General features: G+C 52.3%; 3 protein-coding genes across 3 annotated transcripts; 1 reads left to right on the top strand and 2 right to left on the bottom strand.

Moving 5' to 3' along the window:
• Positions 1 to 17,776: 17,776 nt before the first annotated feature.
• On the bottom strand, positions 17,777 to 20,529 carry LOC144951617 (uncharacterized). Its single transcript, XM_078881900.1, has one exon. It carries the CDS (start codon positions 20,279 to 20,281, stop codon positions 19,019 to 19,021), a length of 1,263 nt encoding a protein of 420 aa, XP_078738026.1. The 5' UTR covers positions 20,282 to 20,529; the 3' UTR covers positions 17,777 to 19,018.
• Positions 20,530 to 35,857: 15,328 nt separating this feature from the next.
• Positions 35,858 to 45,999, bottom strand: LOC144951674 (proteasome subunit alpha type-7-like). Its single transcript, XM_078881967.1, has 7 exons — positions 45,507 to 45,999; positions 43,488 to 43,614; positions 42,254 to 42,378; positions 40,641 to 40,763; positions 38,960 to 39,079; positions 38,145 to 38,207; positions 35,858 to 37,516 (listed from the first exon to the last, which is right to left on the bottom strand). The coding sequence occupies exons 1-7, from the start codon at positions 45,606 to 45,608 to the stop codon at positions 37,415 to 37,417; spliced, it is 762 nt and encodes a 253-aa protein (XP_078738093.1). The 5' UTR covers positions 45,609 to 45,999; the 3' UTR covers positions 35,858 to 37,414.
• Positions 46,000 to 57,825: 11,826 nt separating this feature from the next.
• On the top strand, positions 57,826 to 69,461 carry MTG2 (mitochondrial ribosome associated GTPase 2). Its single transcript, XM_078881966.1, is given in 8 exon segments — positions 57,826 to 58,256; positions 58,853 to 59,000; positions 60,296 to 60,411; positions 61,700 to 61,783; positions 61,785 to 61,856; positions 62,611 to 62,673; positions 65,989 to 66,127; positions 68,750 to 69,461. Coding segments are annotated over 8 exon segments (1,218 nt in total). The 5' UTR covers positions 57,826 to 58,082; the 3' UTR covers positions 69,172 to 69,461.
• Positions 69,462 to 72,089: the final 2,628 nt, after the last annotated feature.

Here is a 72,089-nt window from a genome sequence, read left to right as displayed (position 1 = left end):
GTGTAGCTACTACTACTACTACACGTGCAGCTACTACGACTACACGTGCAGCTACTACTACTACACGTGTAGCTACTACGACTACACGTGCAGCTACTACTACTACACGTGTAGCTGCTACTACTACACGTGTAGCTACTACTACTACACGTGTAGCTACTACTACTACTACTACACGTGTAGCTACTACTACTACACGTGTAGCTACTACTACTACTACACGTGTAGCTACTACTACTACACGTGTAGCTACTACTACTACACGTGTAGCTACTACTACTACTACACGTGTAGCTACTACTACATGTGTAGCTACTACTACTACACGTGTAGCTACTACTACTACACGAGTAGCTGCTTTTGCTACGAGGATCATCCGGCACTGGTTGCGCGGTGCAGCGCTAACCACTAGCGCCACCGCTCCCCCCCCCAGACACACACACACAAAGACAAAGACCGCCCGTGTAGTCTTAACAAACTGCAGGGGCAAGTGCTGTTAGCGAATAGTATAGCACCTATGAAGGCCGGAAGGGCACATGGGGGAGGGGGGAGGGGTGGGTAACAAACGGCCGCCTTTGTCTCCCTAAGTGACGATCTTTACACAAAAGACAAAGATCCCCCGTGTAGCCTTAACAGACTACAGGGGCAAGTGCTGTTAGCGAGCACCTCTATGAAGGCCGGAACGGCACACGAGGGGGTGGGTGGCCAGCACCACGCGCGGCCGCCTTTGTCTCCCCAGTGGCGATGTTTACTACAAACCGCACCAGGTACTCATTTGAGGCTGAGTCTACCTAGAGGCTGCGCCGAGGACCGGTTCAGATAATCGTCTCTGGTGAGCCGTGAGCGGGAATCGAACTCGGGGGTCGCCGGGTTCGCGACTGGAGGGGAACCTTCCAGAGGCCGAGGCGAGTTATTTATTTATTTAAATCGAGCCCCCCCCCGCACCCCCCCCCCCCCTCGGGCTGCCCTTTGTTTATTTATTTAGTTGCTCTGTTTGCATAGCCCCACGGAGCGAGGAGCGGTGGGGGGAGGGGCCGAGGGGGAGGGGGCACTAGGGCAAGGGGACGAGGGGGAGGGGCCAAGGGGGGGGCCGAGGGGCAGAGGGGGAGGGGCCGAGGGGGTGGGGGGGAGGGGGGCACTAGGGCAAGAGGACGAGGGGCCGAGGGGGAGGGAGGGAGGGGCCGAGGGGGGGGGGGCCGAGGGGGAGTAGGGGAGGGGCCGAGGGGGATGGGGGGGGAGGGGCGCAAGGGGGTCTCAGACCGCATTTAACCGGCTCCGACTGTGCCCCTCCCCGCACGCGGGTGGGGCTGTAACAGGTGAGTGGGTGGGTCCTGGGCCTCCCCTAGGTCGACTCGGCCTCAAATGAGTATCTGGTGCGTGCTGCGTAAACACCGCCGGAGTTGTGCTGGCCACCCATCCCCCTCGTGTGCCGTGCCGACCTTCTCTGGTGGTGCTACGCTGACAGCACTTGCCCCAGCAGTATGTTAAGGCTACCCGGGGAATCTTTGTCTTTGTGTGGGTTAGTAGGTGGGTGGGTGGGTAGGTAGGTAGGTGGATGGGTGTGCGATTAAGTGGGCGGGTGAGTACGTAGGTGGGTGAGTAGGTGAGTCGGTTGGTGGGTGATTGAGTGGCTTTGTGGATTTATGAGTGTTAATGAATGAGTAATGGTAGGGTCAATAGGTGGATGGATGGGTGAGTGGATAAGTGGATGGGTGAGTAGCTGAGTGGCTGGGTGAGTGAGTGGGTGAGTGATTAGATGCGTGACTAAATGGCTGGTTACATGAGTGGGTTAGTGAGTGAGTGGATGGGTGAATTGTGGGTGGGCGAGTGAATGAGTCTTAGAGTGGAATGGTGAGTGGGTGTGTGTGTGAGTGGTTGAGTAGATGGGTGAGTGGTATAGTGAAATGGTGAGTGGGTGGATAAGTGAGTGGGTGTGTGTGTGAGCGGTTGAGTGAGTGGGGAGGGTTGAGTGAGTGGGAGGGGGGAGGTGAGTGAGTGGCTGGAGGGTGATGGAGTGGGGGGGAGAATGGGCGAGTGGTGAGTGAGTTGGGGGGTGATGAGTGGGTAACTGAGTGTGTAGGTGAGTGGGTAAGTGAATGTGTGGGTGAGTGGATGAGTGGGTGAGTGAGTGGGTAAGTGTGTGGATGAGTGGATGAGTGGGTGAGTGAGTGAGTGAGTTGGGGGGGGGGTTAGTGAGTGCGTGGGTGAGTGAGTGAGTGAGTGGGTTAGTGAGTGAGTGGGTTAGTGAGTGAGTGAGTGGGTTAGTGAGTGAGTGAGTGGGTGGGTTAGTGAGTGAGTGGGTTAGTGAGTGAGTGGGTTAGTGAGTGAGTGAGTGGGTTAGTGAGTGAGTGAGTGGGTGGGTTAGTGAGTGAGTGGGTTAGTGAGTGAGTGCGTGAGTGGGTGAGTGAGTGAGTGAGTGGGTGGGTTAGTGAGTGAGTGAGTGGGTGAGTGAGTGAGTGTGTGGGTGAGCGGGCGGGTGTGTGAGCGGTTGAGTGAATTGGGTGAGTTGGAGCGGGCGTGCGGGCGGGTGGATGAGTGAGTCAGTGTCCGTGCGTACGTGATCGAATGAATGAATGAATACATTAATGTATTTATGTTCGCGTGCGTGCGTGCAGTCGCGTCGCGCTCTATCGAGTCAGGCCTCACCCCGAGTCTCAAGACCCCCCTTTCAGGAGGAGGAGGGGGTGGGGGTCCTGCCACGATCTGATGCCTTTCCCGACTCCTTATCAGCTCGTGTGTTTTCACACCGCGCCGATTCCAAACAAAAGGACCCAACAACACTAAACTATAAACGTGAATTATTCATGTTTACCAGGTAAGGCCACGCCGAACTACCTACGCGGCTCTTTTTCAGAAGCGACAAATGATCGCTCGACCAAGTGGCTTCGCGTCGTCGTCGTCGTAGTCACCACGTGGAGATTTACAGCGGCAGCCAAACACTCCAAATGTGTGGTGGTGGTGGTGGTGATTCTGAATGTGAAAGGGAAAACCGAAGGACGGGGTGAGAGAGAGAGAAACACGCAAACTCCAAATATACAGCAGCAGGCATCAAGGTAGGGATCGAACCCACGACCTCCTGTATACCAGGCGAGGTAGTTGACATCTCCTAGCCACCGTGATGATGATGAGAGAGACACGCAAACTCCAAATATACAGCAGCAGGCATCAAGGTAGGGATCGAACCCACGACCTCCTGTATATCAGGCGAGGTAGTTAACATCTCCTAGCCACCGTGATGATGATGAGAGAGAGAGAGAGACACGCAAACTCCAAATAAACAGCAGGCGTCAGGGTCGGGATCGAACCCACGACCTCCTGTATACCAGGCGAGGTAGTTGACATCTCCTAGCCACCGTGATGATGATGAGAGAGACACGCAAACTCCAAATAAACAGCAGGCGTCAGGGTCGGGATCGAACCCACGACCTCCTGTACACCAGGCGAGATAGTTAACATCTCCTAGCCACCGTGGCGCCCTATACGCTACACACACAGACCACATACGTCACACAACACAATCGGAGTTTACATAGCAGTGGGCATGTTTCTTTTATGCCGGCAGTCATTGGTCTACAAGTTTTTGTGTGAGACTCGTAGACCAATGTGTGAGTATGTGGGTCTCTGTGTGCATATGTGGGTCTCTGTGTAAGTATGTGGGTCTCTTCGTGAGGCTATGGGTCTCTTTACGGAGTATGTGGGTCTCTGCGTGAGTCGATGGGTCTCTGACTGACTGAATCTATGGGTCTCTCAGTTAGTATATGGGTTTCTGAGTGAGTCTATGGGTCTGTGAGTGAGTCTATGGGTCTGTCAGTGAGTCTTTGGGTCTCTGAATGACTGAGTCTATGGGTCTCTGAATGACTGAATCTTTGGGTTTCTGAGCGAGTCTATGGGTCTCTGACTGAGTCTATGGGTCTCTGCGTGAGTCTATAGGGGGGTAGAGGTGGGGGGGGGGGGTAGAGGTGGAGGGTAGAGATGGGGGGGGTAGAGAGGGGGGTAGAGGTGGGGGGTAGAGGTGGGGGGCTGAGGTGGGGGGGGGGGTAGAGGTGGGGGAGTAGAGGTGGAGGTGGGGGGGTAGAGGTGGGTAAATACCTGTGTGTCTGTGTGTGTGTCACTGTGTGTGTGTGTCACTGTGTGTGTGTGTCACTGTGTGTCTGTGTGTGTGTGTGTCACTGTGTGTGTGTCTGTGTGTGTATGTCACTGTGTGTGTGTGTGTGTCACTGTGTGTCTGTGTGTGTGTGTCACTGTGTGTGTGTCACTGTGTGTGTGTGTGTGTGTCACTGTGTGTGTGTCACTGTGTGTGTGTCACTGTGTGTGTGTGTGTCACTGTTTGTGTGTGTCTGTGTGTGTGTCACTGTGTGTGTGTGTGTCACTGTGTGTGTGTCACTGTGTGTGTGTGTGTCACTGTGTGTGTGTGTGTCACTGTGTGTGTGTCACTGTGTGTGTGTGTGTCACTGTGTGTGTGTCACTGTGTGTGTGTCACTGTGTGTGTGTGTGTCACTGTTTGTGTGTGTCTGTGTGTGTGTCACTGTGTGTGTGTGTGTCACTGTGTGTGTGTCACTGTGTGTGTGTGTGTCACTGTGTGTGTGTGTGTCACTATGTGTGTGTCTGTGTGTGTGTGTGTGTGTCACTGTGTGTGTGTGTGTCACTGTGTGTGTGTCACTGTGTGTGTGTGTGTCACTGTGTGTGTGTGTGTCACTGTGTGTGTGTGTGTGTCACTGTTTGTGTGTGTCTGTGTGTGTGTCACTGTGTGTGTGTGTCACTGTGTGTGTGTCACTGTGTGTGTGTGTCACTGTGTGTGTGTCACTGTGTGTGTGTCACTGTGTGTGTGTCACTGTGTGTGTGTGTGTCACTGTGTGTGTGTGTGTCACTGTGTGTGTGTCACTGTGTGTGTGTGTGTCACTGTGTGTGTGTCACTGTGTGTGTGTGTGTGTGTCACTGTGTGTGTGTGTGTCACTGTGTGTGTGTCACTGTGTGTGTGTGTGTCACTGTGTGTGTGTCACTGTGTGTGTGTGTGTCACTGTGTGTGTGTGTGTCACTGTGTGTGTGTCACTGTGTGTGTGTGTGTCACTGTGTGTGTGTCACTGTGTGTGTGTGTGTCACTGTGTGTGTGTGTGTCACTGTGTGTGTGTCACTGTGTGTGTGTGTGTCACTGTGTGTGTGTCACTGTGTGTGTGTGTGTCACTGTGTGTGTGTGTGTCACTGTGTGTGTGTCACTGTGTGTGTGTGTGTCACTGTGTGTGTGTGTGTCACTGTGTGTGTGTCACTGTGTGTGTCACTGTGTGTGTGTCACTGTGTGTGTGTGTGTCACTGTGTGTGTGTCACTGTGTGTGTGTCACTGTGTGTGTGTGTGTCACTGTGTGTGTGTCACTGTGTGTGTGTGTGTCACTGTGTGTGTGTGTGTCTGTGTGTGTGTGTGTCACTGTGTGTGTGTGTGTCTGTGTGTGTGTGTGTCACTGTGTGTGTGTGTCACTGTGTGTGTGTGTCACTGTGTGTGTGTCACTGTGTGTGTGTGTCACTGTGTGTGTGTCACTGTGTGTGTGTCACTGTGTGTGTGTGTGTCTGTGTGTGTAGGTGAGGGGGTTGAGGCGAAAAGGCGCCGTGAGTCACATCCCATCAATAGTCGTGTAAGACGTCAAATTGCTCTTTTTTGGTTATTTAAAAAAACCAACCAACAACTTCCACGCCCACACACGTATCATCATCACCACCATCATCATCATCACCACCATCATCATCACCATCATCATCATCACCATCATCATCATCATCACCATCATCATCATCACCACCATCATCATCACCATCATCATCATCACCACCATCATCATCACCATCATCATCACCACCATCATCATCACCATCATCATCCTCCTCCTCGTAGTAGTAGTAGTCACAGTACGAAAAATAAGAATAGGGTTGATCCCTTTCTGGCAAATGAAACAGCAGAATTTTTCGATTTAAAGCTTTCGTGACTGCAGGGATTCATTTTCTTGGTTCTTTCGGTAAAGTCACGTAGAAGGGAAATAATAAAAATTAAACATAATAAAATATTACATTTCTATTAAAGCTTTCGTGACTGCAGGGATTCATCTTCTTGGTTCTTTCGGTAAAGTCACGTAGAAGCGAAATAATAAAATAATAAAAATAAAACATAAAATAATTCTCACGACGTTTCGGCCACAACGCAAGCAGCCGTCCTCAGGTGAAGAACAGGTCTGTCGGAAAGACAGAGTCTGAATGAACACCACCAAGCTTGGCAGCGTATACTCCTCATCTAACCCGGCTTAAATATACGCTGCCAAGCTGGTGGTGTTCATTCAGACGCTGTCTTTCCGACAGACATGTTCTTCACCTGAGGACGGCTGCTTGCGTTGTGGCCGAAACGTCTGAATGAGAATGATTTTATTATGTTTTATTTTTATTATTTTATGATTTCCCATCTACGTGACTTCACCGAAAGAACCACGAAGATGAATCCCTGCAGTCACGAAAGGTTTAAATCGAAATTTAATATTTTATTATGTTTTATTTTTATTATTTTATTATTTCCCTTCTACGTGACTTTACCGAAAGAACCAAGAAGATGAAACAGCAGGAGTTGTGTGAAGGTGTTCAAACGCCAAATAGATTTTATATCTTTTGGTAAGAAATCAAGTTGCTGCGTGAACCACGTGCGCTACTTTGTGGTGAACTTGCAAACGATCACGTGGCTCCGACACGTGATCATACACTCGCATTGCCTTTGGGGCCGGCCATAAATGACGTCACGCGATTTTGGACGATTTTTGACCCCCCCCCCCCTCGTCACACGGCGTCACAAAAAGTCAGACCCCCCCAAAAATAAAACATGCTTAAAATCGCTTTAAACTATTGTCATTGTAGTGCGTATTACTTCAGTATAAATACATGTTCATTTTGATTCATATGTGGTTGTTTTATAACTTTATGTGAACGAAAATACACAAATTCGCCCGTGTTTTCATTGAAAATAGCTACATTTCAAAATATCGCTGTCCTGGTCACAAAAGCAAAGTTTGTGTGTAATAATAGCCATTCTCTATACTTGTGAGGCATAAGCAATTAGCAAATAACACTTACTACCCAGGAACAAAAAAATTAAAAATGTGTCACACAGTCACGTATAAAGATAAAATAATAAATTAAATAATAGCATACGACGTTTCGATTGCAACACAAGCAATCATCATCATCAGGTATAAATGAAATAGCAACAAAAATCTAACCAGAAAACTATACACAGACATATAAGCAGACAGATATCACCAAGATACACAGAGAGAGTAACACATAGGCACAGAGAAACGTCGTATGCTATTATTTAATTTCTTATTTTATCTTTAATACGTGACTTTACCGACAAAACCAAAGAGTAATTCCTGCAGTCACGAAAGCTCCAAATTAAGATTGTGTCACACAGTGTTATCACTGGCCATTTAAGTTGAAATAAAAAATAATTGTAACCGCTCTTGACAGCTCCAGGCTTAGTGCGGCCTAGAAGCGAATTATGAAGTAACACATCCTACAATGACAATTCCTCATAGAGGAATCATACTAATTAACTGGTTACTAATCTATTATATCATTACAATACCCCCCCCTCCCTCCGCCTCTGATCTCTGCACCTGATGCTCCGATTGATGCTGCTGCTGTTGTGGAGTGACGCATGCAGCCAGCTATGGCTGCAGGGTTTTGGTAGTACATGTTGTTTATGCCATTTATTGTGAAAATTCCGTCACAGTTCCTATGATCGCTGCTGTTTCATTGCTTTCATGGCTTTATTTTGGTGATTTTGAAAAGTGCATTGGTTTGGCCATGTTTGTGTTGTTGTAGTGCAGAGTTAGAGTGATGGCCTTAATCTAAGTTGTCTTGTGGTTGTTGTTGTTGTTGTTGTTTGACTTGCATCCCACTGGGATTTTTGCACACAGCGTTGGTGTACGGTGCTTTTTTTTCTGCAATATTTTGCCGTCTTTTCTTGGATTTTCTGTTTGCACTCAGTCACATATTCACTTGAAGATGTTTTTTGTTCATTTTTTTTGTTTGTTGCCGTTGCACCCGATTCAAGAGCTTGAACTTGAACTTGATGGGTTCAGCGATGACGTCATCTTGCGCTATTTAAGACCGGAAACACGTGGATTGCTTCACTATTCTGACAAATCTCCCGATGATGCCCGGATGTAATTACAAAGCGAAACGTCGTTACTACTCAGATTGTAAACGCTGTGGATTCACTCTCCAACACACCGGTGGGCTAAAGCAGTGAACTATTTGTCTTTTGTCAACGTGACGCTTTTCACTGATTGGCCGTGTCGGGTGGTGGAGGGTTACGACACATTTATACCCACGCGATGTCACCCAAAAAAACCTTCATTTCCTGCGGAGGGAGCTGGTAGGAACGTCGGGTTGCTCAGTCAATGGCCAGGGTCAACGGCGGCGTGGTGTATTCCGCAAATATGCCCGACTGTGAGGGCGGGCACAAGCCGGCGTGAGTAGGTTAAACGTTGAGTTTTATAAGGGCACCACGGGGTGACCAGCCCCTCCACACTTATGTAGCTACTACACATGTAGCTACTACGCATGTAGCTACTACACATGTAGCTACTACACATGTAGCTACTACACATGTAGCTACTACACATGTAGTTACTACACATGTAGTATGATAATTGGTTTTTTACCCTTCTATCTGGCAACAAAACTGACACCTTTTTTACAAGGAGTCATGTTTGCATTGACCACAATACCTGCAGTCATAATGCAAACAAAAAACACAACTCTGATAATGTATGCACTGTCCTTGAAGTTGATTGGTCCACACCCGAGACAGCTTTCCTTAGAGCCTAGTCTCACATGGTGTTGGACCAGATGACGCCAAAAGGCGCACAACTCAAAGGCAATGCACCATCAGAGTATGATAGCTCAGGGTAAAAAAACAATTATCATATTTTTTACTGACAAATGAGGTACCAATGGTACACATGTAGTAGTTACTACTTATGTAGCTACTACACACATGTGGCTACTACGCACATGTAGCTACTACTACTTATGTAGCTACTACACACATGTAGCTACTACACACATGTAGCTACTACACACATGTAGCTACTACTACTTATGTAGCTACTACTTATGCAGTTACTACACATGAAGCTACTTTTGCTACGAGGATAATCGGGCACTGACTTACCCCTACTCAGTCACCACCCGTCACGATGCTGCTGCTGAGATGATGTACCCACCCGCCCATCACCTGGCACGCAGAGCCGCGTTCACAGTCGACTCAGCCTCCCCTAGGTCGACTCAGCCTCAAATGAGTAACCTGACGTGGTGTGTAGTAAACATCGCCACTGGGGAGACAAAGGCGGCCGGGCGTGGTGCTGGCCACCCACCCCCTCGTGGGTTGCTGCTACGAGCTAACAGCACTTGCCCCAACAGTCTGTTACAGGCTACACGGGGCATCTTTGTCTTTGTGGGGAGGGGTGGCGCAGTGGTTAGCGCGCCACGAACCCGGCCACCTGAAGTTCGAGTCGCGCTCACGGTGGCGTGAATCTGGCTCTCCCCTAGGTCGACTCAGCCTTAAACATGACGATTAAATAAAGGCTATACGGGGGACCTTTGTCTTTGTGTAGTGGCGCTGCTGCTGCTGCTGCTACGGTAACGCTCAGACTTTGACCCTCAACTGATAGCAGCCCGCACACTCACAGACAGCACACACAGCACACACAGCACACTCTCACACAGCACACTCACAGACACAGCACACACAGCATACACACACAGCACACACACATACAGCACACACACACACAGCACACTCACAGACACAGCACACACAGCATACACACACAGCACACACACACAGCACACACACACATACAGCACACACACACAGCATACACACACACAGCACACTCTCACACAGCACACTCACAGACACAGCACACTCACAGACACAGCACACACAGCATACACACACAGCACACACACATACAGCACACACACACACAGCATACACACACACACAGCACACACACACAGCACACTCTCACACAGCATACACACAGTATACACACATACAGCACACACTCACACAGCACACTCACAGACAGCACACACACAGCATACACACAGCACACACAGTACACACACACAGCATACACACATACAACACACACACACAGTACACAGCACACTCTCACACAGCACACACACAGCATACACACACACAGCACACACACAGCATACACACACAGCACACACACTCACAGACAACACACGCACACAGCACACACACACTCACACGCACACACAGCACACACACACTCACACACAGCACACACTCACAGCACACACTCACACACACACAGCACACACACACAGCACACACACACTCACACACTCACACACAGCACACACACACTCACAGCACACACACACACAGCACACACACTCACACACACAGCACACTCACACAGCACACACTCACACACATTGCACACACACTCACAGCACACACACTCACACGCACAGCACACACACTCACACACAGAGAGTACACACACACACAGCACACACACACTCACACACTCACACACACTCACACACACACTCACACACACACACAGCACACACACACACAGAGTACACACACACAGCACACACACACTCACATACTCACACACAGCACACACACACTCACAGCACACACTCACACACACACACTCACTCACACACTCACACACACTCACACACAGCACACACACACTCACACACAGCACACACACACTCACAGCACACACTCACACACACACACTCACTCACACACTCACACACACTCACACACACACACACTCACTCACACACTCACACACACTCACACACAGCACACACACACTCACACACTCACACACTCACACACACACTCACACACTCACACACACACTCACACACTCACACACACATCCACACACTTACACACTCACACACACACTCACACACTCACACACACTCACACACACTTACACACTCACACACACTCACACACACTCACACACACTTACACACTCACACTGCGTGAACACACACGGGTTCGTGATTACGTCACAATCGACCTCCCCACCACCAAGGCTACCACTACCACCAAAACCACCACCACAACCCATCACTACCACTACCAACACCACAACCATCACTACCACCACCACTACCACCACTACCACAACCACCACAACCACCACCACTACTACCACCACTACAATCGGCACCACTACTACCACCACAACCACAACCATCACTACCACCACCACCAACAACACCACTACCACCAACAACACCACTACCACCAACACCACCAACAACAACACCACTACCACCAACACTACCACCACCACCAACACCACCAACAACAACACCACTACCACCAACACTACCACCACCACCAACACCACCAACAACAACACCACTACCACCAATAACAACACCACTACCACCACCACCACCACCAACAACACCACCAACAACACCACCACCAACACCACCAACAACAACACCACCAACAACACCACCAACAACACCACCACCACAGGCAGTGTGGGTGACACAGGCAGTGTGGGTGACACAGGCAGTGTGGGTGACACAGGCAGTGTGGGTGACACAGGCAGTCACTCAGCGCCCAGCGTTACAGAACAAGGCGCGCGTGTTGCTGCGTTTCACACCCTCCACCCCTCCCCCCTCCCCCTCCCCCCCTCCACCCCTCCCCCCCCTCCCCCCCTCCACCCCTCCACCCCTCCCCCCCTCCCCCCCTCCCCCCCTCCACCCCCCTCCACCCCTCCCCCTCCACCCCTCCACCCCTCCCCCCTCCCCCTCCACCCCTCCCCCCTCCACCCCTCCCCCCCTCCACCCCTCCCCCCCTCCACCCCTCCCCCCCTCCACCCCTCCCCCCCTCCACCCCTCCCCCTCCACCCCTCCCCCTCCACCCCTCCACCCCTCCCCCCCTCCCCCTCCACCCCTCCCCCCCTCCCCCCCTCCCCCCCTCCCCCCCTCCACCCCTCCACCCCTCCCCCCCTCCACCCCTCCCCCTCCACCCCTCCCCCCTCCCCCTCCACCCCTCCCCCTCCACCCCTCCCCCTCCACCCCTCCCCCTCCACCCCTCCCCCTCCACCCCTCCCCCTCTCCCCCTCCCCCCTCTCCCCCTCCCCCCTCTCCCCCTCCCCCCTCTCCCCACCCCTTCACCCCACCGCACCCCCCCCCCCCCGTGACCCCCTGGTGCCAGGCGACGTCCCCCCCCCCTCTGCTCCCCGGAAGATGCCGCTAAGAGGCCCAGCGAGTGACGTCACGAGGTGCGGTTCGGAAGTGACTCATCAGGTGTGTGGGTGTCTGTGTGTGTGGGGTGTGTGTAGGTGTGTGTAGGTGTGTGTGTATGTATGTAGGTAGGTGTGTATGTGTAGGTGTGGGGGTGTGTTTATGTAGGTGTCCGTGTGTGTGTAGGTGTGTGTAGGTGTGTGTGTCTGTGTGTATGTAGGTGTGTGTGTGTGGGTGTCTGTGTGTGTGGGGTGTGTGTAGGTGTGGGTGTATGTGTATGTAGGTGCTCGCTAACAGCACTTGCCCCAACAGTCTGTTAAGGCTATATGGGGGATCTTTGTCTGTTTGTGTGTGGGGTGTGTGTAGGTGTCTCTGTGTGTAGGTGTGTGTGTGTGTGTATGTAGGTGTGGGTGTCTGTGTGTGTGTGTAGGTGTCTGTGTGTGTGTAGGTGTCTGTGTGTATGTAGGTGTCTGTGTGTGTGTAGGTGTCTGTGTGTGTGTGTGTATCTGTGTGGTGTGAGTGTCTGTGTGTGTAGGTGTGTGTGTAGGTGTGGATGTCTGTGTGTGTGGGTGTGTGTGTGTGTGTAGGTGTGTGTGTCTGTGTGTGTGTAGGTGTGTGTGTAGAGGTGTGTGTGTCTGTGTGTGTGGGGTGTGTGTAGGTGTGGGTGTGTGTGTATGTAGGTGTCGGTGTGTAGGTGTGGGTGTCTGTAGATGTGTGTGTAGGTGTCTGTGTGTGTGTGTCTGTGGGGTGTGAGTGTCTGTGTGTGTGGGGTGTGTGTAGGTGTGGGTGTGTGTGTATGTAGGTGTCTATGTGTGTAGGTGTCTGTGTGTGGGGGGGTGTGTTTAGGGGTGTCTGTGTGTGTGTAGGTGTGGGTGTGTGTGTGTCTGTGTGTAGGTGTGGGTGTGTGTGTGTGTAGGTGTGGGTGTGGGTGTCTGTGTGTGTGTGGGTGTCTGTGTGTGTGTGTGTGGGGTGTGAGTGTCTGTGTGTGTAGGTGTGTGTGTGTAGGTGTGGGTGTCTGTGTGTGTGTCGGTGTGTGTGTAGGTGTGGGTGTGTGTATGTAGGTGTCTGTGTGTGTGGGGTGTGTGTGGGTGTCTGTGTGTGTGTGTAGGTGTGTGTGTGAAGGTGTGTGTGTGTCGGTGTGGGTGTCTGTGTGTGTGGGGTGTGTGTAGGTGTGGGTGTGTGTCTGTGTGTGTGTAGGTGTGTGTGTATGTAGGTGTGTGTGTCTGTGTGTGTGTCTGTGTGTGTGGGGGGTGTGTAGGTGTGGGTGTGTGTGTGTCCGTGGGTGTGTCTGTGTGTGTCTGTGTGTGTGTAGGCGTGTGTCTGTATGTGGGTAGGTGTGTGTAGGTGTGTGTCTGTGTGTGTCTGTGTGTGTGTGTACGTGAGTGTGTGTGTGTCTGTGTGTAGGTGTGTGTGTGTGTAGGTGTAGGTGTGAGTGTGTATGTGTATATGTGTACGTGTGTATGTGTGTAGGTGTGAGTGTGTGTGTAAGTATGAGTGTGTTTTGGTGTGTGTGTATGTATGAGTGTGTTTGGTGTGTGTGTGTAAGTATGAGTGTGTTTTTGTGTGTGTGTGTAGGTATGAGTGTGTAGGTGTGTGTGTTTGTATAGGTATGAGCGTGTATGTGTGTAGGTGTGTGTGTTTTAGTGTGTGTGTGTAAGTATGAGTGTGTTTTTGTGTGTAGGTATGAGTGTGTAGGTGTGTGTGTGTGTAGGTATGAGCGTGTAGGTGTGTGTAAGTATGAGTGTGTTTTGGTGTGTGTGTGTAAGTATGAGTGTGTTTGGTGTGTGTGTGTAGGTATGAGTGTGTTTTAGTGTAAGTGTGTGTAGGTATGAGTGTGTATGTAAGTATGAGTGTGTTTTGGTGTGTGTGTAGGTTTGAGTGTGTTTTAGTGTAAGTGTGTGTATGTATGAGTGTGTGTGTAGGTATGAGCGTGTAAGTATGAGTGTGTTTGGTGTGTGCGTTTAAGTATGAGTGTGTAGGTGTGTGTGTGTGTAGGTATGAGTGTGTGTGTGTAAGTAGGAGTGTGTTTGGTGTGAGTGTGTGTGTGTAAATATGTGTGTTTTGGTGTGTGTGTAAGTATGAGTGTGTAGGTATGAGTGTGTAAGTATGAGTGTGTTTAGTGTGAGTGTGTGTAACTAGGAGTGTGTTTAGTGAGTGTGTGAATGTTCAATTCCCGCTCACGGCCAACACCCAGTGACGTTTATTGAACCACCCCTGTGCCTCCGCTGTTTCGTAATAAGCATCGTCACTGGGGAGACAAAGGCGGCCGGGCGTGGCGCTGGCCACCCATACCCCCCTCGTGTGTCGTAGGTGCTCGCTACTCGCTCACAGCACTTGCCCCGACTGTCTGCCGAGGCCACGCGGGGGATCTTTATCTTTGTGGCGTGCGTGTTGGATGAGTGGGTGAGTTCTTGTGTGTGCAACATGCACACACAAAGACAAAGATCCCCTTCCGCCTGTGTAGGCTCCACAGGCATCTCGGGTCAAGTGCTATTAGCGCGCTAAGGGGGTAGGGTGGGCATACCCAGGCCCGGCCGCCTTTGTCTCCCCAATACTGACGTTTCACACAGGGCAGCAGCAGGTACTCGTTTGAGGCGGAGTCGACCTAGGGGAGACCCAGGACCGGATTCGCTGATGCGTCACCGGTGCTGTCCGCGAATGGAACTCGGGGTCGCCGGATTCGTGTAGCGCAGAGGCGCTAACCATTCCCCCACCGCTCCCCACACCACCACAACAACAACAACAACACACCACAACACACCACAACACACCACAACAAATATCGGTGTTGTCACGTTTATTGTGTACACGAGACGGGAAATGGGTAAACGCCTTTGCCTCGCATTGGCTGCATAGGACAACGTAGATCATCATTTGACGACACCTCTGATGACTTCAACATCATCATCATCATCAGCAGCAACATCATCATCATCAGCAGCAACATCATCAGCAGCAGCAGCAGCATCATCATCATCATGTCTCAACGACTGGACGATATCCATAACGCAACAGCAGGAACATACGGTGACCCCCCACGCGTTCGACCACATCAACAACATCCCGCAGCTGTAACACGCGGGAGGGGAGACGGTCACACATTGTGAAGAGCATCGCCAGGAGATGTTGACTACCTCGCCTGGTATACAGGAGGTCCGTGGGTTCGATGTAGACCCTGACGACGCCTGCTGCTGCTGTGTATTTGGAGTTTGCAGTCTCTCTGTCTCTCTCTGTGTGTGTCTCTCTGTGTGTCTTGCTGTCTCTCTCTGTGTGTGTCTCTCTCTCTGTGTGTCTCTCTCTCTGTGTCTCTTTCTCTCTCTGTGTGTCTCTCTCTCTGTGTCTCGCTCTGTGTATCTCTCTCCGTCTCGCTCTGTGTCTCTCTCTGTGTGTCTCTCTGTCTCTCTCTCTCTCTGTCTCGCTCTGTCTCTCTATGTGTCTCTCTCTGTGTCTCTGTCTCTATAACCCCCCCCCCCCTCCGGCTCCTACGATTTGTTTTCTCCCCTTCCACATTTAGAATCATCATCAACAACAACGACAACAACGACGACGAGTGTTTAAGGAGTTATTTGGCCGCTGGAAATTCCCAGTCGACAACATCCAGTGTCGTTGAGCCGTTACCACCCTCGTTTCTGACAAACACCACAAACCAGGCTATGTAGTAGAAGCCCAGTGGTTGGTGGGTGGGGGGGGAGCCTTACCTACTAAACTTCAAACATCGTCAACTTCTCACAGTCTCAAAGCTGTGACCAACACCCCAACAACCCCCACTACTACCCCCCCTGCCAAGCGCTCAAGAGGGTCCTAGCCTCCGAAACGTTTGCACCAATTCCAATTTCAACGTGTCACCTTTGCTGCTGCTGCTGCTGCTTGCTGCTGATGTGTTTCCTGTCGTGGAACGATCGAACATCCGTGCACAGCGACATCTTTACACACCGAGCGGGCGATCCTCCCTCCAAAAACATCCTTTTAATTTCTCCCCTCCCGGTAAAAATAAACCATATCACTTCGTAAAATATCTCCCACGTAGACGTCCCCCCTCTCTCTCTCTCTGTTACAATTATTATATAATATATATAAGGGTTACGCCCACGGTATCGATTAGGCATTGCTTTTTGTAATATATATTGACACTTTTTCTGTAATATATTAGCTTATGTTAAGTATGTACACGACAAACGCAGATACGTCTGGTCCGATCGTTATAGAAGACTTCACAGCATGAGACGCGGCTCATCAAAACTTTGGGATTCAGTGTCGATTTAAAAATAAAAAATAAAAAAATTGAGTCGTTCCCATCGCACTCATTCGCGTCACTCATTCCATCCGATCGATTCTCGTTTTTTAGTCGTTCGTTTTGCCACGCGAAATTGCCGACCCCGTCTCGAGTACGACTCGTTCACTCGCTCGATCTCATTTTCACCATGCCCCCCCCCCCCATAACTCATTCACTCCGTCGTTCCTCTAAGACTCACTCATTCGCTCGCCCACTCGTTCGCTCGCAGACTCGACTCACAAAGGCTGCTGTGAAGGTGACGACGACTACGAGTCGTCGTTAAAAAGGCACTGGCCTCACAAAGTTTGGTGGACGAATCCCAAGGCACGTCTCGTACCATCCGAAAGCACGCTCAGAATAATCATACTGGAGAAATCCGATGAGCTGTGAAGCTCTTGATTTTTTTTGGGTTAAAAACATGTTCCAGTCCTATTCGAAGCGAAGAGAGTTTTAAAACATCTTTTTAAAAAGGCAAGGACACAATCCGTCCCGTTCACGTGAGCCCATCAACTAGGTCATCCGCTCACCCACCCACCCGCTCATTCGCTCACCCACCCACCCACGTCTCTCACTCACTCACCCACCCGCTCACCCACCCACCCACGTTTCTCGCTCACCCACCCACCCGCTCACCCACCCACCCACGTTTCTCGCTCACCCACCCACCCGCTCACCCACCCACCCACGTCTCTCACTCACTCACCCACCCGCTCACCCACCCACCCACGTTTCTCGCTCACCCACCCACCCGCTCACCCACCCACCCACGTTTCTCGCTCACCCACCCACCCGCTCACCCACCCACCCACGTTTCTCGCTCACCCACCCACCCGCTCACCCACCCACCCACCCACGTCTCTCACCCACCCACCCACCCGCTCACCCACCCACCCACGTTTCTCGCTCACCCACCCACCCGCTCACCCACCCACCCACGTTTCTCGCTCACCCACCCACCCGCTCACCCACCCACCCACGTCTCTCACTCACTCACCCACCCGCTCACTCACCCACCCACCCGCTCACCCACCCACCCGCTCATTCGCTCACCCAACCACCCACCCACCCGCTCACTCACCCACCCACCCGCTCAACCGCTCACCCACCCACCCACGTCTCTCACCCACCCACCCACGTCTCTCACTCACCCACCCACCCGCTCACCCACCCACCCACCCGCTCATTCGCTGGCCCACCTCCTGACCCATCGAACCCCATCCACTCCTGTGGCCCAGAGAGGCTCTTAGCACCCGAGGCATCCGTCACGTGGGCGGCTTCACGGCTCCCTGCTCAGGTCTGGCGCGGAGCTCACAGAGCTGGGCAGAAGTCACAGCAGGGAGCGACGGTGGTGGTGGTGGTTGTTGTTGAGGTTGTTGAGGTTGTTCAGCCAAAATAACCAATCTTTGACCCTGAATTGTTCGTCGATTTTGTTGTTGTTTTGGCATCATGACTTTAGTGATCTCAGGCTCCTGCCTCCCTCCTCATCATCATCATCACCACCATCACCACCATCATCACCACCATCATCATTGCCATCAGCAGCCAAGATTGCTATATTTCAAGTGCAATAATCTTCATCAGCTACAGAAAAGAAATCTACATATGATTATTATTAAGACAACACGGTCGATATCCCAGACACACACACACACATATATACAATATACATCTATCATCATCATACAAACATCACAATCGGAGATTGTCCATTGAGAGTCACACACAACATGTGACGGGCGTGGCCTCATTCTCCTCGTCGTCGTGTGAAACAAGAGGAGTTTCAGATTCGAAGTCCACAATTGACGGCGTTACGAGTGTGTCCATGAAGTCATCTCGCTCAGAGGGAGACATCTCAGCCCGCAGATCTTCTTGGTGCGTTCTGTTGTTGAGAAGTCATCTCGCTCAGAGGGAGACATCTCAGCCCGCAGATCGTCTTGGTGCGTTCTGTTGTTGAGAAGTCATCTCGCTCAGAGGGAGACATCTCAGCGCGCAAATCTTCTTGGTGCGTTCTGTTGTTGAGAAGTCATCTCGCTCAGAGGGAGACGTCTCAGCCCGCAGATCTTCTTGGTGCGTTCTGTTGTTGAGAAGTCATCTCGCTCAGAGACATCTCAGCGCGCAAATCTTCTTGGTGCGTTCTGTTGTTGAGAAGTCATCTCGCTCAGAGACATCTCAGCCCGCGGATCTTCATGGCACTTCCTGTTGTTGAGAAGTCATCTCTCTCTCGCCAAGCGGGGAGACATCCAAGACTCGGGGGGTCAGATCTTCTGTCTCTTTCGCATCGAGTCCCACATCCTTCCTCCACCACCACCACCACGTTCTGACAAAGTCCTCAACCCGGGCCCGATACACACGGACGCGCTTAGACAACCCTCCACAACATTGGTCATCACCACCGACATCACCATCACCACCACCACCACCACGTCAATGCTGCTGACTCTGCAGGTCGGAGAACAGCGCTCGAAGCGCCGTGATCTCGCGCACGAGTTGATCCTCCCGTCTCCGGAGCCGCTCGTTGTCCGCCGACAGCTGCAAGACGCGACTCTGCGTCTCCTGGGATCGAACCTTCGCCTTGTCGCGACTCTTACGCACCGCCAGGTTGTTTCGCTGCCTCCTCAATCGATACTCGTCGCTCGCCTTGTCCAGACACCGCTTGCCCGAGCCGCCACCACCGCCGCCTCTCCTGCCACTGCCACCTTTGCCCGGTGACGGTGTCCCTCCGCTACAGGACGTCTCAGACTCATCCTCACTCGGCTCCATCTTCACCACCGCCATCCTCACGCCCGCGACGCCGCCACCCGCAGCTGCCAGGCCGCCAGCGGCGACCGAGGTGGACATCGGGAGGCCGTTGTTGCCTCCAAAGATCATCTCGAGGCGAGTCTCGGCGAGCTGCGGGTCACAGCCCAGCAGCGATTGCAGCGATCCGCCACTAGCAGCGTGCTGCTGCTGCTGCTGGTGGTTGTGGCTCTTCTGGTGATGAAAGAAAAATCCGTCGGAATCGTCACACAGCTGCTGCTGATGATGATGCTGCTGCTGCTGTTGTAGGAGCAGCTGTTGATGGCTCTGCTGCTGCTGCTGCTGCATCTCGTGCAGCTGCATCTTACGATCGACCATCGCCTCTTCCTCCTCCCCTTCCACCTCCTCCTCCTCCTGCTGCTGCTGCTGCGGTGCCTCGTCGGCCTCCCCGTGGCACTTGGCGTCGTTCTTGAAGAGGTCGCCGAGAAACTCGTCGGCGTAGAACTCGGAGAAGGTGCCTCCCACCACCTGCTGCTGCTGCTGCTGCTGCGGAGTTGCGGATCCCACCTCGGGCGAGATGAAGGAGCTCAGGTCGATGGAATTCTCGTACGCGTCACCCAGCTGCTGATGATGATGCTGCTGCTGATGATGATGCTGCTGATGCTGGTGGTGCTGATGCTGGTGGTGATGAAACTGACCCAAAGGCTCCAGCGAAGACAAGATTGCACTGTCATTCAAAAGCATCAGCGTAGTGGCAGTAACCTGCTGCTGCTGATGATGCTGCTGCTGCTGATGATGATGAAGTGCCGATGGAACCCCAGCTGCTGCTGCTGCTGCTGCAGACGAGGAGGAGGAGGCGGCGAGATTGGCGGATTTGAGATCCTGCGCAGAGAGACTCACGTCCATCTCGTGGTAGAAGTTGTGGCTCTCGAACTGAGAGTGCTGACGCATCGTGGCCGGAACGATTCGGAGACGTGGGGGGGCAGGCAGGCAGGCAGGAGAGAGAGAGACAGGAGATGGGGGGGGGGCAACGTCGAGTGAGACTCACGTCGACTCAGCCGGCAATAGACGATCAGCAACGATCAGCACCGACTCCGCGAGACTTTGGGTCGAGTGACTGTGCGATTTTGACTGTGACGGAGCTCATATTTATACCGACGGAGGGCGTGAACACAAGCACGCGCACTCACACACACTCACTCGAACCATCATCACCAAACCACACCCCCACCCACCCACCCACCACCACCACTCCTACACCATCACCCCACGCCACCCGAATCGTCACCGCCTCCCCCACTCGCTCGCCCACCCACTCGCCCCCTCTTTCTCCCCTCTCACCCCCCATTCGCCCCCACCCCCACTCACCACCACCACCACCACCCCCTCCAGCTCATACCCCATTGACGTCATTACCTCGCCCATCTCCTTTCCACCCCCCCCCACCACACACATCTCCCCCTGTCAATCTCCTGCTGCCTATCTCACACTATCTCTCTCTATCATCTCCTACGCTCTCCACGTGTGTGTGTGTGTCCCACAATCGTTGTGGATCTATCTATCCCCATGTCTATCTCCGACTCACATCCGTCAGACCTCCCTCTGCCTATCTCCCCATGTCTATCTCCGACTCACATCCGTCAGACCTCCCTCTGCCTATCTCCCCATGTCTATCTCCGACTCACATCCGTCAGACCTCCCTCTGCCTATCTCCCCATGTCTATCTCCGACTCACATCCGTCAGACCTCTCTCTGCCTATCTCCCCATGTCTATCTCCGACTCACATCCGTCAGACCTCCCTCTGCCTATCTCCCCAACCATCTTCTCTATTATCTTCCCAGCTCCTACCACAACCCCAGGCCACAGGTCCCCCCGTCTCTCAACTCCCCACATCTCTCCCTTTCCATCTCCACCCCCTATCCCTCGTCTCGCTGCACGATTTCTATCCATCTTTGTGCATCTCCTGTTCGTGTTTCTCATATCTCCTCTATCCCCCCCCCCCTATCTCTCTCATCTCGCTCTACTCTCCTGCATGCATCTCTCTCGCTCTGATCTCTCTCTATCTCCCAACTCTCCACAGATCTTCCTCCCCCCCTCCCCTCCTCTCTGAAACATCTTATCTCTCTCTCCACTTCAAGCATCTCACCCATCTCTCTCTCCCCCATTTCTCCCTCCACTCTGTCCACATTCTCTCTCTCTCCCCTCCATCTCCCCCATCTCCCCCATCTCTCCCCCATCTCTCTCCCCACTCTGTCCACATTCTCTCTCTCCCCTCCATCTCCCCCATCTCTCCCATCTCTCCCCCATCTCTCTCTCCCCTCCATCTCCCCCATCTCTCTCCCCCATCTCTCTCTCCACTCTGTCCACATTCTCTCTCTCTCTCCCCCCTCTCTCCTCGCCCCTCTCGGATCCCGCCTAACCAGTTTGTGCGCATGAAGTGGGCCGGGTGAGCTGTGGGGTGAGTGGGCCGGGTGAGCTGTGGGGTGAGCTGGCGGGTGGATGAGTGAGCGGGTGAGCGAGCGCGTGAGTAGGTGAGCGGGTGAGAGGGCGAGTGGGTGAGCGGGTGGGTGAGTTGGTGGGTGAGCGGGCGCGTGAGAGGGTGAGCGGGTGGGAAGGTGAGTTGGTGAGTGGGCGAGCGGGTGGCTGAGTGGGTGGGTGGGTGAGTTTGGCCCGGCAAGGTCACGGACTCGCATCGTGGCCTCGCGGCTGCCGCAGAGCCCCCCACACGCCCCCCCCCTCTCCCACCCCTCTCCCAATCCACTGCTGGATGAGCGCCTCCAAACCGAGGCGGGTGTGGTTTGACTGCACTGTTGCCAGTCGCCTGGCGTTTTGGCCTTTTACACCCACACACACTCACTCATCCATTCACCCACCTACTCACCCACCCACACACCCACTCACCCACTCACCCACCCACTCACCCACTCACCCACCCACTCACCCACCCACTCACTCACTCATCCACCCACCCACTCACCCACTCACCCACCCACTCATCCACCCACTCATCCACCCACTCACCCACTCATCCACCCACTCACCCACTCATCCACCCACTCATACACCCACTCACTCACCCACCCTCCCACTCACTCATACTCACCCACTGAGCCACCCACACACTCACACACTCACTGACCCACTCACTCACTCACTGACCCACTCACTCACACACTCACCCACTCACTCACTGACCCACTCACTCACACACTCACTCACCCACTCATTCACTCACCCACTCACTCACTCACTGACCCACCCACTCACACACTCGCCCACTCCCCCCACGAACTCACTCACTCGCTCCTCAACCCACTCACTTATTCACTCACCCACTCACCCCCTGACCCACCTACCCACTCACACACTCACCTACTTTCCCAATAACCCACCCACTCACTCATCAACTTACTCACCCACCCACTGACTCACTCATCCACCCACTCACCCACCCTCTCACTCACTCACCCACTCATTTACTGACCCACACACTCACTCATTCACTCACCCACTCACTCACTGACCCACACACTCACACACTCACCCACCCACTCACACACTCACTCGCTCACCTACTAACTCACCCACTCATTCACTGACCCACCCACTCACACACTCACCTACTCCCCCACTAACTCACCCACTCACTCACTGACCCACACACTCACCCACCCACTCACTCACTCACTGACCCACCCACTCACACACTCACCTACTCCCCATTAACTCACCCACTCACTCACTGACCCACCCACTCACACACTCACATACTCCCCCCCTAACTCACCCACTCACTCACTGACCCACCCACTCACACACTCACCCACTCCCCCCCTAACTCACCCACTCACTCACTGACCCACCCACTCACACACTCACCCACTCCCCCCCTAACTCACCCACTCACTCACTGACCCACCCTCTCACACACTCACCCACTCCCCCCCTAACTCACCCACTCACTCACTGACCCACACACTCACACACTCACCCCCTCCCCCCCTAACTCACCCACTCACTCACTGACCCACACACTCACACACACACTCACACACTCACTCACTCACTGACCCACCCTCTCACACACTCACCTACTCCCCCACTAATTCACCCACCCTCTCACACACTCACCTACTCCCCCACTAACTCACCCACCCTCTCACACACTCACCTACTCCCCCACTAACTCACCCACCCACTCACACACTCACCCACTCCCCCACTAACTCACCCACCCTCTCACACACTCACCCACTCCCCCACTAACTCACCCACCCTCTCACACACTCACCCACTCCCCCACTAACTCACCCACCCTCTCACACAATCACCTACTCCCCCACTAACTCACCCACCCACTCACCACACTCACCTACTCCCCCACTAACTCACCCACCCTCTCACACACTCACCTACTCCCCCACTAACTCACCCACCCACTCACCACACTCACCTACTCCCCCACTAACTCACCCACCCACTCACCACACCTGCAAGTCACCTCACCTCTCTCTCTCTGCTTCTTCCCTGTTCCACTCTGGAATTCCCTCTCTCACCACCACAACCATCACCACCCTCACCACCATCACCACCCTCACCACCACCATCACCACCATCATCATCACCACCACGACCATCACCCTCACCATCATCATCACTATAATCACCACCATCGCTACCACCATCATCATCATCTCTCTCCCCCTCCCCCCACCAATAACTTACAACAACAATAACTTCGCCCAATGCATGAACCTCACTGACACACACACACGCAGAATAAGAATCTGTGTTTTTATTCTGGAGGAATCCGATGAGCTATGAAGCTCTTTTCAACGGATGTCCAGTTGGGGCACGGCGTCAGAAAGTTACAACAACAACAATCAAACAACAAACACAACAACAACAACAACCACAACAACAAACACAACAACAACAACAACAAACACAACAACAACAACAACAACAATCAAACAACAAACACAACAACAACAACAACAACAACAAACACAACAACAACAAACACAACAACAACCACAACAACAACAACAACAAACACAACAACAACAACCACAACAACAAACACAACAACAACAAACACAACAACAACAAACACAACAACAACAACCACAACAACAACAACAACAACAAACACAACAACAACAACAAACACAACAACAACCACAACAACAACAACAACAAACACAACAACAACAACAACAACAACAACCACAACAACAACAAACACAACAACAACAAACACAACAACAACAACCACAACAACCACAACAACAACAACAAACACAACAACAACAAACACAACAACAACAACCACAACAACAACAACAACAACAACAACAACAACAAACACAACAACAACAAACACAACAACAACAAACACACAAATACATAAATACGACACGAGTACAAAGTGTGGAAAGGTAAACAAATCCCTCGCAATAAATGCGTAAACTAGATGGACGTGTGTAAACATCAGTTCAAGTTGCACAAACACACCGATTCCCAAACTTGGGAAAGGCAGCAAAGCAACAGCAAGATCTTACAATCATGATCTCACGAATCTCACAATCATGATCTCGCTGATCTCACAATCATGATCTCATGATCATCTCACTGATCTCACAATCACGATCTCGCCGATCTCACAATCACGATCTCACAACCACGATCTCACAATCACGATCTCACAATCATATCTCATAATCATCATCTCACTGATCTCACAATCACGATCTCACTGATCTCACAATCATCATCTCACTGATCTCACAATCATGATACCGCTGATCTCACAATCATGATACCACTGATCTCACAATCACGATCTCACAATCACGATTTCACTGATCTCACAATCTCGAACTCGCTGATCTCACAATCATGATACCACTGATCTCACAATCACGATTTCACTGATCTCACAATCACGATCTCACAATCACGATTTCATTGATCTCACAATCATCATCTCACTGATCTCACAATCTCGATCTCGCTGATCTCACAATCATGATACCACTGATCTCACAATCACGATTTCACTGATCTCACAATCACGATCTCACAATCACGATTTCACTGATCTCACAATCACGATCTCACTGATCTCACAATCATCATCTCACAATCACCATCTCACTGATCTCACAATCTCGATCTCACTGATCTCACAATCATCATCTCACAATCACCATCTCACTGATCTCACAATCTCGATCTCACTGATCTCACAATCATCATCTCACAATCACCATCTCACTGATCTCACAATCTCGATCTCACTGATCTCACAATCACGATCTCGCCGATCTCACAATCACGATCTCACTGATCTCACAATCACGATTTCACTGATCTCACAATCACGATCTCACAATCACCATCTCACTGATCTCACAATCACCATCTCACTGATCTCACAATCACGATCTCACAATCATCATCTCACTGATCTCACAATCACGACATCACGATCTCCTCCATCTGGTCGGCGCTGCACTCAGCGCCCCCTAGTGGACAGGGCCTGCCAGTGGCGACGCTGCATCAGAGACCCGCACCCCTCGAATGTATCAGCCCCGGGGAGACAAAGGCGGCCGGGAGTGGGGCTTGACCCACGCTCGCCCCCCCCCCCCAACCTGCCGGCCTCAATAGGTGCTCGCTAAAAGCACTTGCCCCAGCAGTCTATGTAGGCTACACGTGGGGAGAGAGAGGAGCGCTTGTGTCTTTGGTAACCCCCCCACCGAAGCTAAAACCCCGTGGCGAATGGTTCAACCGGCCGTGTGTGAACACAGCCACTGGGGAGACAAAGGCGGCCGGGCGTGGTGCTGGCCACGCACCCCCTCGACAGACTGTCGGGGCAAGTCTTGTTCGTAGCGAGTAGCCGGAACGACACGTGAGGGAGCGGCAGGGCCACGGTTTGCCCGGCCGCCTTTGTCTCCCCAGTGGCGTCGTACACTCACGGATAAAGGCGCAACCCTGCAACTGCTCGCTCATGCCACTGCTGGCAAAAGGAGGCATCCCAGTCGACAGCCAATCCAGAGGCTTGTGTCCTGAGTTTTGGGCCACCCTATACAATAACCATATAGATAACCCTATAGATAACCCCTATAGGATTATTGTAATGGGTGTCCCAAAACTCAGGACACATAGGGTTACACAAGGAGATGCATCTACATCACTTTGTGATGCTGTTAGCGAGCAGCACTTATATCCTATGAAGGCCGACACGGCACACGAGGGGGTGGGTGGCCAGCACCACGCCCGACCGCCTTTGTCTCCCCAGTGGCGATGTTTACTACACACCGCACCAGGTACTCATCTGAGGCTGAGTGGACCTAGGGGAGGCCCAGGACCGGTTTGAGATAATCGTCACTGGTGTTTATCGCGAGCGGGAATCGAACCCGTGCCGCCGGGTTTGTAGCGTAGCGCGCTAACCGCTCCCCCACCGCTCCCCCACTCAGGCACACACACAGATACACAAAGATCCCCCGTATAGCCTGTAACAGACTGTTGGGGCAAGTGCTGTTAGCGAGCACCTACACACACAGACAAATACATACACACCTACACACACACCTACACACACACATCGACACACACACACCTGCACACCATCACTCCTACACACCTACACACACCTACACACACACACCTATACACACACCTACACACACACACCTACACACACACCTATACACACACACCTACACACCTACACACACACCTACACACACACCTATACACACACACCTACACACCTACACACACACCTACAGACACACACACCTATACACACACACCTACACACCTACACACACACACCTACACCCCAACACCTACAACAATCGCCATTTGCCACGAAGTGGCGGTGACGTCACCACGGCGCCTGTGCCAGGCTAGGTGCACCTTGAGGCCACGTGAAGTGTCGAACGCCCGCTGGCACGAGGTCACGGGACAGACCCAGAAGGTGCCACGGGTCGACTGACCGAGATGACCGAGATGACCGAGATGACTGGCTGATGCACCACCTGTGCCCCCTACTGTGCCAACTTGCTGTGCTTTAGCTACCCGGCGCTCCGCTCGTTGTTGTGAGCGTCTCTCCTCCGCCCTCCGTTGTTGTTGGAGGGCGACTGCCTCCAACTGCCCAGTAGCGTCCTTCACGAGCCTCCTCCACAGAGGCCGATCTTGACACCGCTGGTACCAGTCATCGGCAAGTCCACTCAGCTCCACGTCCTCCTGTACCACATCACTCCACCCCTTCTCTAGCCCGTGCCGCGCCCGTTTATCCTCCTCTGTCCGGCCGAACAAAAGCTGTTTAGGCATGCGGTGGCTGGGCATGCGGGCTACATGACCCAGCCAACGCAGCCTTCATACGGGCTACATGACCCAGCCAACGCAGCCTTGTCTGCCGGAAGAGCTCACCGATGGGACTTTGTCCAGAACTTTCAAGGATTTGTGAGCTCCTCACACACCTACACACACACCTACACACCTACAAACACACATCTACACACACACCTACACACACACCTACACACACACCTACACACACCTACACACACACACACCTACACACACACCTACACACCTACAAACACACATCTACACACACACCTACACACACACCTACACACACCTACACACACACCTACACACACCTACACACACACCTACACACCTACACACACACCTACACACCTACAAACACACATCTACACACACACCTACACACACACCTACACACACCTACACACACACACCTACACACCTACAAACACACACCTACACACACACCTACACACACACCTATGCACCTGCCCGCACCTATTCCACGCCTTCCGTCTTGTCGCATCTCGGCGTTTCCTCTCGCCGCGCTTGACGCTGATTGTTTCCGTTCTATTAATAAACCTTCGCTTGACGTCACGTGTCTATCTTTAGTCGCAACCCCGGGCAATGGGGGGGGGTGGGGTGGGGGTTGCTACAGACGGAGCCCAAAGCGTAGCCCCCCCCCATCAACCCTCGTCTAAGAATAGACAAAATCGGTGGTGCTATGAATAGACGATGCTATGTCCGGTACACTCGCTCACAACAGGCACTCACCTGCAGACAGGTACGCTAACAATAGCACGGAATTGTCGGCAGCGGTGTGCCCGCAGGCAAGCCGAGATAATTGCGGCTTCGAGGTTGTAACAGAAGTTCAGGCCACGTGGGCGAGATTGTTGACCTTCATGTGGCTTGAGCCGAGCCGAGCTGAGCCGAGCAAGCGATTGGTCGATGTGCCGTGAGTCTCGCGGTTACTGCTGACCCGGTCACGTGTTGATTCAGCCACGTGTTGACCCAACCAACAGCCCTGTGTGGGCTACACGGGGGACCTTTGTTATTTCGTATCGCTGCAAAAATGCCTGGGTCATCACAGGTTCCACAATGGCAATGTGAGTGAGGACACAGGGTTAGTGTTAGTGGTCGTGTAGTGTAAGAGCTAGTGTAGTGTGAGAGGTAGTGTAGTGATAATTGGTTTCTTACCCTTCTATCTGGCAACAAAACTGACACCTTTTTTACGAGGAGTCATGTTTGCATAGTCCACAATACCTGCAGCCATAATGCAAACAAAAAACACAACTCTGATAATGTATGCACTGTCCTTGAAGTTGATTGGTCCACACCCGAGACAGCTTTCCTTAGAGCCTAGTCTCACATGGTGTTGGACCAGATGACGCCAAAAGGCGCAGTCATCTGAAAAAATTAACCCGTAAAAACAAAGTTTTTCACTCTAAATCCTTTATATGCGTGGCGGCTAGAGTCCTCTCGTCATCTGGCTTGAGATGGCTGCCACCTATGGGTCAGATGATCGTCTGCCAGCATTAAGCAATTGGTAATTAAATATTTAAAAACATTTCCCTAAACAGTGTAAAATTTTGAAAAATTGTTTTTCACGAAAATTAATTGTCATGCACAACGAGTCTGTGTGCAAAATGTCAGCTCGATTGGATCACGGGAAGTGGGTTTAAAAACGACCGAAAGATTTGCACGGTCGTAAGCAAGCAAGCAAGCACGCGAACTTAATATACATGCTTTTTAACAAAAAAGGCGTCAGTTTTGTTGCCAAATAGAAGGGTCAAAAACCAATTATCATATTTTTTACTGGCAAATGAGGTTCCAATGTCGTAGTGTAGTGTAAGAGTTCACGTTTACCTGCCTTTCTCCCTACCTATCACTTGCCTCTCCGCCATGCCTCTATTTTTAGCAGGCCCCGCGTCTATTTTTAGAAAGCTTTGCCCAAAATCCGATTGCGTGGGCGCGTTTGTGAACATAACTGACCGACACACCTGAGGCCGTGACGTCATGGAACATCACCTGCATTGGCTGAATTCCTTTACCCTCCCCCCCTCCCCCCGGTCTCTCTCACCTGACTCAGCTGACTCAGCTGTCACCTGCTGACCTGATAACCGGAACCCTGAACGCAACCACAACCACCACCACTACCACTGCTACTACCACAACCATCGCTACCACCACCACCACCACCACTGCCACCACCACTACCACCACCCCACCACTACCACCACCACTACCACCACAACCGCCGCTACCACCACCACCGCCGCCACCACCGCCACAACAACACCACTACCACCACTACCATCGCTACTACCACTAACACCACAACCACCGCTATCACCACTGCCACCACCACTACCACCACAACTACCGATACACCACCACTACCAGCAGCAGCACCACCATCACCACCACCACCATCACCACCACCACCATCACCACCACCATCACCACCACCGCTAATACCACAACGACCACTGGCACGAGTACACGCACCATCACCATCATCACCACTACCATCACTACCATCACTACCATCACCACCACTATCACCACCATCACCACTACCATCACTACCATCACCACCACTATCACCACCATCACCACTACCATCACTACCATCACCACCACTATCAACTACCACCACCATCACCATCACTACCATCACAACCACCATCACCACCACTACCATCACTACCATCACCATCACCACCACCACCATCTCTACCAACACTACCACCACCATCACTACCACTACCACCACCATCCACTACCACCACCAACACTACCATCACTACCATCACCACCACCATCACCATCTCTACCAACACTACCACCACCATCACCACCACTACCATCACCATCCACTACCACCACCATCCACGACCACCACCATCACCACGACTACCACTAACACCACTGCAAATACCACCATCACCACCATCACTACCAACACTACCACCACCATCACCACCAACTACCACCACCATCACCACCACTACCATCACTACCACCACCACCACCACTATCACCATCACCACCACTACCACCACTACCACCACTACTACCACCACTATCACCATCACCACCACTATCACCATCATCATCACTACCACCACTACTACCACCACTAACACCACCATCACCATACTCACATCCTCCACTCTCTCACACACCCCAACATCACCTTGCCCCTTTTACCCCCCTCCCCCCTCCCCTTATCTCCCTCCCCCCCCCCCTTCTCTTACCTCTCTCTCACCCCTCCCCCTCTCCCTATCTCCCCCCCCTCTCTCTCCCTATCTCCCCTCTCTCTCCCTATCTCCCACCCCTCTCTCTCCCTATCTCCCCTCTCTCTCCCTATCTCCCCCCCCCTCTCTTACCTCTTACCGCCCCTCCCTATCTCCCCCCCCCCTCTCCCTATCATTCACTTCTCTCCCCCACCTCTCTCTCACCCCTCCCCCTCTCCCTATCTCCCCCCCCTCTCTCTCCCTATCTCCCCTCTCTCTCCCTATCTCCCCCCCCTCTCTCTCCCTATCTCCCCTCTCTCTCCCTATCTCCCCCCCCTCTCTTACCTCTTACCGCCCCTCCCTATCTCCCCCCCCCCCTCTCCCTATCATTCACTTCTCTCCCCCACCTCTCTCTCACCCCTCCCCCTCTCCCTATCTCCCCCCCCTCTCTCTCCCTATCTCCCCTCTCTCTCCCTATCTCCCACCCCTCTCTCTCCCTATCTCCCCTCTCTCTCCCTATCTCCCCCCCCCTCTCTTACCTCTTACCGCCCCTCCCTATCTCCCCCCCCCTCTCCCTATCATTCACTTCTCTCCCCCACCTCTCTCTCACCCCTCCCCCTCTCCCTATCTCCCCCCCCTCTCTCTCCCTATCTCCCCTCTCTCTCCCTATCTCCCCCCCCTCTCTCTCCCTATCTCCCCTCTCTCTCCCTATCTCCCCCCCCCCTCTCTTACCTCTTACCGCCCCTCCCTATCTCCCCCCCCCCTCTCCCTATCATTCACCTCTCTCCCCCACCTCTCTCTCACCCCTCTCCCTATCTCCCCCCCCACCTCTCACACGAGTTGTCGTCACTCGGCGCAGTTCGCTGGCTCCAGGAGTGTTGAGAGCTCTGTGGGTTGTGGCTCTGTTGGTTGTGGCCGTGGCTCTGTTGGTTGTGGCCGTGGCTCTGTGGGTTGTGGCTCTGTTGGTTGTGGCCGTGGCTCTGTTGGTTGTGGCCGTGGCTCTGTGGGTTGTGGCTCTGTTGGTTGTGGCTCTGTGGGTTGTGGCCCTGCGGGTTGTGGCTCTGTGGGTTGTGGCCGTGGTCTCTGTGCTGCAGGGTTCAGGCTCAGGGGTTACGCTGCGGAGTTCCATGGGGCTCAGGAAGTTCACGTGGAGGGGGGAGGTGGTGAAGGGGCTTGACGCGTGTGGATCACGGGGCTTCGCGTTGGGGGTTGGATTCCGTCGCTCCGTCTCCCCGTTGGGTGCACCGCTCGGCTTGCCGCTCTGTGATGAGTCTCGACCATCGTTCGGCTATCGCCATCATCGGCATCATCATGGTCATCGCCATCATCATCATGGTCAGCTTCATCAACATCATCATGGTCATCATCATCGCCATCATCATCATCATGCTCATCGTCATCATCGCCATCATCATCATCATGCTCATCTTCATCATCATCGTCATCATCATGGTCACTATCTGGCCGTGACGACGTCCTGCCCAGGCCCCACTCCTCTCAGCGCTGTGGACGGTGGTGGTGGTGACGTCTCTACCCCACGTGCTCCTCAGTGGAATCACCATCACCACCATGGTCGATCCACTGCTGGATGGAGATCAATAATTCCTGAATGCAAGTGCTCATCTTCCTATGTCTCTCTCAAACGAGTACCTGGTGCGGTGTGTAATCGACGCCGTTAGGGAGACAAAGGCGGCCGGGTCATGGCGACGGCCACCCACCCACTCGCGTGACCGCTTCTGCCCTTCACAGGTGCTCGCCCACAAGTCTGGTAAATGGTCCCGTGACAGAATGTCGCCTGTCAGAGTTTGTGGGTGCGTATGTGAACCTTGAACGCCACGGTGGCTAGGAGATGTTGACTACCTCGCCTGATGTGCAGGAGGTCGCGGGTTCTATCCCGACCCTGACGATGCCTGCTGCTGTGTATTTGGAGTTTGCGTTTCTCTCTCTCTCATCATCATCATCACGGTGGCTAGGAGATTTTAACTACCTCGCCTGCTGTGCAGGAGGTCGTGGGTTCGATCCCGACCCTGAAGATGCCTGCTGCTGTATATTTGGAGTTTGCGTGTCTCTCTCTCTCTCATCATCACGGTGGCTAGAAGATGTTGACTACCTCGCCTGGTGTGCAGGAAGTCGTGGGTTAGATCCCGACCCTGACGATGCCTGCTGCTGTATATTTGGAGTTTGCGTGTCTCTCTCTCTCTCTCATCATGATCATCACGGTAACTAGATGTTGACTACCTCGCCTGGTATGCAGGAGGTCGTGGGTTCGATCCAGACCCTGACGCCTGCTGCTGTATATTTGGGGTTTGCGTCTCCCTCATCATCATCACGGTGGCTAGATGTTAACTACCTCGCCTGGTGTGCAGGAGGTCGTGGGTTCGATCCCGACCCTGACGATGCCTGCTGCTGTGTATTTGTAGTTTGCGTGTCTCTCTCATCATCATCATCACGGTGGCTAGATGTTAACTACCTCGCCTGGTGTGCAGGAAGTCGTGGGTTCGATCCCGACCCTGACGATGCCTGCTGCTGCTGCTGTATATTTGTAGTTTGCGTGTCTCTCTCTCTCTCATCACGGTGGCTAGGAGATGTTAACTACCTCGCCTGGTGTGTAGGAGGTCGAGGGCTCTATCCAGACACTGGCGACGCCTGCTGCTGTATATTTGGAGTGTGCGTGTCTCTCTCTCTGTGCGAGTCCACTGCATGAACGCCGCGTCCACCATCTGGTGGCCGGGCCCGGTAACGACCGGTGCTTTATCCGTAAATACAGGTGTATAAATGTTGTGTCGTTAACACCCGCCACCACCCGACACAGCCAACTAGTGAGGGTTGTCACGTAAAACAGAACGTGGCTAATTCGTCACTAGTGCAGCACTAATGTGTAGTGTATAGTAGTGCATAGTGTAGTGTATAGTGTAGTGTATAGTAGTGTCGTGTATAGTGTAGTGTATAGTAGTGTCGTGTATAGTGTAGTGTATAGTAGTGCAGTGTATAGTGTAGTGTATAGTAGTGTGTAGTGTATAGTGCAGTGTATAGTAGTGTAGTGTATAATAGTGTAGTGTATAGCAGAGGTGTGGACTCGAGTCATGTGACTTGGACTCGAGTCAGACTCGAGTCATGAATTTAATGACTTGCGACTCGACTTGGACTTGCATAACAATGACTTTGTCCCACCTCTGGTGTATAGTAGTGTAGTGTATAGTAGTGTAGTGTATATTAGTGTAGTGTATAGTGTAGTGTATAGCGTAGTATACTAGTACAGCACACCGGTTGTGTTGGAGAGCCAAGCCACAACATTGACAATCTGAGTTCGACGTTTCGCCAGTAATTACAACCAGCTTCATCAGGCGGCAGCCAGACTTGGGCTATTTGACCCAACCGGCAATGGATACCCATCGTCATGGACACACATTCACTCATCCCCCCACCACCACCACCACCACTCTTGTTGAAGAAGCGAAACAGCAGGCATACCCAACAAGTCTCGCTACCGTGTGTACTGCGTGTGTACTGTGTACTACGTACTGCGTGTACTGTTTGTGTGTACTCTGTACTGCGTGTGCAACTCGGCAGGCAGCTGTCTGGGTCACACGCACACACACCGCCGCATGAACGCCCAGCAAACGCGCATGAACGCCCAGCAAACGCGCATGAACGCCCAGCAAACGCGCATGAACGCCCAGCAAACGCGCATGAACGCCCAGCAAACGCGCATGAACGCCCAGCAAACGCGCATGAACGCCCAGCAAACGCGCATGAACGCCCAGCAAACGCGCATGAACGCCCAGCAAACGCGCATGAACGCCCAGCAAACGCGCATGAACGCCCAGCAAACGCGCATGAACGCCCAGCAAACGCGCATGAACGCCCAGCAAACGCGCATGAACGCCCAGCAAACGCGCATGAACGCCCAGCAAACGCGCATGAACGCCCAGCAAACGCGCATGAACGCCCAGCAAACGCGCATGAACGCCCAGCAAACGCGCATGAACGCCCAGCAAACGCGCATGAACGCCCAGCAAACGCGCATGAACGCCCAGCAAACGCGCATGAACGCCCAGCAAACGCGCATGAACGCCCAGCAAACGCGCATGAACGCCCAGCAAACGCGCATGAACGCCCAGCAAACGCGCATGAACGCCCAGCAAACGCGCATGAACGCCCAGCAAACGCGCATGAACGCCCAGCAAACGCGCATGAACGCCCAGCAAACGCGCATGAACGCCCAGCAAACGCGCATGAACGCCCAGCAAACGCGCATGAACGCCCAGCAAACGCGCATGAACGCCCAGCAAACGCGCATGAACGCCCAGCAAACGCGCATGAACGCCCAGCAAACGCGCATGAACGCCCAGCAAACGCGCATGAACGCCCAGCAAACGCGCATGAACGCCCAGCAAACGCGCATGAACGCCCAGCAAACGCGCATAAACGCGCATGAACGCCCAGCAAACGCGCATGAACGCCCAGCAAACGCGCATGAACGCCCAGCAAACGCGCATGAACGCCCAGCAAACGCGCATGAACGCCCAGCAAACGCGCATGAACGCCCAGCAAACGCGCATGAACGCCCAGCAAACGCGCATGAACGCCCAGCAAACGCGCATGAACGCCCAGCAAACGCGCATGAACGCCCAGCAAACGCGCATGAACGCCCAGCAAACGCGCATGAACGCCCAGCAAACGCGCATGAACGCCCAGCAAACGCGCATGAACGCCCAGCAAACGCGCATGAACGCCCAGCAAACGCGCATGAACGCCCAGCAAACGCGCATGAACGCCCAGCAAACGCGCATGAACGCCCAGCAAACGCGCATGAACGCCCAGCAAACGCGCATGAACGCCCAGCAAACGCGCATGAACGCCCAGCAAACCCGCATGAACGCCCAGCAAACGCGCATGAACGCCCAGCAAACGCGCATGAACGCCCAGCAAACGCGCATGAACGCCAGCCCGAGTTTATTAGAAGCCGAAGTTACAAAAGAACTCTGACGTTCACTCCTCAACTCGTTCAAGTGGGGGGCGGGGGGGGGGCAGCGGGGGGGGGGGGCAGTAGGGTCTGTAAGTGGGCGCGCGCACAGACACGAGTGTGCGTGTGCGTACTGTTGTCGTGCGTGTGTCGTGCGCGTTGTGCGCGTGTGCATTGTTGACGTGCGTGTTGCGTGGGGAGCGGTGGCGCAGCGGTGAGCGCGATCGCGCTACGGATCCGAGCTTCGGTTCCCGCTCACGGACGACGCCGGTGACGTTTATCCCAACCGGTCCTGGGCCTCCCCTAGGGCGACTCAATCGAGTACCTGGTGTGGTGCGTAGTGGTAAACATCGCCACTGGGGAGACAAAGGTGGCCGGGCGTGGTGCTGGCCACCCACCCCCTCGTGTGCCGTGCCGGCCTTCATAGGTGCTCGCTGGTAGCATTTGCGCCAACATTCTCTGAAGCCGATACCGGGCATCTTTGTCTTTGTTATCTGTGTGTCTATGCGTGTACGTATGTGTGCATTGTCTGGGTCTGAAAATGTCCTGTGTGTGTCGTCTGTGTCTGTGTGTGTGTATTTGTGCGAGTATGTGTGCGTCTGTGTTTGCGTCTGCGTGTACGTGTGTCTGTGTCTGCGTCTATGCGCGTGTGTACGTGTGAGCGTCTGCGTGTTTGTACGTGCGTACGTTTGTACGTGTGTACGTGTGCGCGTGTGTGCGTGCACGTGTGTCTGTGTGTACGTGTCTGTGTCTGCGTGTGTGTACGTGTGGGCGTGTGCACGTCTGTGTCTGTGTGTACGTGTGTATGTGTGTACGTGTGCGAGTCTGCGTGTGTGTACGTGTGTCTATGTCTGCGTGTGTATGTACGTGTGCGCGTGTGTGTACGTGTGTCTATGTCTGCGTCTGTGTGTGTGTCCGTGTGTATGCGAGCGCGTGTGTACGTGAGCGCGTGTGTGTACGTGTGTACGTGTGCGAGTCTGCGTGTGTGTAAGTGTGTCTATGTCTGCGTCTGTGTGTGTGTACACGTGTGTACGTGAGCGCGTGTGTACGTGAGCGTGTGTGTACGTGAGCGCGTGTGTATGTGTGTACGTGTGTACGTGTGTGCGTGAGCGCGTGTGTACGTGTGTACGTGTGTACGTGAGCGCGTGTGTACGTGTGTACGTGAGCGCGTGTGTATGTGTGTACGTGTGTACGTGTGTGCTGAGCGCGTGTGTACGTGTGTACGTGTGTGCGTGAGCGCGTGTGTACGTGTGTACGTGTGTACGTGAGCGCGTGTGTACGTGTGTACGTGTGTACGTGTGTGCGTGAGCGCGTGTGTACGTGTGTACGTGTGTACGTGAGCGCGTGTGTACGTGTGTACGTGTGTACGTGTGTGCGTGAGCGCGTGTGTACGTGTGTACGTGTGTACGTGAGCGCGTGTGTATGTGTGTACGTGAGCGCGTGTGTATGTGAGCGCGTGTGTGTACGTGAGCGCGTGTGTACGTGTGTACGTGTGTACGTGTGTGCGTGTGTGCGTGAGCGCGTCCGTCATTCTAAGTCGAGGACTTCTTTTGCTTCTTCTTCTTCTCCGCTTCTTCCTCCTTCTCCTGCTCGATCTCGCTCACGTACACCTCGATCTCCTCCGCCTCAAGAATCTGCAACGGGGCACGGCGGCATCGTCAGCGGCGCCGTCATCATCAAGTCCTGCATGCACGCCGTGTTTCCCTCCTAGGCTCTGAGAATCAGAAGAGAAACTAAAATACAATAACTTGACCGGTACACGTCTTCAGGTTGGCAGACGCACCGTGGCTCCCGCAAGGTCAACCAGGAGAGAGCGTGACACGGTTTGGGAGTGTGGCACGGTTTGGGAGGGAGTGTGGCACGGTCCCTCCCAGACCCAGCAACTTGGAGATGTCTCGGAACGGGGAAGGGTTAAATATTCGCGGATTTAAGGGTTAATCCACCACCACCCCACCCACCACCACCCCCACCCCACCAACCACCACCCCACCCACCACCACCACCCCACCCACCACCACCCCACCCCACCAACCACCACCCCACCCACCACCACCCCACCCACCACCACCACCCCACCCACCACCACCCCACCCACCACCACCACCCCACCCACCACCACCACCCCACCCACCACCACCACCCCACCCACCACCACCACCCCACCCACCACCACCACCACCCCACCCAACCACCACCCCACCCAACCACCACCGAGGTTATTACGAGTTTACTGTACTGGCACATAATGTCCGGCTCCTGTACCTTGAGATGCTTGTTCCTCTGCATGACAGCAAGCTCGATGTTCTTACCCCCAGACTGCACCACCTGAGATGCACAATCCCACACATCGTCATCATCACAACCCCACACATCGTCATCACAACCCCACATCATCATCATCACCACAACAACCCCATAGCTCATCATCATCACAACAACCCCACTCGTCGTCATCACAACGACCTCACAGCTCACCATCATCGTCATCACAACAATCCCACATCATCATCATCACAAAACCCCACACATCGTCATCACAAAACCCCACACATCGTCATCACAACCCCACATCATCATCATCACAACAACCCCCACACATCGTCATCACAACAACCCCACATCATCATCATCGTCATCACAACAAACCCACAGCTCATCATCATCACAACTCCATAGCTCATCATCATCGTCGTCATCATCATCATCACAACAACCCCGCACCTCGTATCCCCCCCCAGGCGTCCTCACGTCTCCCCTGCGTGTCCCCGCAAGTGTTCCTGTGCCCTCTGCGTGTCCCGGTGTCTCCCCGTGTCACCACATCTCTCCGCGTCTCCCCCAGTGTCTGTGTCCCCCCGCACGCCCCCGTATCCCACCGCGTGTCCCCACGTATCCCACCCCGTGTCCCCACTTATCCCCTTCGTGCCTCCCTCCCTGTGCCCTCCCCGTGTCCTCCGCCCTTCCTCCGGCACCTCCGATTAGCACGGTTGGCTACGTACGGCGGGAAAGAACGTCAACGTCCACCCCACGTTCCCGTGTCCCCCCCCCTCCCCCCGTGTCTCCCCGTGCGTCCCCCGTGCCTCCAGCAGGGCGCGGATGGCGAGCTTGATGGCCTGCGCGTCCGTAGCGATCGCCTCCTCCGTGTAGTTCTTCTCCAGGAACTCGCGCACTGTCTTGGCGCTGCGGCCGATGGCGTTCGCCTGCGCGCGGTGGTGGTGGGGGGGGATGGACAACGCCGGGAGGTTTCGACCTCGTTGCGAATCGTCGGCGTCACGTACACCGCGTGCCAAGCGCATTGCCCCCCCTCCCCCGCCCCCCCTCCCTCCCCCGCCCCCCCCGTGCGATGGAGTGGTCACGCCGACGTACGCGCAAAGGCACGATGGGAGCCGTGCTGCTGTACGTGTGTGTGTGTGGTGCGCCGTGGTGGCTAGGAGATGTTAACTACCTCGCCTGGTATGCAGGAGGTCGTGGGTTCGATCCCGACCCTGACGACGCCTGCTGCTGTATATTTGTAGGTTGCGTGTCTCTCTCTCTCTCATCATCACGGTGGCTAGGAGATGTTGACTACCTCGCCTGGTTTGCAGGAGGTCGTGGGTTCGATCCCGATCTTGACGCCTGCTGCTGTATATTTGCAGTTTGCTGTGTCTCTCTCTCATCATCATCACAGTGGCTAGGAGATGTTAACTACCTCCCTTATTGTGCAGGTCGTGGGTTCGATCCCAACCCTGACGACGCCTGCTGTATATTTGGAGTTTCCATGTCTCTCTCTCCCCGTGGTCGCGTGGATTTCTCTCCGGGTCCTCCGGTTTTTCCCGCCACATTTTGAATCAACGTCGCCACGCGTTGAGGGTATTCGTCTGCCGTAAATTTCCACGCGACAAGCCACTTCCTTGAGCTCTCATTTCTGAGAGCCAGGTCGCTTCCGAAAAATACCTATACAGCCGAGTGGGCCTTACATGGTAAAAGAATAAAAAAAGTGAATTAAGTAGCTAGTTAGTGGCACGCTGCACTCCACAACCCGGCCAACGCGCGGTGAATTCCCACTCGGGGACCAACAACACTGCGGTGATGAATATCTGAAGCGATCCGGGGCTTCGTCTGGGCCGACTCGGCATCACGCGAGTATCTGGAGCGGCGGTGTACTAACATCGGCACTGGGGAAGAGACCAAGGCGGCCGGGCGTGTTGCTGGCCACCCACAGCTTTCACGTGCCGTGTCGGCCTTTACAGGCGCTCGGCAGGAGCACTTGCCCCAACAGCCTGTTAGGAGCTACATGGGGGACTTTGATCTTTGTCATATACATGCGTGCGGTAGTGTAGTAGTTAGCGGTAGTGTAGATGTTAGCGCGCTGCTGTGTGACGAAACACGACGACCTGCATTCGATTCCCGCTCGCGGCCAACACCATTAACGATGCTCAGAACCAGTCCTGGGCCTCCACTAGGTCGACTCGGCCTTAAGCGAGTACCTAGCGCTGTGTGCAGTAAACATCGCCACTGGGCGAGAGACAGAGGCGGTCGGGCGTGGTGCTGGCCACCCACCCCCTCGCGTGCCGTTCCGGCCTTCAAAGGTGCTCGCCAACAGCACTTGCCCCGACAGCCTGTTAAGGCTACACGGGGGATCTGTGTCTTTGTGCGTGACCTCCTGCGTCAGCGAACGAGCCTTCCGGCAACCGCTTTGCGCGGTTCCCTCAAGGTGCGCGTGTGCCTGGCCTGGCCTGGCGTTGTTGTCGCCTAGTGCCGGTATCGGTGTGTGCACGAGACCTTCCACGCATGGTAGGTGCCGGACGGGTCGGTCTGGTAGAGTCGGGGAGTCCCGTCTTGATCGAACCCCACGAGCAGAGACGAGATCCCAAACGGACGACGCCCATTGCTCTGTGTGTAGCGCTGGGGGGGGGGGGGAGTTACGGGAAGGTGGTGGTGGTGAGGGGGGGGGGGAGACATTGACAGGGGAGGAGGAGGGGTGTTGGGGAGGGGGGCGGCATCGATGGTTCATTTCGAGGAACGTGGGTGTTCCACCAGGTCACGTGTGGTGGGGTAAAGTGTGGGTGGTGAAATGTTCACTACCTTATTTTATACTAATAGGGTTTTTCCCCTTTTTTCTGGCAACAAAAACTGACACCTTTTGCAAGGAATCATGCTTACGTTAAGCACAATACTTGCATCTTCTTGGTTATTTCGGTAAAGTCTCACGTAGAAGGAAAATAATAAAATAAAACAATAAAATAATACAATTCTCACGACGTTTCGGCCACAACGCAAGCAGCCGTCCTCAGGTGAGAATTATTTTATTATGTTTCATTTTTATTATTTTATTATTTCGCTTCTACGTGACTTTACCGAAAGAACCAAGAAGATGAATCCCTGCAGTCACGAAAGCTTCAAATCGAAACAATACTTGCAGTCAAATGCAAACAAAAAACAATACTCTGATACATTTTTTTTGTTTGCATTTGACTGCAAGTATTGTGGTTAATGTAAGCATGATTCCTTGCAAAAGGTGTCAGTTTTTGTTGTCAGAAAAAAGGGGAAAAACCCCTATTAGTATATTTTGGTACTGGCAAAGGAGGTCCCATGATGCACCTTATTTTATTTTTGTTACCTACGTGACTTTACCGAAAAAAACCTAAGAGTATGTTCACTACCTCGCCTGGTCGTGGGTTCAATCCCGACCCTGACGCCGGCTGTATATTTGGAGTGTGCGCGTCTCTCCCTCTCCCCCCGCGGTCACTGCGAGGATTTTTCTCCGGGTCCTCGGGTTTTCCCCCCTCCACATTTAGAATCGACGTCCCGCGTTTAAGACCACTTGGCCGCTGAGAATTTCCGCACGGCGGCGACGATGAGCCACGTCTCGTCGGGCTGCCGTTAGCGATGGCCAGGTCACTTCTCAAAAAATGAACCCGTAAAAACAACGTTTTTCACTATAAATCCTTAATATGCGTGGCGGCTAGAGTCCTCTCGTCCTCTGGCTTGAGATGGCTGCCACCTATGGGTCAGATGATTGCCTGCCACCATTAAGCAATTGGTAATTAAATATAATTTATTTTTTCCTAAAAAGTGTCAAATTGTGGAAAAAAAATTTCACGAAAATAAATTGTCACGCACAACGAGTCTGTGTGCAAAATGTCAGCTCGATTGGATCACGGGAAGTGGGTTAAAAAACGACCGAAAGATTTGCACGGTCGTAAGCGCGCAAGCAAGCAAGCAAGTGAACTTAATATAAAGGATTTAAAAAGAGACCACGTAGCTCAGTGGGCCTTACCTGCTAAAATCCAGAACAGCTTTTCGTTTCTAGTTTTTAACAGGCCAAATATCCTGGAGCGGGCCTCACGGAGGGTCCATCGAACCCGGGCGCAAAGTGGAACATCGCATTCTACCTGCTTGAGGCCCGCGATGTAGCGCGTGATGTACTCCACCGTGACGGGGTCCTCCACCGTCAGCTTGTGGCTCTGGCACTCGACGCGCGCACGGTTGATCACGATCCGCGCGTCTGCCGTCAACCCTGTGGCACGGACGCACGGACACACCAAGGCAGAGCTCCATGCGTTGACGCTTTCAGCCTTAAGTTTTCCTGTCCCATGCGTACTTGCTCGGCATCAGTCTGCCTTCCGATGACGTACGCGCACGTCATGTGTATTTGGAGCTTGCATGGTCTCTGTCTTCCCGTGGTTGTGTGGATTTTTCTCTGAGTTCTCCGGTATTTCCCTCCACATTTATAAATGTGCGTTTAAGAGTATTTGACTGCTATAAATGTCCACGTGCGCGTGCGTCATCGTAAGTGTGCGTCATCGGAATGGAAACCGGAAGAAAAAAATTAAGTGCAATAACTTTGATAATTGGTTTTTTACCCTTCTATCTGGCAACAAAACTGACACCTTTTTTACAAGGAGTCATGTTTGCATAGACCACAATACCTGCAGCCATAATGCAAACAAAAAACATAACTCTGATAATGTATGCACTGTCCTTGAAGTTGATTGGTCCACACCCGAGACAGCTTTTCTTAGAGCCTAGTCTCACATGGGTTGGACCAGATGACGCCAAAAGGCGCACAACTCAAAGACAATGCACCATCAGAGTATGAGAGCTCGGGGTAAGCATTTACACCATTGGAACTTCATTTGCCAGAAGAAAAAATATGATAATTGTTTTTTTACCCTTTTATCTGGAAATAAAACTGACACCTTTTTTTACAAGGAGTCATGTTTGCATAGACCACAATACCTGCAGCCATAATGCAAACAAAAAACACAACTCTGATAATGTATGCACTGTCCTTGAAGTTGATTGGTCCACACCCGAGAGAGCTTTCCTTAGAGCCTAGTCTCACATGGGTTGGACCAGATGACGCCAAAAGGAGCAGGTATTGTGGTCTATGCAAACATGGCTCCTTGTAAAAAAGGTGTCAGTTTTGTTGCCAGATAGAAGGGTATCAGTCAAGCCTGGGATCGAACCCACAACCTCCTGTATACCAGGCGAGGTAGCTAACATTGCACTCCACGACTCTCCCCACCCTCTCCCGGGCCCCAACATTTTCCACCTCCACCAGAGCAACCACTGCCACCTGCCTGCCCCCCCCCCTCCAACATCTCCCTCTGCCCCCCCTCGCACCGGCGAAGGCCATGCAGACGTGGTCATCGAGGGCACAGATCTTGCGGACCGTCCTCTCCTCCTGGAGCTTGGCCACAGACTTCTTCTCAACGGCCAGCACCACGATGTCCAGCCCTCGGATGCCCACCTGGGGTTGGGACAGCCGGAGGGAGCACAGGTAGGAAACGCAGGTGAACGGGTTATCACGGGCATTGGCCACACCGCGCACCCCACCCACCAACCCACCCACCAGAGGTCGCAACCGGGTACCCGATACCCGTACCCTACCCGATACCTGGCAACCCGTACCCGGCCGGGTACGGGTACCCGTTTGCGACCCTGGTGCTGCCAGGTACGGGTAGGCCGTGAGTCACTGGTGAGTAACCGTTTGTCACTCATTTCGGGTAGGGTACGGGTAGGGAACGGGTACCCGTACCCGGCCGGGTACGGGTAAGGAATCAAAACCCGTTTGCGACCTCTGCCACCCACCCACCCAGTGCTCGCGAGTAGAAATGCCCCAACTGTCTGTTAATGGTTACGAAGCTGATACTGAATTTGCCTTTGTATGCGAGTGCGCGTGTTTGGAGCGGTGGTGTAGCGGTTAGCGCTACGCTGCGCTACGAACCCGGGGACCTGAGTTCGATTCCCGCCCACGGCCACCACCAGTGACGATTATCTGAACCGGTCCTGGGCCTCACCTAGGTCTACTCAGTCTCAAATGAGTACCTGGTGCGGTGTGTAGTAAACATCGCCACTGGGTTGACAGAGGCGGTCAGGCGTGGTGCTGGCCACCCACCCCTCTTGCTATGCGAATCTATGGGTATCTTAAATGAGTCTCTATGCAAGTCTGTGGCATAGCCTCTATGCGAGCCTATGGGTCTCTATGCGAGCCTATGGGTATCTTAGTGAGTCTACGGGTCTCTAAAGGTGCATTGAATTTTTTTTTTATTCTGCTACTGATACTCCTGCTGTTATGGAGTGACTCATGCAGCCAACAATGGCTGCAAAGTTTGGTCGTACATGTTATGTATATCGTTTATTGTTGAATTTGAATCACAGTTCCTATGATCGCTGTTACATTGTTTTTATAGCTTTATTTTGGTGATTTGGAAAACGTTTTGGTTTAGCCGTGTTTGTTTGCTGTAGTACAGAGTTAGCCTGATAACTTTAATCTACATTGTCTTATGGATGTTATTGTTTGACTTGCATCCCACTGGGATTTAGCACACAGCGTTGAAATACGGTGTTTTTTTTCTGGAAGACTTTGCTGTTTTTTTCCTGAATTTTTCTGTTGCGTGCAGTCGCTTTAAGATGTTTCTTGTTCATCTTTTTATTTTGTTGCGGTTGCACCCGAGTCAAGAGCCGCATGGCTCACATGGTTATACCTAAAACTATGCGAAACTATGGGTATCTAAATGAGTATATATATGCGAGTCTATGGTTTAGTCTCCATACGAGTCTATGGGTCGCTATACGAATCAATGGGTATCTAAATGAGTCTCTATGCGAGTCTATGGATGTTTATGGATCCCTGTGTAAGTCCACATGACTGCAATTATAAAAACAATAACTATAATAACTAAAATAACAACAAAGTAAAGCCCTCTTGCCAAATCCACTGCTGAATGACCACCCCGTGTGTCCCCGTGTCTTGGGCCGCATGGCCGGCAAGTTGAATGGGCAGACTTTAATATTCCGCGAGTGTGCCGTCGTGATATCTTACAAAAGGCAGAGTGAGCCGCGCGTTAACTTTCATCGGCACGAGGAAAGCAAAGTTTTACTTTAAAAACATTTATCATTGTTAAGCGTTCGGCCACATGACAATGCAAAAAAAAAACCGGGACCGACCCTCGCCTAGAAGCCGCGCCCGGCCGCTCAACGGCCACCGACGGCGCGGGTTCTAGGCAAGGCCGTGGGCTTCGAGTAGGCCCGAGCATAGGCCGCAAACGTCCACTCCGTCTGAATGAATTAACACAACTTTAAGGAACCACACAAACATCTCGGTTCTCGTTCTAATGGAAGAGAAAGAGGGAAACGTACCGCCGTGGAGCCCTTCTTCACGGCCTCCTGGGCGTATTCCACCTGGAAAAGGTGGCCATCTGGCGAGAATACGGTGATGGCGCGGTCGTATCGGGCCGTCATGGCTGGGCTTGTTGGCTTTGTGGTGGTGGTGGTTGTTGTTGGTGGTGGCGGTTAGTGGTGGTGGTTGTTGGTGTTGGCGGTGGTGGTTGGTGGTGGTGGCGGTTGTTGGTGGTGGTTGGTGTTGTTGGTTGTTGGTGGTGGTGGTTGGTGTTGTTGGTTGTTGGTGGTGGCGGTTGGTGGTGGTGGTGGTTGTTGGTGGTGGTGGTTGGTGTTGTTGGTGGTGGTTGTTGTTGGTTGTGGCGGTTGGTGGTGGTTGGTGTTGTTGGTGGTTGTTGTGGTTGTTGGTGGTGGCGGATTGAACTCCGTGCAGCCGGATAATCGCGCAGTCAAAATCAGCGGCCGCTCAAAGTGGAAGAGAACGAGGACCACGACGTCACCCACGCGGAGTGGCCAGGCGGTGACGCTGTGGAGAATTGCTGAGTGGGTGGCGCGGAAGGTTCTTGTATCACCGATGTCCGGCAGTAATAGGGCACAGGCCACAACAATAACAACAACAACAATAACAACAACAATAATAAACACAATAGGGGCATTCATTTTAGATTGGACGCTTTCGTGGCTGCGAGGATTCATACGCTTTGTTTTTTTTTCGGTAAAGTCACGTAGGAAAACAAATAATGCAATTAAATAATGCCTCCTAAACGTTCGTGATTTAATTTAGTTGTTTTCATTTTTGTAACTTTTTTACCGACGTGACTTTACCGAAAAAACCAAAGAGTACAATAGGGGCAGTTCCGTATGATCCTAGCAGCACAAGTAGCTGCATAAGTAGTAGCTGCATAAGTAGTAGCTGCATATGTAGTAGTAGCTGCATAATTAGTAGTAGCTGCATAAGTAGTAGCTGCATATGTAGTAGTATCTGCATGAGTAGTAGCTGCATGAGTAGTAGCTGCATAAGTAGTAGTAGCTGCATGAGTAGTAGCTGCATGAGTAGTAGCTGCATAAGTAGTAGTAGCTGCATAAGTAGTAGCTGCATATGTAGTAGCTGCATAAGTAGTAGCTGCATAAGTAGTAGCTGCATAAGTAGTAGCTGCATGAGTAGTAGCTGCATAAGTAGTAGTAGCTGCATAAGTAGTAGCTGCATAAGTAGTAGCTGCATAAGTAGTAGCTGCATAAGTAGTAGTAGCTGCATGAGTAGTAGCTGCATGAGTAGTAGCTGCATGAGTAGTAGCTGCATAAGTAGTAGCTGCATGAGTAGTAGTAGCTGCATGAGTAGTAGCTGCATGAGTAGTAGCTGCATAAGTAGTAGCTGCATGAGTAGTAGTAGCTGCATGAGTAGTAGCTGCATAAGTAGTAGCTGCATGAGTAGTAGCTGCATGAGTAGTAGCTGCATAAGTAGTAGCTGCATAAGTAGTAGCTGCATGAGTAGTAGCTGCATAAGTAGTAGCTGCATAAGTAGTAGCTGCATGAGTAGTAGCTGCATGAGTAGTAGTAGCTGCATGAGTAGTAGCTGCATAAGTAGTAGCTGCATAAGTAGTAGCTGCATGAGTAGTAGCTGCATAAGTAGTAGCTGCATAAGTAGTAGCTGCATGAGTAGTAGCTGCATAAGTAGTAGCTGCATGAGTAGTAGCTGCATAAGTAGTAGCTGCATGAGTAGTAGCTGCATGAGTAGTAGTAGCTGCATGAGTAGTAGCTGCATGAGTAGTAGCTGCATAAGTAGTAGCTGCATGAGTAGTAGTAGCTGCATAAGTAGTAGCTGCATGAGTAGTAGCTGCATAATTAGTAGCTGCATGAGTAGTAGCTGCATAAGTAGTAGCTGCATAAGTAGTAGCTGCATAAGTAGTAGCTGCATAAGTAGTAGCTGCATAAGTAGTAGCTGCATGAGTAGTAGCTGCATAAGTAGTAGCTGCATGAGTAGTAGCTGCATGAGTAGTAGCTGCATAAGTAGTAGCTGCATAAGTAGTAGCTGCATAAGTAGTAGCTGCATAAGTAGTAGCTGCATAAGTAGTAGCTGCATGAGTAGTAGCTGCATAAGTAGTAGCTGCATGAGTAGTAGCTGCATAAGTAGTAGCTGCATAAGTAGTAGCTGCATGAGTAGTAGCTGCATAAGTAGTAGCTGCATGAGTAGTAGCTGCATAAGTAGTAGCTGCATGAGTAGTAGCTGCATGAGTAGTAGCTGCATGAGTAGTAGCTGCATGAGTAGTAGCTGCATAAGTAGTAGCTGCATAAGTAGTAGTAGCTGCATAAGTAGTAGCTGCATGAGTAGTAGCTGCATAAGTAGTAGTAGCTGCATGAGTAGTAGCTGCATAAGTAGTAGCTGCATAAGTAGTAGTAGCTGCATGAGTAGTAGCTGCATAAGTAGTAGCTGCATGAGTAGTAGCTGCATGAGTAGTAGCTGCATAAGTAGTAGCTGCATATGTAGTAGCTGCATAAGTAGTAGTAGCTGCATGAGTAGTAGCTGCATAAGTAGTAGCTGCATGAGTAGTAGCTGCATGAGTAGTAGCTGCATAAGTAGTAGTAGCTGCATGAGTAGTAGCTGCATGAGTAGTAGCTGCATAAGTAGTAGCTGCATAAGTAGTAGTAGCTGCATGAGTAGTAGCTGCATGAGTAGTAGCTGCATGAGTAGTAGCTGCATAAGTAGTAGTAGCTGCATGAGTAGTAGCTGCATGAGTAGTAGCTGCATAAGTAGTAGTAGCTGCATGAGTAGTAGCTGCATAAGTAGTAGCTGCATGAGTAGTAGCTGCATGAGTAGTAGCTGCATAAGTAGTAGTAGCTGCATGAGTAGTAGCTGCATGAGTAGTAGCTGCATAAGTAGTAGCTGCATAAGTAGTAGTAGCTGCATGAGTAGTAGCTGCATGAGTAGTAGCTGCATGAGTAGTAGCTGCATGAGTAGTAGCTGCATAAGTAGTAGCTGCATATGTAGTAGCTGCATAAGTAGTAGCTGCATAAGTAGTAGTAGCTGCATGAGTAGTAGCTGCATGAGTAGTAGCTGCATAAGTAGTAGTAGCTGCATGAGTAGTAGCTGCATGAGTAGTAGCTGCATATGTAGTAGTAGCTGCATGAGTAGTAGCTGCATATGTAGTAGTAGCTGCATATGTAGTAGTAGCTGCATATGTAGTAGTAGCTGCATGAGTAGTAGCTGCATAAGTAGTAGCTGCATATGTAGTAGTAGCTGCATGAGTAGTAGCTGCATATGTAGTAGCTGCATAAGTAGTAGCTGCATAAGTAGTAGCTGCATATGTAGTAGCTGCATATGTAGTAGCTGCATAAGTAGTAGTAGCTGCATAAGTAGTAGCTGCATAAGTAGTAGCTGCATAAGTAGTAGCTGCATAAGTAGTAGCTGCATAAGTAGTAGCTGCATATGTAGTAGCTGCATATGTAGTAGCTGCATAAGTAGTAGCTGCATGAGTAGTAGCTGCATAAGTAGTAGCTGCATAAGTAGTAGCTGCATAAGTAGTAGCTGCATAAGTAGTAGCTGCATATGTAGTAGTAGCTGCATAAGTAGTAGCTGCATAAGTAGTAGCTGCATAAGTAGTAGCTGCATAAGTAGTAGCTGCATATGTAGTAGTAGCTGCATATGTAGTAGTAGCTGCATAAGTAGTAGCTGCATAAGTAGTAGCTGCATAAGTAGTAGCTGCATAAGTAGTAGCTGCATATGTAGTAGTAGCTGCATAAGTAGTAGCTGCATAAGTAGTAGCTGCATATGTAGTAGCTGCATATGTAGTAGTAGCTGCATATGTAGTAGCTGCATAAGTAGTAGCTGCATAAGTAGTAGCTGCATATGTAGTAGTAGCTGCATAAGTAGTAGCTGCATATGTAGTAGTAGCTGCATATGTAGTAGCTGCATGAGTAGTAGCTGCATAAGTAGTAGCTGCATAAGTAGTAGCTGCATAAGTAGTAGCTGCATGAGTAGTAGCTGCATATGTAGTAGCTGCATAAGTAGTAGCTGCATAAGTAGTAGCTGCATAAGTAGTAGCTGCATATGTAGTAGTAGCTGCATATGTAGTAGCTGCATGAGTAGTAGCTGCATAAGTAGTAGCTGCATGAGTAGTAGCTGCATAAGTAGTAGCTGCATAAGTAGTAGCTGCATATGTAGTAGCTGCATAAGTAGTAGTAGCTGCATAAGTAGTAGCTGCATAAGTAGTAGCTGCATAAGTAGTAGCTGCATAAGTAGTAGCTGCATAAGTAGTAGCTGCATAAGTAGTAGCTGCATAAGTAGTAGCTGCATAAGTAGTAGTAGCTGCATAAGTAGTAGCTGCATAAGTAGTAGCTGCATAAGTAGTAGTAGCTGCATGAGTAGTAGCTGCATAAGTAGTAGCTGCATAAGTAGTAGCTGCATAAGTAGTAGCTGCATAAGTAGTAGCTGCATAAGTAGTAGTAGCTGCATAAGTAGTAGCTGCATAAGTAGTAGCTGCATAAGTAGTAGTAGCTGCATAAGTAGTAGCTGCATAAGTAGTAGCTGCATAAGTAGTAGCTGCATAAGTAGTAGCTGCATAAGTAGTAGTAGCTGCATAAGTAGTAGCTGCATAAGTAGTAGCTGCATAAGTAGTAGTAGCTGCATGAGTAGTAGCTGCATGAGTAGTAGCTGCATAAGTAGTAGTAGCTGCATAAGTAGTAGCTGCATATGTAGTAGCTGCATAAGTAGTAGCTGCATAAGTAGTAGCTGCATAAGTAGTAGCTGCATATGTAGTAGCTGCATGAGTAGTAGCTGCATAAGTAGTAGCTGCATGAGTAGTAGCTGCATAAGTAGTAGTAGCTGCATAAGTAGTAGCTGCATAAGTAGTAGCTGCATAAGTAGTAGTAGCTGCATAAGTAGTAGCTGCATGAGTAGTAGTAGCTGCATAAGTAGTAGTAGCTGCATGAGTAGTAGCTGCATAAGTAGTAGCTGCATGAGTAGTAGTAGCTGCATGAGTAGTAGCTGCATAAGTAGTAGCTGCATGAGTAGTAGTAGCTGCATAAGTAGTAGCTGCATAAGTAGTAGTAGCTGCATAAGTAGTAGCTGCATGAGTAGTAGCTGCATAAGTAGTAGCTGCATAAGTAGTAGCTGCATGAGTAGTAGTAGCTGCATGAGTAGTAGCTGCATAAGTAGTAGCTGCATAAGTAGTAGCTGCATAAGTAGTAGCTGCATGAGTAGTAGCTGCATAAGTAGTAGTAGCTGCATAAGTAGTAGTAGCTGCATAAGTAGTAGTAGCTGCATAAGTAGTAGCTGCATAAGTAGTAGCTGCATAAGTAGTAGTAGCTGCATAAGTAGTAGCTGCATGAGTAGTAGTAGCTGCATAAGTAGTAGCTGCATGAGTAGTAGCTGCATAAGTAGTAGTAGCTGCATAAGTAGTAGTAGCTGCATAAGTAGTAGCTGCATAAGTAGTAGTAGCTGCATAAGTAGTAGCTGCATGAGTAGTAGCTGCATAAGTAGTAGTAGCTGCATAAGTAGTAGCTGCATAAGTAGTAGCTGCATAAGTAGTAGCTGCATAAGTAGTAGTAGCTGCATGAGTAGTAGCTGCATGAGTAGTAGCTGCATAAGTAGTAGTAGCTGCATGAGTAGTAGCTGCATAAGTAGTAGTAGCTGCATAAGTAGTAGCTGCATAAGTAGTAGCTGCATAAGTAGTAGCTGCATAAGTAGTAGTAGCTGCATGAGTAGTAGCTGCATGAGTAGTAGCTGCATAAGTAGTAGTAGCTGCATGAGTAGTAGCTGCATAAGTAGTAGTAGCTGCATAAGTAGTAGTAGCTGCATAAGTAGTAGTAGCTGCATGAGTAGTAGCTGCATGAGTAGTAGTAGCTGCATGAGTAGTAGCTGCATAAGTAGTAGTAGCTGCATGAGTAGTAGCTGCATGAGTAGTAGTAGCTGCATGAGTAGTAGCTGCATAAGTAGTAGTAGCTGCATGAGTAGTAGCTGCATAAGTAGTAGTAGCTGCATGAGTAGTAGCTGCATAAGTAGTAGCTGCATAAGTAGTAGTAGCTGCATGAGTAGTAGCTGCATAAGTAGTAGTAGCTGCATGAGTAGTAGCTGCATGAGTAGTAGCTGCATGAGTAGTAGCTGCATATGTAGTAGCTGCATAAGTAGTAGCTGCATAAGTAGTAGCTGCATGAGTAGTAGCTGCATAAGTAGTAGCTGCATGAGTAGTAGTTGCATGAGTAGTAGCTGCATGAGTAGTAGCTGCATGAGTAGTAGCTGCATGAGTAGTAGCTGCATGAGTAGTAGCTGCATGAGTAGTAGTAGCTGCATGAGTAGTAGCTGCATGAGTAGTAGCTGCATGAGTAGTAGCTGCATAAGTAGTAGCTGCATGAGTAGTAGCTGCATGAGTAGTAGCTGCATGAGTAGTAGCTGCATATGTAGTAGCTGCATGAGTAGTAGCTGCATAAGTAGTAGCTGCATAAGTAGTAGCTGCATATGTAGTAGCTGCATAAGTAGTAGCTGCATAAGTAGTAGTAGCTGCATGAGTAGTAGCTGCATAAGTAGTAGCTGCATAAGTAGTAGCTGCATATGTAGTAGCTGCATATGTAGTAGCTGCATGAGTAGTAGCTGCATAAGTAGTAGCTGCATAAGTAGTAGCTGCATATGTAGTAGCTGCATAAGTAGTAGCTGCATAAGTAGTAGTAGCTGCATAAGTAGTAGCTGCATATGTAGTAGCTGCATAAGTAGTAGCTGCATAAGTAGTAGTAGCTGCATGAGTAGTAGTAGCTGCATGAGTAGTAGCTGCATAAGTAGTAGCTGCATATGTAGTAGCTGCATAAGTAGTAGTAGCTGCATGAGTAGTAGCTGCATGAGTAGTAGTAGCTGCATGAGTAGTAGCTGCATGAGTAGTAGTAGCTGCATGAGTAGTAGCTGCATGAGTAGTAGTAGCTGCATGAGTAGTAGCTGCATGAGTAGTAGTAGCTGCATAAGTAGTAGCTGCATGAGTAGTAGTAGCTGCATGAGTAGTAGCTGCATATGTAGTAGCTGCATGAGTAGTAGCTGCATAAGTAGTAGCTGCATGAGTAGTAGTAGCTGCATAAGTAGTAGCTGCATAAGTAGTAGTAGCTGCATAAGTAGTAGCTGCATAAGTAGTAGCTGCATGAGTAGTAGCTGCATAAGTAGTAGTAGCTGCATAAGTAGTAGCTGCATAAGTAGTAGCTGCATAAGTAGTAGTAGCTGCATAAGTAGTAGCTGCATAAGTAGTAGCTGCATGAGTAGTAGCTGCATAAGTAGTAGCTGCATGAGTAGTAGCTGCATGAGTAGTAGCTGCATATGTAGTAGCTGCATAAGTAGTAGTAGCTGCATATGTAGTAGTAGCTGCATAAGTAGTAGCTGCATAAGTAGTAGCTGCATAAGTAGTAGCTGCATGAGTAGTAGCTGCATGAGTAGTAGCTGCATAAGTAGTAGTAGCTGCATGAGTAGTAGCTGCATGAGTAGTAGCTGCATAAGTAGTAGTAGCTGCATAAGTAGTAGCTGCATAAGTAGTAGCTGCATAAGTAGTAGCTGCATGAGTAGTAGCTGCATAAGTAGTAGTAGCTGCATGAGTAGTAGCTGCATAAGTAGTAGCTGCATAAGTAGTAGCTGCATAAGTAGTAGCTGCATGAGTAGTAGTAGCTGCATAAGTAGTAGCTGCATAAGTAGTAGCTGCATAAGTAGTAGCTGCATAAGTAGTAGTAGCTGCATATGTAGTAGTAGCTGCATAAGTAGTAGCTGCATAAGTAGTAGCTGCATAAGTAGTAGCTGCATAAGTAGTAGCTGCATAAGTAGTAGCTGCATAAGTAGTAGCTGCATAAGTAGTAGTAGCTGCATAAGTAGTAGCTGCATAAGTAGTAGCTGCATAAGTAGTAGCTGCATGAGTAGTAGCTGCATAAGTAGTAGTAGCTGCATGAGTAGTAGCTGCATAAGTAGTAGCTGCATAAGTAGTAGCTGCATAAGTAGTAGCTGCATAAGTAGTAGCTGCATAAGTAGTAGCTGCATAAGTAGTAGCTGCATAAGTAGTAGCTGCATAAGTAGTAGCTGCATAAGTAGTAGTAGCTGCATAAGTAGTAGCTGCATAAGTAGTAGCTGCATAAGTAGTAGCTGCATGAGTAGTAGCTGCATAAGTAGTAGTAGCTGCATGAGTAGTAGCTGCATAAGTAGTAGCTGCATGAGTAGTAGTAGCTGCATAAGTAGTAGCTGCATGAGTAGTAGCTGCATGAGTAGTAGCTGCATGAGTAGTAGCTGCATGAGTAGTAGCTGCATGAGTAGTAGCTGCATGAGTAGTAGCTGCATGAGTAGTAGTAGCTGCATGAGTAGTAGCTGCATGAGTAGTAGCTGCATGAGTAGTAGCTGCATAAGTAGTAGTAGCTGCATGAGTAGTAGCTGCATAAGTAGTAGCTGCATATGTAGTAGCTGCATGAGTAGTAGCTGCATGAGTAGTAGCTGCATGAGTAGTAGCTGCATGAGTAGTAGCTGCATGAGTAGTAGCTGCATGAGTAGTAGCTGCATGAGTAGTAGCTGCATAAGTAGTAGCTGCATAAGTAGTAGCTGCATATGTAGTAGTAGCTGCATATGTAGTAGTAGCTGCATATGTAGTAGTAGCTGCATGAGTAGTAGCTGCATGAGTAGTAGCTGCATGAGTAGTAGCTGCATAAGTAGTAGCTGCATAAGTAGTAGCTGCATAAGTAGTAGCTGCATATGTAGTAGCTGCATGAGTAGTAGCTGCATAAGTAGTAGTAGCTGCATATGTAGTAGCTGCATATGTAGTAGCGAATACACGTGCAGCTACGACGCTTATGTAGCAGCTGCTACACGTGTAGTAGCTACAAATGTAGCTACGGGCCCCGCACTTTCAAGGGCCCCCCGCTAAATGCTTGCGAGCTATCAAATCCGGTCCAGTGATTCTGCACTTGCTCTATTACTATAGTACTATACCGCATTTGAGTTTTACGAACGACTGGGTGTTTGAGGTTAGACTCACACAGAGACCCATAGGCTCACTCAAACAGAGACCCATAGACTCACACAGAGACCCATAGACTCACTCCCACAGAGACTCATAGACTCACTCACACAGACCCATAGACTCACTCACACAGACCCATAGACTCACACAGAGACCCATCGACTCACTCCCACAGAGACTCATAGACTCACTCACACAGACCCATAGACTCACTCACACAGACCCATAGACTCACACAGAGACCCATAAACTCACTCGCACAGAGACCCATAGACTCACACAGAGACCCATAGACTCACTCACACAGAGACCCATAGGATCACTCAAACAGAGATCCCAATAGACTCACTCACACAGAGACCCATAGGTTCACTCACACAGAGATTCATAGACTCACACAGAGACCCATAGACTCACTCACACAGAGACCATAGACTCACTCACACAGAGAACCACAAACTCACTCACACAGAGACCCACAGACTCACTCGGTGGGGTGGGGGTCGGGTGTGAGGTTGGAATCGATCATCGAATCGATTTCGCAGCAAACTTGTGACAATCGATTCTCGCCCGACGACTTTACCACACATCCGTCGCAAGCCATTCCCGGTTGGCACGTGAAGGTGATATGATGAAGATGATGATTATCATTTTCAGTCGTTGTGTTTGTTCATTATCGAAGCGATTTATGATCAATTATTCTCGCACGAGTCGAGGCGTAATGTGCACGTGGGAGTTGTGCGTTCGCTGTGACTTTGTTGTTATGTTGAAGGCCACCATGCACACGTGTGTGTTGGGGCCTACAGGCGGAATTGGGTCCTCCTCCGCTAGAGGCCGCTCGGGCTCTCGCAGTGGTGCTTGGTCTACTCTTCCCCATGCAGGGACAAACAGCGTCCTTGTGGTCTTTTTCTTGGGAGACGTGAGTGGGTGGGTGAGTGAGTGGGTGGGTGAGTGGGTGGGTGGGTGAGTGAGTGGGTGGGTGAGTGAGTTAGTGGGTGGGTGAGTGAGTGGGTGAGTGAGTGAGTGGGTGAGTGAGTGAGTGGGTGGGTGGATGAGTGGGTGGGTGGGTGGATGAGTGGGTGGGTGGATGGATGAGTGGGTGGGTGGATGGATGAGTGGGTGGGTGGATGGATGAGTGGGTGGGTGGATGGATGAGTGGGTGGGTGGATGGATGAGTGGGTGGGTGGATGGATGAGTGGGTGGGTGGATGGATGAGTGGGTGGGTGGATGGATGGATGAGTGGGTGGGTGGATGGATGGATGAGTGGGTGGGTGGATGGATGGATGAGTGGGTGGGTGGATGGATGGATGAGTGGGTGGGTGGATGGATGAGTGGGTGGGTGGATGGATGAGTGGGTGGGTGGATGGATGAGTGGGTGGGTGGATGGATGAGTGGGTGGGTGGATGGATGAGTGGGTGGGTGGATGGATGAGTGGGTGGGTGGATGGATGAGTGGGTGGGTGGATGGATGAGTGGGTGGGTGGATGGATGAGTGGATGAGTGGGTGGGTGGGTGAGTAGGTGGGTGAGTAGGTGGGTGAGTAGGGTGAGTGGTTGGGTGAGCGGTTGGGTGAGTGGGTGGGTGGGTGAGTGAGTGGGTGGGTGAGTGGGTGGGTGGGTGGGTGAGTGGGTGGGTGGGTGGGTGAGTGGGTGGGTGGGTGAATGGGTGGGTGGGTGAGTGGGTGGGTGAGTGGGTGGGTGAGTGGGTGGTTGGGTGGATGAGTGGGTGGGTGGGTGAGTGGGTGGGTGGGTGAGTGGGTGAGTGGGTGGGTGGGTGGGTGAGTGGGTGGGTGGGTGGGTGAGTGAGTGGGTGGGTGGGTGGGTGAGTGGGTGGGTGGGTGGGTGAGTGGGTGGGTGGGTGGGTGAGTGGGTGGGTGGGTGAATGGGTGGGTGGGTGAATGGGTGGGTGGGTGGGTGAGTGGGTGGGTGGGTGGGTGAGTGGGTGGGTGGGTGGGTGAGTGGGTGGGTGGGTGGGTGAGTGGGTGGGTGAGTGGGTGTGTGACTGCTGTATATTTGGAGTTTGCGTGTCTCTCTCTCATCATCATCACGGTGGCTAGCAGATGTTAACTCCCTCGCCTGGTGTACAGGAGGTCGTGGGTTCGATCCCGACGCTGACTGCTGCTGTATATTTGGAGTCTGCGTGTCTCTCTCATCACTCATCATCATCACGGTGGCGAGGAGATGTAGACTACCTCGCCTGGTGTACAGGAGGTCGTGGGTTCGATCCCGACGCTGACTGCTGCTGTATATTTGGAGTTTGCGTGTCTCACCGTCCCCTTGTTGCGTGGATTTTCCCCCGGGTCCTCCAGGTTTTCCCCCCCGCCACATTTAGAATCAACGTCGCCACGCGTTTATTTGGCTGCTGCTTTAAATCTCCACGTGGTGATGACGACGATCAGTTTTACACGTAACCAATAGCATCCATGATAAAAAAAAAATTGTGTTAGATCGCGTAAATATAAACGTGTCGTTAAACCCGCCACCACCCGACACAGCCAATTAGTAATGTTTGCCACTTAAACAGAACGTGGCCAATTCGTTACTGGTACAGCACAACGGCGTGTTGGAGAGCCAAGACACAACATTGTGGCCACAACATTGTGGCCACAACATTGTGGCCACAACATTGTGGCCACAACATTGTAGCCACAACATTGTGGCCACGACATTGTGGCCACGACATTGTAGCTTGGCTCTCGTACCAAACGCCCCCGATTATCGTGAATGATGGTGACGACGATGATTGCCAACCAAAAGTTTCTCGCGTCTGCCGTGTTTTTGTTGTCGTTGCAGGCTTTAGCAAAACTCCGTGCATCGCAGGGATTCCGGATATCGGGGAGTCGGCGCTCAAGTCATCCGGATATCGGGGGTGGGGGGGGGTGGGGGGAGGAGCATCTCACTCATCCGCCGTCCCCTGACTCCACTGAACCGTGCAGCCTTAAGAGACTGTAGGCGCAAGTGCTGTTAGCACCGACGTTCTCTGCAAACACACACGGACGCACACACAAACACACGTACGCACAAACACACGTACGCACAAACACACGTACGCACACGCACGTACGCACACGCTCGCGTGCAAAGACAAGCCCACCCGCGTACGCACACAAACGCACGCGTACACAAGCACACGCACGCAAACGCACGCACAAACAACAACAACAACCGCCACTCGCCACTAAGTGGCGGTGACGTCACCACGACGCTTGTGCCAGGCCAAGTGCACCTTGAGGCCACGTGAATTGTCGAACGACCGCTGGCAGGAGGTCACGGGGCAGACCCAGCAGGTGCCACGGGTCGACTGACCGAGATGACCGAGATGACTGGCTGATGCACCACCTGTGCCCCCTACTGTGCCAACTTGCTGTGCTTTAGCCACCCGGCGCTCCGCTCATTGTTGTGAGCGTCGCTCCTCCGCCCTCCGTTGTTGCTGGAGGGCGACTGCCTCCAACTGCCCAGTAGCGTCCTTCACGAGCCTCCTCCACAGAGGCCGATCTTGACACCGCTGGTACCAGTCATCGGCAAGTCCACTCAGCTCCACGTCCTCCTGTACCACATCACTCCAAACACGCGCGCACACACGCACGCACGGACCCAAGGACGCACACACGCACGCACGCAGCCACCCCGGGGCCCCGCATGGCTGCCAGGGTGTGCTCCCCGTGCCTCTCGGCTGTGGCGGGCCGTGGTTGGGCCTTGCTGACTCTGCGGACCGCCCTCCTCGGCGTGCCCCACAAGGCCCTGTGCGAGACGGCGAAGGCCCGGGGCCAGAGGCACAGGCGGGAGATGAGGCAGATGACGGAGAAGCAGCTGGTGAGGAACGTCGCAAGACCGTGGCAGGGTGGGGGGGTCGGTAATACAGATTGCAATCGGAATCGGGATATTTATTTCAACCGGAGGAGGAATCCGATGAGCTATGAAGCGCCTTTTGGCGTCATCTGGTCCAACACCATGTGAGACTGGGTTCTAAGGAAAGCTGTCTCGGGTGTGGACTAATCAACTTCAAGGACAGTGCATACATTATTAGAGTTATGTTTTTTGTTTGCATTATGGCTGCAGGTATTGTGGTCTATGCAAACATGACTCCTCGTAAAAAAGGTGTCAGTTTTTTTGCGCTATGAACCCGGCGATCCGGGTTCGATTCCCGCTCACCGCCAACACCGGTGACGATTATCTGAACCGGTCCTGGGCCTCCCCTAGGTCGACTCAGCCTCAAATGAGTACCCGGTGCGGTGTGTAGTAAACATCGCCGTTGGGGAGACAAAGGCGGCCGGGCGTGGTGCTGGCCACCCACCCCCTCGTGTGCCGTGCCGGCCTTCATAGGTGCTGCTCGCTAACAGCACTTGCCCCTGCAGTCTGCTAAGGCTACACCGTTGGGGGGGGGGGGTCTTTGTCTGTGTCCTTGCCAGGCGCGCTGGTTTGTGGACGAGCGAGTGGTGCAAGTCTCGGGGGGTCGCGGGGGCGACGGGATGTGCGCCTTCCACAGCGAGCCCCGCAAGGAGTTTGGGGGTCCCGACGGTGGCAACGGAGGAAGGGGGGGCGACGTCATCATGGTCGGTAGGCACCCACCCCCCCCTACCCCCCCCTACCTCCCCACACCCCCAACAATATTTATTGTGTGGCTAGGAGATGTTAACGCCCTCGCCTGGTATGCAGGAGGTCGTGGGTTCGATCCCGACCCTGACGCCTGCTGCAGTAATATGCACATATTGTTATCGGAGGATCAGTTTAACACAAAGTTGTGATTATGTGTGTCTGGTGAAACGACTCCAGGAAGTAACGTAAGGGGCCGTGGTCATTTACAGCCAACGTCAGTTGAGCGTGGACAATTAGACCCAAGCCGAAACATGACGTATAAAAAAGAATGTTTAAAAATATATAATTTTCATTTTTTATGATAGAATATAGTATTGTCATCAGTAAGACATAAGTATACCAAGTTTGCAGTCGATAGCACATTGGGAAGTGGGTTAAAATTGAGTTACAAGATTTGAGGATACAACATCAACAGACAGAGTGAGTTAAATAAAAGCGTGTAATGAAAAAAATATTTTAAAAAAATACTTAAAAAAAAAACACGCTTTAATGAAATGTACTGTCCGAGCTGCCCCTCCCCCTGCCCCCTTCCCCCATCGCCCCTCCCCTCCTTCCACCCCCCCCCCCGCCCCTGGGCGTGGCTCCCCGAGGCTTGCCGTGACGTCAGGGACCACGTGGTGATTTGCAGGCAACGTCAGTTGAGCGTGGACAATTAGACCCAAGCCGAAACATAACATATAAAAAAGAATGTTTAAAAATATATAATTTTCATTTTTTATGATAGAATATAGTATTGTCATCAGTAAGACATAAGTATGCCAAGTTTGTAGTCGATACCACATTGGGAAGTGGGTTAAAATTGAGTTACAAGATTTGAGGATACAACAACAGACAGAGTGAGTTAAATAAAAGCGTGTAATAATAAAATCCATGTAGCCCAGTGGGGCTGTACCTGGTGAAATGTGAAACTGTTGATGGTGTGCGTGTGTCCTCTTGCATTTGGGGAGCGGTAGTGTAGCGGTTAGCGCCACGCTGCGCTATGAACCCGGCGACCCGGGTTCGATTCCCGCTCACGGCCAACACCAGTGACGATTATCTGAACCGGTCCGGGACCTCCCCTAGGTCGACTCAGCCTCAAATGAGTACCTGGTGCGGTGTGTAAACATCGCTACTGGGGAGACAAAGGCGGCCGGGCGTGGTGCTGGCCACCCACCCCCTCGTGTGCCGTGCCGGCCTTCATAGATGCTCGCTAACAGCACTTGCCCCTACAGTCTGTTAAGGCTACACGGGGGATCTTTGTCTTGTCTTTGTACCAGCGGACAGAATGGTTCGCTCCCTGTCTGGGGTGTCCCGTCTCTACCGCGGACACGATGGGACCTCGGGCGGCTCGGACAAATGCTTCGGACGCAACGGCAAAGACAAATTCCTCCACGTGCGTCTGTGTCTGCCGTGTGTCTGTCTGGCGTGCGTCTCTCAGCGCGTCCGTCTGTGTGTGTGTGTTTCTGTCTGTCTGTGTGTGTCGCGTGTTTCTCATAGTGTGTGTTTGTCTATGTGTGTTTCTGTCTGTCTGTGTGTGTGTGTCTCGTAGTGTTTGTCTATGTGTGTGTGTGTCTGTCTGTGTGTGTGTGTCTCGTAGTGTGTGTCTATGTGTGTGTGTTTCTGTCTGTCTGTCTGTGTGTGTGTCTATGTGTGTGTGTGTTTCTGTCTGTCTGTGTGTGTGTGTGTCTCGTAGTGTTTGTCTATGTGTGTGTGTTTCTGTCTGTGTGTGTGTGTCTCGTAGTGTGTGTCTGTGTGTGTGTGTCTGTCTGTGTGTGTGTGTCTCGTAGTGTGTGTCTATGTCTGTGTGTGTTTCTGTCTGTCTGTGTGTGTCTCGTAGGGTGTGTCTGTGTGTGTTTCTGTCTGTCTGTGTGTGTGTGTCTCGTAGTGTGTGTGTGTTTCTGTCTGTCTGTGTGTGTGTGTCTCGTAGTGTGTGTCTATGTGTGTGTGTGTTTCTGTCTGTGTGTGTGTCTCGTAGTGTGTGTCTATGTGTGTGTGTTTGTGTCTCGTGGTGTGTGTCTATGTGTGTGTGTGTGTTTCTGTCTGTATGTGTGTGTCTCGTAGGGTGTGTCTATGTGTGTGTGTGTTTCTGTCTGTCTGTCTGTGTGTGTGTGTCTGGTAGTGTGTGTCTATGTGTGTGTGTCTGTCTGTGTGTGTGTGTCACAACAACGAGCGGAGCGCCGGGTGGCTAAAGCACAGCAAGTTGGCACAGTAGGGGGCACAGGTGGTGCATCAGCCAGTCATCTCGGTCATCTCGGTCAGTCGACCCGTGGCACCTGGGTCTGCCCCGTGACCTCCTGGCAGCGGGCGTTCGACACTTCACGTGGCCTCAAGGTGCACATGGCCTGGCACAAGCGTCGTGGTGACGTCACCGCCACTTAGTGGCTAATGGCGGTTGTTGTTGTGCACGAGTGTATGGGGGGGGGGGGGAGCGGTGGTGCAGTGGTTAGCGCACTGCTCCACGAACACCGGTGACCCTAGTTCAGTTCCCGCCAACAACATCTGAACAGCCTTGGGCTTGCCCTAGGTCGACTCAGCCTCAAAGCGAGTGCCGCTCGGTCAACACGTGTCGCCCCCCCGGGTGCGGTTCTGGCCACACGGCCCCGACCTTGGGTGCCGCTCGCCAACGGCACTTGCCCCGACGGCGTGCGTGGGCTACGCGGGTGACCTTTGCCTGTGTGTAGGTGCCGGTGGGCACGGTGGTGCGTGAGGCGGGCTCCTTGGTGGCCGACCTCAGCGAGCAGGGCGAGGAGGTGGTGGTGGCGCGGGGGGGGGGTCGGGGGGCGCGGCAACCACAGCTTCCTCACCAACGACAACCGGGCACCCACCACCACGGAGAAGGTGAACGCACGTACGCACACACACGCACGTACACACACGTACACGCACACACGCACACACGCATACGCACGTGCACACGCACACACGCACATGCACACACGTACGCACACGCGCACACGCACGTACACACGTACGCACACGCACGTACACACGTACGTACGCACACACACGCACACACACGCACGTACACATGCACACACACGCACGTACACACGTACACACATGCACGTACACGTGTACACACGTACGCACACGTACACGCATACGCACACACACACGTACGCGCACGTACACACGTACGCGCGCGTACACAGTACGCGCACGTACACACACAAAAACAAAGATCCCCTATGTAGCCTTAACAGACTCAAGGGGCAGGTGCTGTTTGCGAGCACCTATAAAGGTCAGAACGGGACACGCCTGGCAGCCTTTGTCTTCCTAGTGGCGATGTTTACTACACACCGCACCAGGTAATCATTTGAGGCTGAATCGGCCGGGTACGGGTACGGCCGGGTAGGGGTACCCGTTTGCGACCCTGGTGCGGCCGGGTACGGGTAGACCGTGAGTCACTGGTGAGTCACCGTTTGTCACTCATTTCGGGTAGGGTACGGGTACGGGTAGGGTACGGGTACCCATTTGCAACCCTGGTGCGGCCGGGTACGGGTAAGGAATCAAAACCCGTTTGCGACCTCTGGCCGCTGCCCGCTTGAGAGGCGATCGCCGAAAACATCATCGCCGCCTTGTGCCTGTGCAGGGAACGGAGGGAGAAGAGAGGACCCTGAAACTGGAAATCAGAACCATGGCTCACTTTGGCCTGGTGAGTCTCACCGCGTCCGGCGACCAAGAGGGAAGAGGAGACCTAAGGTCACATGTTGGGGGGGGACCGTGAGGGCACATCTATGGGTTTCTCGGCCGGTCTGTGAGTCTCTGTGTGAGTCTGTGGGTCTCTGTGTGAGTCTGTGGGTCTCTGTGTGAATCTGTGAGTCTCTGTTTGAGTCTGTGGGTCTCTGTGTGAGTCTATGAGTCTCTGTGTGAGTCTATGAGTCTCTGTGTGAGTCTGTGGGTCTCTGTGTGAATCCGTGGGTCTCTGAATGAATCTGTGGGTCTCTGTGTGAGTTTGTGGGTCTCTGTGTGAGTCTGGGGTTTATCGGCCAGTCTATGGGTCTCTGTGTGAGTCTGTGGGTCTCTGTGTGAGTCTGTGGGTCTCTGTGTGAGTCTATGGGTCTCTGTGTGAGTATATAGGTCTCTGTGTGAGTCTCTGTGTGAGTCTGTGGGTCTCTGTGTGAGTCTGTGGGTCTCTGTGTGAATCTGTGAGTCTCTGTTTGAGTCTGTGGGTCTCTGTGTGAGTCTATGAGTCTCTGTGTGAGTCTGTGGGTCTCTGTTTGAGTCTGTGGGTCTCTGTTTGAGTCTGTGGGTCTCTGTGTGAGTCTATGAGTCTCTGTGTGAGTCTGTAGGTCTCTGTGTGAGTCTGTGGGTTTCTGTGTGAGTCTGTGGGTCTCTGTGTGAGTCTGTGGGTCTCTGCGTGAGTCTGTGGGTCTCTGTGTGAGTCTGTGGGTCTCTGTGTGAATTTGTGAGTCTCTGTTTGAGTCTGTGGGTCTCTGTGTGAGTCTATGAGTCTCTGTGTGAGTCTGTGGGTCTCTGTTTGAGTCTGTGGGTCTCTGTGTGAATCTGTGAGTCTTTGTTTGAGTCTGTGGGTCTCTGTGTGAGTCTATGAGTCTCTTTGTGAGTCTGTGGGTCTCTGTGTGAGTCTGTAGGTCTCTGTGTGAGTCTATGGGTCTCTGTGTGAGTCTATGGGTCTCTGTGTGAGTCTGTGGGTCTCTGTGTGTGTCTGTGGGTCTCTGTGTGTGAGTCTGTGGGTCTCTGTGTGTGAGTCTGTGGGTCTCTGTGTGAGTCTGTGGGTCTCTGTGTGAGTCTGTGGGTCTCTGTGTGAGTCTATGAGTCTCTGTGTGAGTATATGGGTCTCTGTGTGAGTCTGTGGGTCTCTGTGTGAGTATATGGGTCTCTGTGTGAGTCTATGGGTCTCTGTGTGAGTCTGTGGGTCTCTGTGTGAGTCTGTGGGTCTCTGTGTGAGTTTGTGGGTCTCTGTGTGAGTCTGTGGGTCTCTGTGTGAGTCTGTGGGTCTCTGTGTGAGTCTGTGGGTCTCTGTGTGAGTCTGTGGGTCTCTGTGTGAGTCTGTGGGTCTCTGTGTGAATCTGTGAGGCTTTGTTTGAGTCTGTGGGTCTCTGTGTGAGTCTATGAGTCTCTGTGTGAGTCTGTGGGTCTCTGTGTGAGTCTGTGGGTCTCTGTGTGAGTCTATGGGTCTCTGTGTGAGTCTATGTGTCTCTGTGTGAGTCTGTGGGTCTCTGTGTGAGTCTGTGGGTCTCTGTTTGAGTCTATGGGTCTCTGTGTGAGTCTATGGGTCTCTGTGTGAGTCTGTGGGTCTCTGTGTGAGTTTGTGGGTCTCTGTGTGAGTCTGTGGGTCTCTGTGTGAGTCTATGGGTCTCTGTGTGAGTATATGGGTCTCTTTGTGAGTCTGTGGGTCTCTGTGTGAGTATATGGGTCTCTGTGTGAGTATATGGGTCTCTGTGTGAGTCTGTGGGTCTCTGTGTGAGTATATGGGTCTCTGTGTGAGTCTATGGGTCTCTGTGTGAGTCTGTGGGTCTCTGTGTGAGTCTGTGGGTCTCTGTGTGAGTCTGTGGGTCTCTGTGTGAGTCTGTGGGTCTCTGTGTGAATCTGTGAGTCTTTGTTTGAGTCTGTGGGTCTCTGTGTGAGTCTATGAGTCTCTGTGTGAGTCTGTGGGTCTCTGTGTGAGTCTGTGGGTCTCTGTGTGAGTCTGTGGGTCTCTGTGTGAGTCTCTGGGTCTCTGTGTGAGTCTATGGGTCTCTGTGTGAGTCTGTGGGTCTCTGTGTGAATCTGTGAGGCTTTGTTTGAGTCTGTGGGTCTCTGTGTGAGTCTATGAGTCTCTGTGTGAGTCTGTGGGTCTCTGTGTGAGTCTGTGGGTCTCTGTGTGAGTCTATGGGTCTCTGTGTGAGTCTATGTGTCTCTGTGTGAGTCTGTGGGTCTCTGTGTGAGTCTGTGGGTCTCTGTTTGAGTCTATGGGTCTCTGTGTGAGTCTGTGGGTCTCTGTGTGAGTCTGTGGGTCTCTGTGTGAGTTTGTGGGTCTCTGTGTGAGTCTGTGGGTCTCTGTGTGAGTCTATGGGTCTCTGTGTGAGTATATGGGTCTCTGTGTGAGTCTGTGGGTCTCTGTGTGAGTATATGGGTCTCTGTGTGAGTATATGGGTCTCTGTGTGAGTCTGTGGGTCTCTGTGTGAGTATATGGGTCTCTGTGTGAGTCTATGGGTCTCTGTGTGAGTCTGTGGGTCTCTGTGTGAGTCTGTGGGTCTCTGTGTGAGTCTGTGGGTCTCTGTGTGAGTCTGTGGGTCTCTGTGTGAATCTGTGAGTCTTTGTTTGAGTCTGTGGGTCTCTGTGTGAGTCTATGAGTCTCTGTGTGAGTCTGTGGGTCTCTGTGTGAGTCTGTGGGTCTCTGTGTGAGTCTGTGGGTCTCTGTGTGAGTCTCTGGGTCTCTGTGTGAGTCTATGGGTCTCTGTGTGAGTCTGTGGGTCTCTGTGTGAGTCTGTGGGTCTCTGTGTGAGTCTGTGGGTCTCTGTGTGAGTTTGTGGGTCTCTGTGTGAGTCTGTGGGTCTCTGTGTGTGAGTCTATGGGTCTCTGTGTGAGTGTGGGTCTCTGTGTGAGTCTGTGGGTCTCTGTGTGAGTCTGTGGGTCTCTGTGTGAGTCTGTGGGTCTCTGTGTGTGAGTCTGTGGGTCTCTGTGTGAGTCTGTGGGTCTCTGTGTGAGTCTGTGGGTCTCTGTGTGAGTCTCTATGTGAGTCTGTGGGTCTCTGTGTGTGAGTCTGTGGGTCTCTGTGTGAGTCTGTGGGTCTCTGTGTGAGTCTGTGGGTCTCTGTGTGTGAGTCTGTGGGTCTCTGTGTGAGTCTGTGGGTCTCTGTGTGAGTCTGTGGGTCTCTGTGTGAGTCTGTGGGTCTCTGTGTGTGAGTCTGTGTGGCGTGCCGGCCTTTACAGGCGCTACTCGCACTCACAGCACTTGCTCCAACAGTCTGCTGGAGGCTATACGGGGGACATTTGTCTTTGTCCACTCGCCCCCCCCCCCCCCCCAGGTGGGTTTCCCGAATGCTGGGAAGTCGTCCCTGCTGAGGGCGCTGACCAACGCTCGCCCGGCCGTGGGCGACTACCCCTTCACCACGCTCCACCCGCACGTCGGCATTGTGGAATACCGTGACTACACGCAGATCGCTGGTCACGCTCACCTCCACCACCACGTCCACCACCACCTCCACCACCTCCAGCACCTCCACCACCACCTCCACCACCACCACCTCCACCACCGCCTGCACCACCAACACCACCACCTCCACCACCACCTCCACCACCACCACCTCCACCACCTCCACCACCACCTCCACCACCACCACCACCACCTCCACCACCACCGCCTGCACCACCACCACCTCCACCACCACCTCCACCACCTCCACCACCTCCACCACCTCCACCACCACCACCACCTCCACCACCACCTCCACCACCACCTCCACCACCACCTCCACCACCTTCACCACCACCACCACCACATCCACCACCGCCTGCACCACCACCACCACCACCTCCACCACCACCTCCACCACCTCCACCACCTCCACCACCACCTCCACCACCTCCACCACCACCACCAACAGCAACAACAACCGCCATTCGCCCCACTAAGTGGCGATGACGTCACCACGACGCTTGTGCCAGGCCATGTGCATGTTAAGGCCACGTGAAGTGTTGAATGCCCGCTGGCAGGAGGTCACGGGGCAGACTCAGCAGGTGCCACGGGTCGACTGACTGAGATGACCGAGATGACTGGCTGATGCACCACCTGTGCCCCCTACTGTACCAATTTGCTGTGCTTTAGCCACCCGGCGCTCCGCTCGTTGTTGTGAGCGTCGCTCCTCCACCCTCCGTTGTTGTTGGAGGGCGACTGTCTCCAACTGCCCAGTAGCGTCCGTCATGAGCCTCCTCCACTGAGGCTGATCTTGACACCGCTGGTACCAGTCATCGGCAAGTCCACTCAACTCCACATCCTCATTCTCTGACATGGGATTCTGTAGACGATGAGAGTGGGCCTGTCGCTTTTTCTAAACCAGCCTGAACACCTCCTCTGTCAGCCAGGGTCTCTGGGGAGGTCTGGACCGTGTATCTAAAGCAGCCATTGCAGCTGCGTGAGCCACAGTCCTAAACCTCGCCCATTTCCCCTCAACATCAGGAGGAGTGGGGGACGATGCCAACCCCAGCCGCAAGCGATGATGAAATTCTCGCAACGTTCATCAGCTAGCTGAGATCAGGCCACTATGGGTTTGAATAGGGTCCTGGGTGTACACCCACCACCGGAGTGGAAGAATGGCAGGCGCATCTTACAGATGACAAGTCGATGGTCAGTGGGCAGATCAGCTCCACGATAGGTCCTGGTGTCAAGAACATGGGCCTGCATCCACTGTTCCATTACTCTGAAGTCTAGCAGATGTTCTTGCTTGGACCCGGCATGCATCCATGATGTTGTGTGGATGCACCGATGCCAGAACAGCGTGTTGGTAATTACAAGGGCTGCACAACAATCTAGCAGCCTCCTGCCGTTGTTATTGAGCTGATATGGCCCATGTCTTCCAATCACTCCAGACCAGGTGCTAGCATCATGACCAACTCGGGCATTGAAGTCACCCAACAAGATGACTCTATCCCGAGTGGCCACTTTAGCCAGCACTTGTGACAGGAGGTCATAGAAGGCATATGCCTCATCGGCCTTGCCTGCATCCCTCCATGGATGTTCATCTTCGGTGGGGGCATAAGTAACCACGACCACCACTCCTCGCCTCCGGTTGATGGGAAGGCGAGCCCAAAGTTGCCTGGGGCTTACAGCTTCCCACACCTCACTGCCACGCTCTCACACCCCCTTCATTATTGTGTTCAGAAGAAGAGCCACTCCCTGTTGTTTAGCAGTCTCCTGCCCCGAGTAGAGGACTGTCCACCCCTCATGGTGGCAGGAGCCAGAGCCGGTCCACCGGACCTCCTGAATACCACCGAGATCCAGGCGGTACCGGTCCAGCTCCCAAAAGAGGAGTGGCAGCCTCTCCTCCGCAGTGAGCGTTCGAACATTCCACGTGGCCATCCGTAGTGGCTTTTTGTTGTTTCTGGAGGAGCCCAAAGGGTAAGGATTCAGTTTCCTGGCTCCACCAAATGGGGTTTGGCCAGGAGACGTCATAGACGCCTGTCCCTCCCGGCATATCCGATACAAGCTTAATACGTTTTTTTACATCGTAGTTTAGTGGTAATTAATTGAAGGTGGAGGGGTTACCAGCCCCTCGCACCCGTCCAGAGCCCCCATTTGGCAGCTGTGTTGGTTACAAACGCCAAGAGGGGAAAGGCCAATCTAAGTTGGCCCTCCCCCCCCCCACGGCACTGCCCACCACAGCGTTGCCGTCCGGCACCACGAGGTAGGGGGTTGTTTTTGCCAGTCTACCACCACCAACACCTCCACCACTACCATCACCACCACCAATACCTCCACCACTACCACCACCAGCTCCACCACCACCTCCTCCACCATCAGCATCACCACCACCTCTACCAACACCTGTAAAGCACTTTGATCCCTTGTGCGATTGCTTTCTTGTAGAAAAAGAAACCCCCCCGAGTTTACCATGTTTACATGACATTTCACAATCACGCGTGGAATTATTTCCTACAACCGCCATTCTCTCTCTCCCGCCCCACCACCACCGCCACCACCAACACCACCACCCCCACCCCCGGCCACACCACCACCACCCCCACCACCACCACCACCCCCACCACCACCCCCACCCCCACCACCAACAGTGGCCGACATCCCCGGCATCGTGGTGGGTGCGCACGCGGGACGCGGCCTGGGCCTCTCCTTCCTGCGCCACGTGGAGCGTTGCCGCGCGCTGCTCTACGTCGTGGACCTGTGCGGCGCCGGTGCCGCCACCCCCGCCCGCCGCCTCTCCGAGCTGCGGCGCGAGCTGCTCCTCCACGACCCCTCGCTGGCGCTGGCCCCGCACGCCGTCGTCGGCGCCAAGCTCGACCTGCCGGGGGCACGGGAGGCGCTGGCGCGGCTACGCGACGAGCTGGCGGCAGAGGCGGAGGAGGGGGCGGAGGGCGGGAAAGGCGCCGCCGTGGTCGTCCTCGGCGTGTCGGCGGAGAGCGGCGAGAACGTGGGGAGCCTCGCGGCGCTGTTGAGGCGGGAGTTTGACGGCGCGGAGGAGGAGGAGGAGGAGTAGCGGCGGGGGTGGGTGGGCACGCCGCGTGGACACGACGACACCCCCCACCCCTTCCCGTGTAGCTGTAACAGGCTGTAGGGGCAAGTGCTGTTAGCGAGCAGCAGCTGTGAAGGTCGGCACTGTGGCACGCGAGGGGGTGGGTGGTCAGCACCACGCCCGGTCGCCTTTGTTTCCCCCAGTGGCGATGTTTACTACACGCCGCGCGCACACCTACGCACGCACACCTACACATGCACGCACACCTACGCACGCACACCTACACACGCACGCACACCTACGCACGCACACCTACACACGCACGCACACCTACACACGCACGCACACCTACGCACGCACACCTACGCACGCACACCTACACACGCACGCACACCTATGCACCTACACACATACACACGCACGCACACCTACACACGCACACCTACACGCACACCTACGCACCTACACACATACGCACGCACACCTACACACCTACGCACCTACACACGCACACCTACGCACGCACACCTACACACGCACACCTACGCACCTACACACATACACACCTACGCACGCGAGCACGCACCAAAACGCACGCGCTACACACACACATACATGCACGCGTACCACGTACGACTATGTTTCTGACGCGATCACCTTGCACCGTGCGATGGACCCCCCCCCCCCCCCCGCGCTGTCAACATCTCAAGGCGACCCCGACAGTGCCAGCGTTGGCTCGGTTGACCGGTCGACCCAGATGACTGCCTGAGCTGCCAACCATCCGTAGCGCTGGTTGCCGCCACCGACTGAGACACCGTGAGACTGCTTGCCTGAGACACCGTGAGACTGCTTGCCTGAGACACCATGAGACTGCTTGCCTGAGACACCGTGAGACTGCTTGCCTGAGACACCGTGAGACTGCTTGCCTGCTCAGCGCGACTGAATTGACAGCCTTGCACACGGACCGACTTGTTGACTGTGCGCGGAATCGTCGAGGACAAGGCCCCCCTTGTTTAGGGGGAACGGGCAGTGCCGGATTGTCCTCGTAGCAAAAGTAGCTACGGATGTAGTAGCTACACATGTAGTGTAGCTACTATGAAGTAGTTACAACACATGTAGTAGCTACACGTGTAGTGTAGCTACTATAAAGTAGCTACACACGTAGTAGCTACATGTGTAGCTACTACATTTGTAGCTACTACACGTGTAGTAGCTACTATTTAATTTATTAGCTACTACACGTGTAGTAGCTACTACACGTGTAGTAGCTACACACATGTAGTAGCTACATGCGTAGTAGCTACGGGCCCCACACTTTCAAGGGCCCAGCGCTAAATGCTTTCGAGATGTCAATTCCGGTTCAGTGATTCCGCACTTGCTGTATTACCATAGTACTATACCGCCTTCGACTTTTATGAACGACTGGATGTTTAAGGTTAGCGATTTGTCGTATTACCTGGCTGTATAGCAAATAAAAACATACAATTACAGTAAAACCTGTACTTTATCATGCAATTAAAAATTTTGTGTGTTTTAATATTTACGTGTTTTCATAATTTAGGTCCCCTTTATAACATCATGTGACAGGCCCCGCACCAACTTCATCCGGCACTGGGAACGGGGCCTTCCATTGAGACCGCTGACCCAGCGCAGGTCAAGTGAGTCGGTAGCCCTGTGCCATCCGGCCGAATGGAACGTCTCTCGTCGTCGTTGTTGTTGTTGTTTGGGCCGCGTGTTGAGCGCCGGGCAGTTTCTCGGTGCCCTATCTGCAGGTGCCTCCCCGTCGCTGTCTTGCGCTGGGTAAACCCAAGTCTCGGTGGTGGCTGTCAGTAGGGCTGAACGCTTAGTCGGTTTCAAATCGAAATCGCAATTTGAAACAATGCGATTAGAAAAACGCAAAGGCTGCGATTTTTCCAATGGTGTAAATGCTTCACCCCGAGCTCTCGTACTCTGATGGTGCATTGTCTTTGAGTTGTGCGCCTTTTGGCGTCATCTGGTCCAACACCATGTGAGACTAGGCTCTAAGGAAAGCTGTCTCGGGTGTGGACCAATCAACTTCAAGGACAGTGCATACATTATCAGAGTTGTGTTTTTTGTTTGCATTACGACTGCAGGTATTGTGGTCTATGCAAACATGACTCCTCGTAAAAAAATGTGTCAGTTTTGTTGCCGGATAAAAGGGTAAAACACCAATTATCATATTTTTTACTTGCAAATGAGCTTCCAATGGTGCAAATGACTTGAGCATTGCTCCGCTTGGATGCCGTCAGCGCCCTCTGACATTCAGGCGGAGGATTCGGAGGGCTGCTGGTCCCACAGCGATGTGATCTTGGGCCGGTTTCCTCTCGGCTTTTGGCGACGTCGGTAAGGATTTTGAGAGCTCTTCCCCCGAAGTTTCTCTTAGGCTTTAGTCCCGTAAATATCTTAATTTTGGAGCTTTCGTGACTGCAGGAATTATTCTGTGGATCTTTCGGTAAAGTCAAATAATAATAAATTAATTAATAGCATTTTTGTTTTTGTGCCGATACGTGCTCTCTCTGTGTGTATCTTTGTGATGTCTGTCTGCTTATATGTCTGTCTATAGTTTTCTGGTTAGATTTTTGTTGCTATTTCTTTTATACCTGATGACGATTGCTTGTGTTGCAATCGAAACGTCGTAGTATGCTATTATTTAATTTATTATTTCATCTTTATACGTGACTTTACCGAAAGAACCAAAGAATAATTCCATAAATATGCTAAATTCCTCTTGATATGCAAATTATTTTGTCAAGGCGCTTTTCGCCCCTCCATCCCAGCTTAAATAGTCGCTCCAAGCCTGGGACCTGTCATTCAGACTCTGTCTCCTCGACAGACCTGTTCTCCACCTGAGGACGGCTACTTGCGTTGTGGCCGAAACGTCGTGAGAATTATTGTATTATGTTTTATTATTTTATTATTTC

This window comes from Lampetra fluviatilis, chromosome 63, assembly GCF_964198595.1.
Source record: "Lampetra fluviatilis chromosome 63, kcLamFluv1.1, whole genome shotgun sequence".
NCBI lineage: Eukaryota > Metazoa > Chordata > Hyperoartia > Petromyzontiformes > Petromyzontidae > Lampetra > Lampetra fluviatilis.
Note: the sequence above shows the minus strand (reverse complement) of the source record. Positions and strands in the feature narration are given on the sequence as shown.

Excerpts from the sequence above, each read along its gene's own strand:
- LOC144951617 (XM_078881900.1), bottom strand. The coding sequence starts at position 20,281 with ATGCGTCAGCACTCTCAGTTCGAGAGCCACAACTTCTACCACGAGATG.
- LOC144951674 (XM_078881967.1), bottom strand. The coding sequence starts at position 45,608 with ATGACGGCCCGATACGACCGCGCCATCACCGTATTCTCGCCAGATGGC. Across the intron at positions 42,379-43,487 it reads CGTCTGCATGGCCTTCGCCG|GGTTGACGGCAGACGCGCGG; the intron begins GTGCGAGGGGGG and ends TCCGTGCCACAG. Across the intron at positions 37,517-38,144 it reads AGAGGAACAAGCATCTCAAG|ATTCTTGAGGCGGAGGAGAT; the intron begins GTACAGGAGCCG and ends GCCCCGTTGCAG.